The 72,089-nt window shown below is 38.9% G+C and overlaps 1 protein-coding gene across 1 annotated transcript; it reads left to right on the plus strand.

Annotated features, from left to right (window-relative positions):
• Positions 1-36,933: 36,933 nt before the first annotated feature.
• LOC306886949 (vascular endothelial growth factor A-A) lies at positions 36,934-50,689 on the plus strand. Its single transcript, XM_079444344.1, has 6 exons — positions 36,934-37,592; positions 39,357-39,399; positions 41,385-41,581; positions 41,879-41,955; positions 42,430-42,462; positions 49,333-50,689. Exons 1-6 carry the CDS (start codon positions 37,527-37,529, stop codon positions 49,349-49,351), a joined length of 435 nt encoding a protein of 144 aa, XP_079300470.1. The 5' UTR covers positions 36,934-37,526; the 3' UTR covers positions 49,352-50,689.
• Positions 50,690-72,089: the final 21,400 nt, after the last annotated feature.

The following is a 72,089-nucleotide window of genomic DNA, read 5'->3' on the forward strand; positions in this document are numbered from 1 at the left end:
TATCTGATCAAATCACAGAGACTGAACAACAACACCCAGGCTCTGTTTTAATCATTCTCAGGGACATTAATAAAGCAAATCTCTCCCGTGAACTACCAAAATACAGTTCACAGAGACCAGAGACAGTAATATATTGGATCACTGTTACACCACAATAAAGAATGCAGCTTTGGGGCTCTCTGATCGCTGCCTGGTTAATCTTATACCAACCTACAAGCAAAAGCTTAAATCGGCTAAACCTGGAGTAAAGACTGTAAAGAGATGGACCAATGAGACAGAGTGGGTTTTACAAGCCTGTCTCGACCTTACTGATTGGAGTGTTTTTGAGGCTGTTGCCACCGATCTGGACGAGCTCACAGAGACTGTAACATCGTATATCAGTTTCTGTGAGGATATGTGCATTCCTACCAGGACTCATTTAACCTACAACAACAACAAACCGTGGTTCACTGCAAAACTCAGACAGCTCTGTCAGGCCAAAGAAGATGCCTACAGGAAGAGGGACAAAGTCTTGTATAAACAGGCCAAATACACACAGGAAAAGGAGATCAGAGTGGCAAAGAGGAATTATTCTGAAAAACTAAGGATTCAGTTCACTTCCAGCGACTCAGCATCAGTGTGGAAAGGTCTGAACGAGATCACCAACTACAAGACACCATCCCCCAGCCTGTGGAGAATCAACAACTGGCAGACGATCTGAATGAGTTCTACTGCAGGTTTGAAAAAAACACCCCACAACCGCCCTGAACACATCTCCACACAGCCATTAACACCTCCAGCAACCCCCCTCCCCCCACACCTGCAATTCAGATCAGCAAAGACAATGTGCTCCAGGTCTTCCAGAAGCAGAAGAGGAAGAAAGCACCAGGCCCAGATGGTGTCACACCAGCCTGTCTGAAATCCTGTGCTGACCAGTTGGCCCCCATCTTCACACAGATCTTCAACAGATCATTGGAGATTTGTGAATTCCCTTCATGCTTCAAAAGCTCCACCATCATCCCCATCCCAAAGAATTCAAAATTATTGGACTAAATGACTACAGACCTGTGGTTCTAACGTCTGTGGTCATGAAGTCATTTTAAAAACTGGTGCTGGCCCACCTGAAGGACATTACTGGACCCCTTGCAGTTTGCTTACCGAGCAAACAGGTCTGTGGACGATGCAGTCAACATGGGACTGCATTATGTTCTGCAACATCTAGACAGACTAGAATTCTCGTCCAGCACCCGTACTATCAGCACTGGAGCTCCTCAGGGCTGTGTTCTCTCCCCACTGCTCTTCTCCCTCTACGCCGATGACTGCACATCTAAAGACCCCTCTGTAGAGCTCCTAAAGTTTGCAGATGACACCACACTGTTCGGCCTCATTCAGGACAGTGACGAGTCTGCTTACAGACAGGAGGTTAAGGAGGTGTCTGTCTGGTGCAGTCTTAACAACCTGGAGCTGAACATGCTCAAAATAGTGGAGATGATCGTGGACTTCAGGGGAACCCCCCCCCCCCCCCCGGCACTCCCCTCACTCACCATCATGAACAGCACTGTGGAGAGCTCCAGTGGAGTCATTTAGATTCCTGGGTATCACCATCTCCCAGGACCTGAAGTGGGACATTCACATAGACTCCATTGTGAAAAAGGCCCAGCAGAGGTTGTACTTCCTTCGCCAGCTGAGGAAGTTCAACCTGCCACAGGAGCTGCTGGAACAGTTCTACTCCACCATCATTGAATCCGTCCTCTGCACTTCAATAACTGTCTGGTTCAGCTCAGCTACCAAATCTGACCTCAGAAGACTACAGAGGGTATTCCGGACTACTGAGCGAATCATTGGTACAACCCTCCCCACTCTCCAAGAACTGTACTCATCCAGAGTGAGCAAAAGGGCTGCCAAAATCACTCTGGACCCCTCACATCCAGCACACTCTCTCTTTGAACTGCTTCCGTCTGGTTGACGCTACAGAGCTCTGAGCACCAGAACGGCCAGGCACAGGAACAGTTTCTTCCCTCAGGCAATCCATCTCATGAACACTTGACAACAATTGTGGAACACACAACACTATTATACACTTATACACTTATTTATCTAATACACACTTAGTTTACATTTTGAATTTGCACATAATATACATACAAAACTGTATATTGTATTACACCTGTACATACAACTGTCAATTTGTATATTGTTATTTCCTATTTACTTTTTCTATTTTTATTATTTTATTATCTGTGTTTTTTGTTCTGTCATTGTCATCCTGTTGCACTGCGGAAGCTTCTCTCATGAAAACAAATTCCTTGTATGTGTAAACATACCTGGCAATAAAGCTCATTCTGATTCTGATTCTGAAATGGGTCAAAACGTGCTCCTGCAGTTATGATAAATTTAAACTAATGATGCATTGTTTTTAACAGAAATGAAGTGTCCCAAAACATCTTCAGGTTTCACTTAAGAATATAACTACATTATTTCTGTAATAAGTCCTCTTTTTTAAAGTATATTGAAGTGTACTTTATTTTCACAGCATTAATTTTATTAATGTGTAAGAAAAAGAATAAGAGAAAACAGTGCAAAAAAGAAAGGATGGGCTTCAGCTTCGATTTCCCACAGCGATTTTGCGGACAGGAAGTGAGAAAGGAGCTTTGGGATTTGAAACATTCCCCTGTGTCGGTGCAGGATCACTCCGCTGCCTGGGCGCCGCTCTAATACCAGATGCTGCTGCAATGTTTCCATCACTGGCTGAAGGCCCACTTTCGGGGGGGACCCGGCTTGGCAGGCGGACAGCAGGGAAAGTGTGTATTCCTTCAGCCCTGACTCACCATATCTCAGACGCAGCTCATACGTCACACACACTAATCAGGAACTGCTGTGCAATTATGCAATATGTAAAAAACGTGTGTGTGTGTGCGTCTGTGTGAGGCAGCACATATGGGGAGGGGTGTGTTTAGGTACCATTATCGCTCAGGGTGGATGCAGTGCAGATGCAGTGAGTTTTATCAGATCCAGGTGACCCAATAAGTGAGAAGTAAGTTTTTCACTATACAACACCAGAGTAAATCTTTGTATTGACAACACTGTTTGCTCAGTTTAAAGAAGGAAAGGGAAGCTACAGTGGTTTTATAATGTAGGTGGGTTGCAGAGTTCATTGGAATACAATCATAAACACCTAAACCACAAAAGACTGCAATTTAAAGAAATAACATTTGCATACGGTGCAAACCTCAAACCAGGAAGTGGCTTGTCTCACTTAAAATTTGAACTGCATAATGTACATCATAAATGGCAAAAGCCAGGTTCTCTTTTTCACACTACAAAATGTTTTGGAAAAACAACAACAAAACAATAAACAAAAACAAATGAAGAAGCAATTCAGTGGTTGAGAATCATAATAATGATGATGATTACAATTATTACTTATGTAATAATTAATTGTTATATTAAATATTCTTAAATATTAAAAATCACCATAATAATAATAATAATAATAATGTCAAAAACTCCTAATCATAATGATAATGATAATAATAATAATGTTCTTGTCAGGGAAAACAATGCAAGTAACTAAAGTTGAGAAGCTGAGTTCTTGTACAGTGTGAGATATAACTTAGTTCTTTTTCATTGACTTGAATTTTGAATTGAGAGGTTCAGAGGTTCTAAGTATTTTAAGTGTGGAATGGAAAAATATTTCTGTAGAGTGCAACAGTATGCAACAACTTTTTCAGTGGCTAGAGATTTTAAAAAGTTTGTTAAAACGTTATAAGCCACAACAATCAATCACAACATTACAAATGTTTGATTTTAAGCCAAAAATGCATTTGAAAATCAAAAAGACAAAATGCCAGCCTCTGTACTTAACGGCTTTAACAGTAACTACAATCTCATGAAGTATTGCAGATAACAGTTAAACATTATCAATTGCTTGATCTTGATATAAAGATGTTCATAATATACTGTATTTAGAAACAATAAATATTTTTATATGCACATTTTGCAATAAAAATTAAATGTAAGCAGTCTGAGAGCTTAGAGAAATGGACTCTTTGTTATTCTCTGTGCTCCATGGATGGAACAGAAGAATTCTTTTAGTGTGATTTGTTTCAATTCTCTGATTGGTGGAGATTTTATGGGTATTATGGGTAATGTAGTTTTATCTAGTAATTCTGCTGTTAAACAAAATTAGCCTGTTTAAAACAACAAAAAACATTATGCGACTGATGTCTTCAACAAAACAAAAACAACTGATGAACAACCTCATACCTCACAATAGGTGTGTCTTCAGATGTTTATACGTTATCATTCAAAATCAGTTCCTCCATGGAGAAAATGGGAGTTTTACTTCTGAAACCTGACTGTTGCACACTATTGCTAGTAAAACTCTGTTTTGAGCATCACATCCTAGTGTTTCCAGCAACATGCAATGTTAAACGTTTAGCATATTACAGTCAAAATACAGTTGCAATATGATTTTGTTGGCCAAATTGTGCCGCCCCACATATTGTTCAACTGCAGAGATGCAGAAATGTGCTTGGTGACACTGATTTGACTGATCCATCCAATAATTTAATAAAACATGATCCCAGTGACAATCCCAGAGGTGCCGTGTGTAAAGATGACAAACTCAACATCCAGACCCACCCAGATCCTCACGGGCCAACATACCTCAGTCAAACCAAACTACAGCTATTTCACTTACTCATTATATGTCTACTGGCATCACTGTATCATGCCGTAATTTGTATCAATATCTAATTTATTGTACTTTTTCTAGTTGCCAGGGGATAAATTCAGTGGAAAAGCTTTGTATACAGAGTGATTGTTAGTGCATGCTGACACTGGATTTCAGTGAATCACTTAAATGAGCTACATTTGGTCTAGTAATCTGAACTTGTGTTTAAAGTAGCTTCACTCACTCAACCAATATTTATGTTTTGCACAAAAGTAAAAATATAGTCAAAATCAAAGCTTTATTATAATGTGTACAGTGTACCAAAATATTCTGGCTTGAATGAACATTTGTAGAGATGTTCAAGATGTTTTATGTTAACCAAGACTGCATTTATTTGATAAAAATAACAGCAATATTGTAAAATATTACTGCAGTTTAAAATAGTTGTTTTATATTGTAAAATATAATTGATTGCTGTGATCAAAGCTGCATTTTCAGCATCATTACTCCTTTAAAAATCATTCTAATATGCTGATTTGCTGCTCAAGAAACATTTCAGTTTGTTATCAATGTTGAGACGTTCTGCTGATTTTTTGATGAAAGTAAAAGAAAAAAATAACTATCTGAACTAAATATCTTTATTGTAACATTTTAGTAATTGCTGATTAAAAGCTACATTTTCCTTGTTTAAAACAACCATCACCAGTAGCCATATGAGCAGTGAATGCTCTGCACAAAAGATTTGCTCTTATGGCTTCTTTCTTCAGTGGAACACAAACAGAGTAACTGAAGAATGTTGTTGTTCTCTTTTCCACAAATGAAAGCTGACAGAGACCAGAGACTGTTTGTTGTAGTATTTTGTTTTGGACAGTAGAATAGTTTTAAAAAATGGTCAATTGTTTCATTAAATGTGTCTTAAACAGTCAAGACAAACTCGTTATTAAGAAGGAAAGAAGGAATTTCTGTATATTTCTTACCCTCAGAAACAAAATATATTCTCAAGACAGAACTCAAGCAGACAGCTGTTTAACGTAAACTTTCTAAATCCTGTCAATCCTGACTTTATTATTTGTTAAACGTGCATTCTTTAGCACAGCTCTCTTCTTTGCAGGGAAATGCCAGTGCGGCTGCCCTCATTGTTCATGAATGGACAGTTATGCTGGTTTTGAGGTAGACCAGGCCTTGTCCACACACACACAGCATGTTCTGGTCCTGTTAGCTCAGCTGAGCTGAAACACTGAACACATGTTATGATTAAGATTGTTAGTTTGTCTGAGGGTGATTGATACGGCCGGGATGGCCCACCCCAAACATGGCTGGGATTAGCCTCAGAAACAAGCCAAGTCACACAGAACCGTATTATCGGACACACATGTACAGACATGGCAGAGGGCAGCAGACGGTTTTCTCTGACATTAACCACATCCTCCTCACACTAAATACATGCACTTACATGCAGGAGCAGGTTCTGATAAAAGCCTGGCCAGTATGGCGGTTGAAATGTGTGCTTGCATAAGATTTTGCTGTATCGTTTACATGTGAGAGCAACAAAGAAATTCGCAGTAAACTGAAAATATCGAGTGGGACGTGTCCCAAATAAACCAACATGAGGAAGATGCTACAGGGAAGTAAAGAGAAGTTTAGTTGTTTGTTGTTGTCGAGAAGTGTCACAACATGACACATTAATACAGAAAACAACTGATGTGTGGTTACAGCTGTGGCTCATCACGTTTTAAGCTTGAAGCGTTTCATAATGTGAAGCATTTTATTTGTATTCATGCCAAATTTGTTGATTGGTCATTCATAAAAGTTCCATTAACACATAATTTAGATGAAGCACCATTCAAAGTATTCAAAGTATTTACTGATATATTCAAAAATAGGCATTAATCACATGAATTGTTACATTTCTACACTATCATTCAAGCTATTTGTGGGCTGATTTTAATTTTATTTAGCGAGTATTCAGTAAACTGATCAAAAGTGACAGGAAATATATTTTATGTTACAAAAGATTTCTATTTCTCTGTCACTGTCAACTTTCATTTGTATGGCAAAAATAACAAAAACATATTTTAGCTTCTGTTTTTGAGTTCCACTGAAGAAAGAAAACCACATTAGAACAAATCTTTTAAAATTCTAAGCACATCAGTCACAGCATATATGGCTGCTGGTGATAAATAGTTTAATCAGCAATTACCAATTAAATTGAAAATGCATCAAAATTTCACAAAAATATTAAAAAGCACACCTTTTTTTTTTTTTCTTGAGCAGCAAATCAGCATATTAGAATGATTTCTGATGGATCATGTGACACTGAAGACTGGAGTAATGATGCTGAAAATTCAGCTTTGATCACAGAAATAAATTATATTCACATAGAATTTTAAATTGTAATAATATTTCATAATATTACTGTTTTTACAGGTTTTTTTTTTTTTGATCTACTAAATGCAGCCTTTGTGAGCAGAAGATACTTTTCTTCAGAACATTAAAAAAAACTCTAAACTTGAACAGTAGTAATCTTGTGGAATTTTGCTTTTGGAGTCAATGAAACTTGTTTTAAGGATGTTTTGCTATTTTTTTTACCTTAATCAAGAAATATTATTTTGTTGTCTAAAACGTCCTAGCTGTGAAATAAAGATTTACCCCAACCAGATTTTTTTTTTTTTTTTTTTCACCATGACCTTAGCATTTACTGCTTATGTTTCAAAAGATCTGTTGAACTCTGAGAGGATTTAATGTTTTTTTCCTCAGCATGGACTCCAATAACAAACTAGCTCTTTTTTCCTTCATTTCCGACATGGAGGATATCTCTATAGGGCATTCTCATAACTTCCCGGCATATTTTCCATAATCCCCTTACCCCTGTCTGTGGTCAGAGGGGAGGATATAGGTTGTCGTATAATTAGCTGTAGCAGGCATGACCTCTACTGACCCCTGCCCTGTTGACCCTGTCAGTGGCGGGTGGCCCGGTGTGGTCTGCTGAAAACACACACACACACACACACACACACACACACAGGTCTGGTTTTTTGACTGCCCCCGAAAACCCACCGAGCTGCTAATCACAACCTCAAGAGCACTCCCTCATCTTTACAAAGCCTCACATTCTCTATTTACTTTCTTTCACACCTCATAGATGTCTTAAGTCTTCATGTGCTCCCCTCTTAGTCTTCATGCATTCACAGAATGCATGAAGCACAAAGGCCCACATTAAATTGATTTACCTCATTAGACAGCATAAATTCAGCCTCACGGTCCATTTCTTACAATTGACCAAAACATCACAAATACTGCATCATAAACTTTCTGCTGGCAGCACATCAGCTGCCGAAAACTGCCATAAATGAGATTGCAGAAAGCTGAACTAACAGTGATCAATACTGGCTATTTTCTAGGTGTCATTGTGCCTAGTGTAGTGTTAGTTCCTAATTTTTATTTTTTTGAATGCATAAAATATGCGTTTAATAACTTCAAACCATTGCTTGAGTCCATAATAACGCTATCCTCCAGTGAAAATTTCGGCTGGTCTGAATCAGGAGACTATCTGCACAGATCAAGCACCGTTTACAAGCCAAAACAGCTCTAAACAAATATGTGGGTGGATTTTGATGAGAGGCTTTTTCACTGGAGGAAACATTATTTGGGATTATTATGGATTACTTATATTTTAGCAACAGTTTATCTCTTTGTTGCTTCTCAAGATGTTAACTGATGGAATGGAGTGGTGTGGATTACTTGTGGATTATAAAAACACATACAAAACTTGTCCGAAAAGAGATGCTGTCCAGGGATTTAGAAGACGAGGTTCTTGTATAGCCAATTATAATCACTCATTGTAAGTTAATGACTTTCCAGAGGCTTCAGGGTGAACTTCACTGACATCACTCTAAACACAGACTCCCACTTCCTTTAATAAGCCCTGAGATGAGCACTGATAGCTTCTCAAAACTCAGTCTGGCAAGATCAGCAGGTCTAAACAACATTTAATCAAAACGGAATTAACTTTTGCGAAATAGAGCAATATAAAGACAGAAAAATGTCACTCTAATGGTCATGTTTTTAATTGCTGTCATGGTTGACTCCAGCAGGGACAATAATTCAGTTTTTAAAACTATTTAAATTTGAGAATATTGTATTCAAAATTTGTGACAGCCAACCAGCACAACAGAAACAATAAACAATATTACAAAGTCCCATCTCTACCCTACTTACAGTATATATAAGCACATATATGTAATGCGGAAGATGCTGTAACTAGTCACTTTAAAAGAAAAGTAATCAGTTTTTATTAAAATAGTCAATTTTAAACACCATTGTGTTCTCTCATGAACTGCATGTTAATACAATTAGAAAGATGTTTAAAGTAATTTTAATTGGATTTAAGCACGTCATATCACCGTCATGCCTGTCATGGTTTGGTTTGTTTAGTTTCCCTTTTGCCCTTATTTGGTTTTTCCTGTTCTAGTTTCCTGTCATTAGTTAATCTTCGTTCATCCAACAGAAAGAGTATAACAATTTTGTGAGCGAAGAAAGTATTTCTCAACGATTTTCTGTGTTACAAGACAGCAGAGATATGAGGGCAACAACCCCAAAATAGCTTTATAAATAAGTACCAGTGCATTTTTCTTCTAATAAACAAAGAAGACCAACCTACTCTGTTATACAATATACAGTGATGAGTTGAAGGTTTACAGTCCGATACAAATCTTAAAGCACCATGATAAACGGCGTCTAAAGAGGAAAGAAGACATGATGGAGCGAACTGATACACTACATCATAATCAAGCACGGGTAAAAAAAGTAGTAGTAACCAATTTCTTTCGTACATTAAATGAAAAACAAAACTTGTTCCTAAAATAAAACCCAAGCTTAATTTAAAAAAAAAAATTCAGTTGAGTAATGTGAGAGCTAAAAGATAATACATCATCCACAATAATGCCAAGTCCTCGTTGTGCGCATTTCTCTACAACCATAGCTCATAACAATGCCATGTTTAATTTTTGGTAGGAGTCAAAACTTTCATCTTTTACATTTACAATCTTGAAAATATCTTTTCATCCTGATGTTTTTGTTTTCCCCCCAAAGGCTACCAACATATTAATCATTTAGAAATGGATTATGAGTCACTTGAAGCAGCTTCATGTTTGAGGTCTGACTGTGTAATTTGTCTCTGAACAATACTTGAATAACTCTGCAAGTATCGCAAACCACAGACCCTGCTTTACTCATAAATTAAACACTGCCATTCTACAAACCCATGTTAAATTTCAGAGGAAAACTAGTGAAAATGCTGACTCTTTTCTGGGTTTTAGAACTACAAACTGAACAGCTTTTTAACAAGACCTGTTGCCACACAACAACAGTAGAAATGTTAAAAGTTAGCACGGACAAATATCAAACCATTGTTTTGGCACAAAAATTGACATTTTATAAAATGACCATTGAATGATTTAAAAAAAAAAACATTTTAAGTTTATTTATACTTCAATGGCTAATTTAAACCAGTTTTAACTAGAATTTTGGGTCACATTTTATTTTATGGTCCAATTCTCACCATTAACAAACCATTAACTATGACTTTTGCCTCAAACTCCTAATTTGCTGCTTATTAATAGTAAGGTAGTTGATAAGTTTAGTCATTGGGTAGGACTGGGGGTGTAGACTATTGTCATGCAGAATAAGGCATTTATATGTACCCTGGAGCACACAAGCAGTCCTAAGTAGCACAGGTATATTTGTAGCAATAGCCAACAATACATTGTATGGGTCAAAATTATACATTTTTCTTTTATGCCAAAAATCATTAGGATGTTAAGTAAAGATCATGTTCCCTGAAGGTATTTTGTAAATTTCCTATCATAAATATATCAAAATGTAATTTTCTCGGCCAAATGTGGTCATATCCAAACAAACCATACACACAAAAAAGCTTATTTATTCAGCTTTCAGGTGATATATAAATCTCATGACTGGTTTTGTGGTCCAGGGTCACATATGTATACTTTAATAAACAGCCAATATGTTAAAAGCAACTAGTTAATAGTGAGAATTTGTCCCTATACTAAAGTGTTACCGAATTCTGAAACCAAACTCTGTGATGCAGTCACACTCGTCTCGCACTTCACCATGTGACAACTAGCCCCAGTTTTCCAGTTAACGGGACAAATCTGTCATGAAGACACTGTGAGCTGTAAAATAACGGGGTTTAGCCTGTAGTAAAACACCAATTTGCAGGGAAAAGGACGTTTATAGGACAGCAGCTCCCAAGAGTGGCATCAGTCTTCTGTGTCTGTATCTTTACAGGGCTAGAGAGATTCATTCAGCCCAGCTCAAATGACACCCTCACACATTACTCTTAAACCACACTCCACCACGTGTTTGTGTGGAGGAGCTGGGGTAATATATGCCATCTTTTCCATAAGTTTTCCAGAGAAGTCATAGAGGTTTGGAAAGGCATGTGCTGACTAAATGATGACAGAATTTTCCTTTAAATTTTTTTTTTTAAGTGGCACTATTTCCCCAGTGACACATCTTAAGCTATTTGACAGAGTCTGTCAGATTAATCACTTGAGTCGTATTGATTCACGTTTATTCATTGACCAGTTGCAAAATCTCAGAAATTACCCAGATGCTGACAAACGCAAAGTCATGCTTTCCCCTATGAAGCCTCAGTACTTTCTCTCTCTTAATTCACTTTCGTTGTGAACACAGATGGTGACTTCATGCCTGTTTTACAAGATTTATGGTCAAACAGCAACTAAGACTCTCTCCTCTGCTTATTTTTTTGTCCTGAGTGCAGGCCACCAACAAAGCAGCGACACGCCATAAACTTAAGCGTTTTTCAATTCAAGACAAATGAGCGTAATTCACATATTGTCTCTTGGCATACATGACTTCTTCCCAATGTCAGATCAAATAAGCATATGCTTGGAAAACTGATGCCCATTACGCACCACAGAACTTCCATCCCATTAATCACCCCTAAGATGCGTCTCAAGTGTCTCTCTTAATAAAAAATCAATTAAATGTCTTACAATAATAAGTAACACCTATTCTCAGCAGATTTGGGTGTTTTGAAATAGTAGTGAGTGTGCGGGCCATGGACCATGATGCATATACTGTGTGATACTCTTGATTCGGTTTTCACCTCAGATGTGGAATAAGCCGGTCCTTAGGTGAACGGATAGGAGTCTGTCTTACGGTAAAACAGCAGGATGACCGATTGACTTAAATGAGCTATAAAGTACTGGAAAGTATTGCTTTTGGAGGGCAACGAGAATCTTTCTGATTTGTTATAGTTGGACCCTTTTTTTTTTTTTTAGAGTAATACTGTATATAGTACAGAGAAAGAACGTAAAAGAAACTTTAACACAAAGTACATCAAATACATTATATTGTAATGAGAATAAACATGGTTTGCATTGATCAAAATTTATTCGGAGTGTCTATTTACACTAAGTGCAAATTGCCAGTCTTGTTGGCAAAGGCTATTTACACTAACATGTGATTGGGTTAGTCAGCACTAAAAGAAAAAGACGCTAATATAGTATCGGTTTCAGTGGTGTAGATGGTAAGGCGCATACTTTTTGATGCGATCGACCAGAGTTCGAGCACACCTTTTTGACAAACTTTTTTTTCTCCCTTTTCAAATCTCATATCGCATCAGAAAGGAATTTATTTACAATAAAAATTAAGGAAATAATCAAAAAGTTGAAAATAAAAGTTTCGGGTAGGTGTAGGGAGGGCTTTATTGTCCCAATAAGGTGGCATCCATTTAATAATTTGAATTAAAACTATAATTTACACTCAATACATTATTATTGCATACTGTTTTATAATGTACTACAATACTGAGGTGCAGATAATTGCCAGTATTTGTAATACTTAATATAAATAGCAGAAAATACTACTATTTTCACTTGGTGTAAATAGTATCTATCGCTAAAACAATATGCTATTTGCACTTAGTGTAAATAGCTGCTGCCAGAACTTTTTCAACTTTTTGGTTATTTCTTTAATTTTTATTAAAAAATAAATGCCTTTACGATGTGATATCAGATTTGAAAAGGGAGAAAACAAGTTCGGCAAAAGGCGGGTTCGAACCCTAGTCGATCGCGTCAAAAATACAACAGTACGCGCTTTACCATCTGTACCACTGAAACAGTTGGTTTATAGCAGCTTTTTATAATCTTGACAATCGCAATCACACGTTGGTGGGCGGAATTATTGTAAATAGCCTCTGCCAAAAGGTGGGCTATTTGCACTAAGTATAAATAGACACTCCATTTACATTATCAAAGAACATTATCATTGACTTAGCCAGAATTAAAGCACTCTCAAAAACTCCCATTAATCACTGAAGTTGCTTACATTGTGAAATTAATATCTTGCTTACATCGTACGCACTTCTGCACTTTGTTGTTTCTGAGAGAAATCGGCAGAGAGCAGAATTCATTCAGGGAGTGCGCACTGAACAGAACAGCTGTTTCAGTGATAACTCATCTGGACGCCTCTTATTGGCCATTGCACTCATAAACTCAACAGAATCATGTGTGATTAGTTATAATGCGCAGTGCTGTAGAAAAACACTGACTCCATGCCAGCCAGCGAAGTGGAGCGAACATAGATTTTAATTTAGCAGCTGACAATGTGCCGCACTGAATGATCTAATCACACCAGTGTGATTGTTTATTAAATATAAAAAATATTCGGCTATTTCTTTTTTTGTCTTTTGGAAGCTGCATTCAAAATCCACTTGCCTCAAAAATCTGAGGGGCCCAGTTGAAATCGCGTTCTGGGAATAGTGGTCCACTCTGGTCCAGTGCCCGCCCCTCTTCCGCCCCTCTGGTCCAGTGCCCTAGGCACGTGTGTTAATCCGTCCCTGTGTCATATATGTTAATAATTATTGCATATGCAGTTCATGGTAATAATATTTCTTCCATTTTTGATTACTTTATACATAATTATGTTATTATGCTGAGTCACCGCTTGATGTCTAATCCTGAAGCAACAGTGCTATTCTATATGATATTTAATTAGCATGTGTGCTGGTTTTACCAATAAAGTAATACTGTATGCACTGTAAGAAAAAAAAAAAAAAGATTAGAAAAGGTAAAGAAATGGAAATAGAACTGATATTTTTCTGCCAGGACATCATGTGTTAAGTGAACAGACATTTCCTTTAACCTTAGTACACAATGCAATGCGTAACACAGGGAAAATCTGTGAAAATCAATACGGAAATTCCTTCATATTACTCACTCTCAGTACATTGGCCTATTTTTACTGACTTTTCTTAGAGTGTGTGCTTACATGTAGTGGACTAAAAATAAGTCTGGCAGAAGTGAGTGAATGAGTGCAGGAGTGTTGAAATGAACTGGAACATTTGCACAGCCATGCTGCATGTCAGGAACACATGTAATTCACAACCATGTACATCCTGCCACAAACACGCACACATCTCTTCATCACAACTCTTCAACTAGATCCTGCAGTTTACTAGAAAGTGCTGTGGAAGGAGAACTTGAGAGCTGTGGTTAGTTATACTAAAAGATCACATATTCAGTCATTTGTTATTATATCCCAGTATATAAGAGCAATTATTTGGTACTTTTAGATGGCCACCGATGGAAAAAGATGCATCTGGCTACACAATTGTTAAGCTACAGCATCATGCAAAGTAGTCAAATCTTCATACTTTGGCTTCAGCTATGAAGAACTATGTTTCTGCAGTAATCCTGAGTGACAGATCATTTTTGTGTATTTATACCTGTTTAGTTTGCGAGTCTGTCTGTGTATCCCAGAATATGGGTGTTGCTGGAGCATATGCCGACTGTGATGAATGGTGTTTACGTGTTGGCTACATCTCCATCCACAGATAAATCCACAATCAATTGGAGTCGCTGAGTTGCTTCACCAGACCCTTAAACATCACTCCGGGCCCCCGTGGTGGTCTGGGAGGATTCAGACCCAGCGGAGGTCAGCGGGCAGGGGGAGGGGAGCCGCTGATCCAGAGGGGCTCAGGGTGGGCCCAGATAATGTGAACCTCCTAATTACTTCAAGAGAAGCACTATTCTGTGGGGACTGCTTACACAACAGAAGGGAGAGTACGACACGGAGCAGCTCTTATGTAAGAGACGCCTTTCCAAAGTAAACATGTTTTTCTGCGCTGACATTTTGACACTCGTGGCTTTTATCTGACTTTTATCAGCTGATTTGCTTTTTCGCACCACAAACAGCTGCTCTGATATGCTGAGAGCAGCTATGGTGAAGAGTTTTATTGCTGCTGAGTACTATGACGGTACACAAATAGGGCCCTTTTCACTCGCGTCCCGTTGGCACTGCTGTCCGACAACAGGCTGCAAATTTATATGAAACATTCAAAGCTCTGATGGATTGGTTTAGACAAATCAGGGAAGTGGTTGTGTTTATCCACTTACACTTTCCAATTCAGGCTCATTGGGTAAATGTGCCTCTAACTACATTTTTACAAAACTTTAAAAACATACCTACACAATCAATTTAGTGCAGATTCCAGCTGAAATAAACATCAGTGACATTAAAAAACAACACTAGGCATGTTTACTTGCACTAATTTGCATCAAACACCCAATCTGATTTCAGATTCTGAAAGTTCTGTTTATATGAAACTTACCTAAACTTGACCGTCAGATTCACACACACACACAATTTATACATGTAATAACTTCAGCAAATGCAAAGTGTCTAGTTATTGCATTCAGAACCAGAGAAAGCCACTGTGATAATGTCACCAGATCTGCCTTGAGTAATAATTGTTGTTATTCTTTTTGCCTTGATAACAAAGTATGCTGATATAGGAAAATGTCAGTAAAGCATGATTTGAAAACTTTTTTTTTTTTTTTTTTTTTATGTTGTTTTTTTATGTAACTTACCCACTTTCAGCTGATGATAAAAAATAATGCACGAAGCTAGAATAAAACATTTTTGTTTTTTTATTTTGTTTAAACAAAGAGGTTTTGATATACAGAGCAACTTTTTGAGCAATTTTGCCGGGCAGCTTTTTTATGCAACATTGCTTGGGCATTTTTCCATTTAGAATGGGTAAGAAATTTCTATCTGGATATTTAAGATCGGTCGTGGGCCCTGTGTCTCACCTGGCTGCCCGTTGACGGCAACATTTCCCAAAGTTGCCCTGCACCATTGCTCAAAAAGTTGCCAAGTGTATCATCAGTCTTAGGGTTTGGTAATATTTCAGTTCCAAAATTCCACAATTGGTGCAAAAACCAATATTATGTAATGTTGCCAGACTCTGCAGAGAAAAATGAACTAAATTTGAATTGAAAATTGAAGTTAAACTCACTGGACGTTTAGCTTTAAGAGTGCCATGAAACATGCAAGACACAACATAGTAGCATTTTGCAAAAATGTCCCCATAGGCCCGTTTAATTCCATTAGGCTGGATGGATATTTTCACATTTGTGACCCTGTATCTTAAGTGTCAATTTTTTCTAAATTGAAATTTATACACCATCTGAAAGCTGAATAAATAAGCTTTCCATTGATGTATGGTTTGTTAGGGTCACATTTTTAGAAGAAAGGTGCAAGCTGTTTGCCTGTGCTAACTTTTATGCAGTTTTTAGGTGATTCTAAGTGTTTTGCTACACATTGCTATTGCACAGTTGCTAGGGGGTTCTAATATGTTGCTAGGGTGTTTTCCCTGCATTTTAACACTTTGTTATGCAGTTGGTACTGTAGGATGGTCTTGGTCTCACCACAAAAAAATCTCAAGTCTGAAGGTACTAAGATGCTCTTCTCAACAAACCCCATGTCTGTAGCACAAACAATGTGGGATTAGTTAGTGCCTAAGTTCAATACTTAAGGTTAGGGTTTTGTTCAAATATCTAACCCTAAGTATGGACAAAGGTAATGGTGTTGCTTGCCTTAGTTAACACCGTTAATGAGCAAAGGATACGCTGACCTTTGGAATCTTGACCACACACAGTCACACAAATGGTTGTGTGTTTGCCAACTAAGACTGCTAGAAACCCAATTACTGGTGAAAGCAAGGTGAGAACTGATCAATAACTCTGGACAAAGCACACTGAGAACGGCACCACAACACACACTCTTTGCTTGTATTTGCTATCAGTAGGGGGTTATTAATATTGTTCATTTCTATGAGATTCCTTTTGAAGCAGATAATAATTTTTAGCAGATGTCTTAAAATACAACCAAAAAAGTTGTTTTTGAAGCTTAAATTGTTATATAACATAGTGTAATTTTAAGCATCAGTTCCTGCCGCAGTAACATGATTGATGGAGGCCCCAGATTATCTAGGATTTGCTTCCATGTGCTTGAGTGAGTCTGTGTCAGCAGCATTGTTTACCAAACCACCATTTACAGACAATTCCTCACTTCAGAGGCATGCTTCAGAGATAATTGTGGTTCTTTAAAGGCCACATCGAGTGCATTAGAATCAAATCCTACAGTGAATCCCAAGAGGGCTTGTGAAGGAGCTCTGCTGTGTCTTCAAGATCTTTAACGCTCAGTCAACCAACAAACCTCTACAGACAGACTGAAAAAAATCAGCCTTTTATGTTTGCAGAGAAGAAAATAACATCATATGGGTGTTTATTTTTTCACATTCATTTTTGGGTGAAGTATTCCTTTCAGAGGAAAGATTATGAATAGTTATACATAATACATCTGAAATGACATGTCCTTCCTTTTCAAAAATGACATGAGACTATCATGCATGTGAATAACCATACTCATTTATTAATAATATTATAATTGTTGTTATTACTTACATCATTTCTTAATTTCACAAGGCTGTTTATTAGACAAACACTCCTGGGAAAGTAAGTATAAAACAAACAAAAGGCAGCTACGTCTGGGAAGTTTACTTAACATTTGTATTTTTCTTGTAAAGCGATACAAAGAGCATGCTGGGTATGTTTCAGTGTCTTATGACCCATTTATTTGTGTTCTGTTGACTGTTGTGTGAAAATAGCAAAGAATGATCTCAATCCCAAAGCATTATGTTTTTTTTTATGAATAGCAGAGATCAGATACTAGTGAAAAGGCATCATGGGCTGTTCCAAAACATAGACGACATAGTTATGGCGCCTTTTAAGATACCTAATTTTGGCCAGATTGTAAGGTAGCATCGCATGCATCCTTTGTTTAAAAGACAAGCTCTCTGGAAATGAAAGAAATGTTTACTATAATTGAGTACCTACAGTATACGTATTGGTAAAAATTACTATTTTACTCAATATCTACAGTTTTACACCCTGATATTGGCATCTGCATTGGCCATCCAAAAAATCTATATCAGTCGACTGTTAATTTAGAGATTGTTTCTCAGTAAGGATAGGAACAATTTAAAAATTTAAAAAATAAAATAAGTAAATAATAATAAAATAGCTTTATTCACTGACATTTGCAAGGTTCGGGATTATATGTTTAATACACATTCAATGACAATTATTTAAATGCTACTTTTCTGTATGATGAGCAATTTAACTATTCAAAAGACTGTTAAATAATTGACAGAACAGAGCTTGAACATTTTCCATTATCAAACATTCTTAACTCAATAGTTTCCATGGCATAAAACACAGTAGAGAGGAAGGCAGTTCACTGGGTTTGGTAAAGAGCCAGACTTGATTATTTCCCTTTATCAAATGTTCATAATTCAAATTTCCATTTAAAACTCTACATCCAAATTCAGAATGTTGTGATGTTGCTGTAATTGCACTATTCCACATTCACTGTCATGGTCTGGTGCATGCTAAACACTCGCATGTCAGAAGGCCAGATCTCTCACTCAAGTCACTCAGGAAGGAAGGGAGGAACAGAGAGAGGGAATAAATGAGACTGATTGTAGCCAAATACTTCATACAAATCATGTAAATGATTGTGTTTACAGGATGGATGCATGAACATGAGATATGTTACATGTTCTCTGTGTGTGCTTTGCCCCGTTTGCCTTAGTTGTCTCCATAATTACCCTCATTGTTTCCCTTGGCTACTCATTGACCACACCTCTGCCTTGTTTCCTGCCATAGTTACTCTTTGGTCCTTTTATTCTTCCTTGTGTATATAACTTTAGTGTCTCACTTATTACTTTTCAGTTGGTGCATGTAATGGTGCTGTTCTGCTCGTTTTTGTTCCTTGTTCCTCATGTTCTTCATTGTTTGTTCCTTTAGTCTTCCTATTAAAAACCCTGCATATAGATCCACACCTCAACCAACTTCCTCCTGCGTTACATGCTTGATGTTAAAAAGAGATGATACCGTAACATTTAAGTGAGACAACTGTTACTGGGTGTGGTGCAGATCAAAAATGATACTGAGTAGTAGTATTTCTATTTCAAGTCTTTACTGATCGCGTAAAAAAAAAAAAAAATGTTTACAAAAACGAGAAAATATGAAATACAACACAACAACAAAAGAAACAGGAGTGTCAACACGATGGGGTGGTGATGGCGCAGTGGATAAGACACATGCCTTTGGTGTGAGAGACCCGGGTTCGAATCCACTGTGAGACACCAATGTGTCCCTGAGCAAGACACTTAACCCCTAGTTGCTCCAGAGGCGTGCGACCTCTGACATATATAGCAATTGTAAGTCGCTTTGGATAAAAGCGTCAGCTAAATGAATAAATGTAAAACAAAATTAAAGAAATAAACAAGACAAAACAATCCTTCTATTAACTGCTAAACTAACTAACAGAAATAAATATGGAAATAAAACCGAAATCTTCAGCGTATACGACGCCCAAACTAAACTCCTATAATCTACAAAAATACAAGGGTGGCGTAACACTCTCAAATCTAATCTAACAAAGTACAAACTAACCTGATCAGAAAACAAAACAAATAATATAACAACGATTGACTAAGCAATCGAATCATCACAAAGATGATTAACTAATTTGTATTTGATTAACTAACTCGATGCACCAAAATGCATTCTTAACTTTGAACTTGACATAGTAAGACTGAAACTCTAACACGGACATCAGCGTTATCTTCTACGAAGAATTTCAGGAACCATAGGAAAAATGGTTGATGTGTTTTATGAACGTTATGATGACGATTTATTGATGTGTTTATTGGTGGATGTTACGTTCCACGTGTGTTTTGTGTATAATATTTATTTTTCTCGCTCTCCCTTCTTTTCGTGTTAAGCCGGGCACACACTGTGCGATTTTTAATAGTCTTTTGCGATTGCTGCTTGTCACACTGTACGAACATGATCCCCATGTCAGACTGTAGGATCTCAGTTGTCTTAATGTCAGACTGTACGACAGTCAAGACGCGATAAAAACGTACTTACTTTTTTTTTTTCTTTTCAAAAACGGACGTACTCAAGAAGACTTGTCCGGAGTTTTACGTCATCAATACGTGACCCGCGTTCTCTCGCTATAATGGTAGCTAGCAAACAACAGCAACGTGTAGCGTTAGTTTTATTAATTACATGCCTTGATGTTAAAAAAAAAAAAAACGAAAAAGACGACGTGTGTGGAGCAAGTCATGGCTGGGCAAAAGAGGACTTTATGGACTTCCAGTTCTACAGAGCGAACTTGAGGTAATTTTGTTATTCGAGTTTAAACATCCTGCCCCTTAATAAATAAACTTTAAGTAAACTTTACTTTGTACATATATTTTTTTTACAAATAATGAATGGTTTGAAGTTGTCGCGCTAATTGCGTCATCAAGTTCAGTGCTCCTATTGGTTCTTGGTTTGACGGTCGTCGTAGGAGATGTCACTGCAGGAAAGTGTCTGAAATATTCTGACACTGCCAGAATTTAATCGGAGGAAAAAATTGATCGCAACGGCCATTAATCGGCTGTCGGTGAACATGTCAAACCAGCGATCTAGACAACCGATTTTAGCCTAGGATTATAGGAATCTTTTAGGATTTTAGGACTTTCAAAATTTGTCTCAGACGAACAAATCGTGGCCAAAATCGCACAGTGTGAGCCGGGCTTTACCTTGTGCTCCGCTTCTAGGTCGGTGTTTATTGGCTGACTCGACTGCCAATCATCATTCTGACGTCATGATGCTCTGCCAATCTGCTGACGTGCCAGCTGTATTTGAGGACTCCAGTTGATTGTGTGCGCCACGCCAGCATACCTTGTGCTCCAACACGGTCAGCAGTTTGCATTCGACTCCAGTTGTACAGGAAACACTGGATTTTCTTGGTATTAAGGTTTAACTGTGTATTTTGACTGTATAATTTACACTGAAAAAATGTAGAAACTTCATTCAGAAATTGCTAGAAAATTTCCCAATTCATTTTCAAAATTAATTACAAAGAAATAGCAAGTAACACATTGAATTAATTGAAATTTTTGAAGAGAGAAAGGCTGAAAGACATATGCCAATAATCTTTGTTTTATTCACAAATTTCACAATTCACATAAAAAACTTTTGTACTATTTTGTAAATATTTTGTGTGCTGTTAGACAAGAAATACTACTCATGTACCTGTTTATGAGAAAGCAAAAGTACATTTTAAATGAGTCTCTGTGGAAGCATGAGCACAAAAACGCAAATAATCATAAATAAAACATCGATTAGACACCAAAAGTGAATACTTTGCTCTTCTTTTTGTTGCATTTGGTTAAAAAAGCTTCCACTCTTTGAATATAAGTGGAAAAGACAGAATAAAACACGCCTGTTGAGCACATCACTGTATTCCTACCAAAATCAGTTTAGCGCTTGTCATGTCCTAATAATTCTCAGCTTTCCATTACAAGCTTCCCAGAAAGCCTTGAAGGCAGCAAAATGTCCTTTTAAGGCAAGTCACACACCCGTTCAGCTATTTTCTATGTAGGCAATAGGTCTACAAGCTACAGTCTATGTGAATTGCTCCAATTTCATATTTCAAATTTTTAAATTTTTAATATGTCAAATGGTTCTGCTAAACTCAGAAATGAACAAACAAACTGGATTTTTTAGACTGGCCCAGCAAATAAAAATACAGCAATGTTTCAAAATGACAATCGACTTTTTTTTTTACTGAAAAAATGTTGCTATAGCCACCATATTGAGCATTATGATCATTCATTCATCTTTGAGCGATGAATCTGTACCACATACCACATCTCTGTGGTAGTTCTTCCATCACACAGCCTGATGTCGTCTGTGGAATTTACACTGTTGCATTGCTTTACAGAAATCTTTTTTCCAAGAAAATGGTGCAAGCACACACACGTACACATCAAACTAATACGTCAGGTTTGACATCTAAGATATTATGGGAAAAGCCTAAACGAGGAAATGGATATGCAGAAGTGGTTATGTATGACTGCGATTATTTTTAAAACATGATGTTTCATGCTTACAGTGAAGGAAGAAGGAATATGCTTACCATAGAAATGTAGGAGAATAACCCCCCCCCCCCCCCCCCCCCCCCCACCTTAGTCAACATTTGAAGTGGATCAAAACCTTTCATCAAAGTTGTCCTAAAACCTAAAACCAGAATGTGTTCTTGTCTTAGGACACCTTTGATGGACTCTTTTGATCCAATTCAAATGTTGACTACTATATAAGATTATTGTCATACCCATGGATGTTTTGTTGTGTTTTCATTCCCCATCTGCTCTGTGCTACTTTTCCCTCATGTTTGATTGTGTCATTATGGTCAGGTGTGTCTAATTATTATCCTCATTTACGTTCCCCATATTAGTTGCATTCAGTTCAGTGGTTCTTCGTCCGGTCTCGTCGATGTATATATGTGTTTATGGTCTTCCTGTTGTGAATTACTCTTATGTGGATTATTGAAGACTGTTGATTGTTATTCTTCTTCTTCGTGTGTTCCCTCCTGCACCACACAGTGACAATTATATATAAGATTATTTTTATCAATATTTTCCTCAATACTTTCCTCACACTATATTCGCTTAGTTTAATCATTATAAAGCAGTGGTCTCAAACTCAGTTCCTGGAGGGCCACAGCTCTGCACAGTTTTGCTCCAACCCTAATGAAACACACCCAGCTAATCAAGGTCTTCAGGATTACTAGAAATTTCCAAGCAGGTGTGAGTTGGACCTGGTTGGAGCTAAACTATGCAGAGCTGCAGCCCTCCAGGAATTGAGTTTGAGACCACTGCTATATAGTGTGGCACATTCGTAACAAGTTGGAGCTCAGAAGGAGAATGAACTCACTTGCTCGACTTTACAGAAATTGATTTATTCAGTCTGGCTCTCTCTACAGCTGTCTGACTACATTATATGCAAAAAGGCACAGAGGGCGCCTTTCAAAGAGTAGTGTAAGATATGCCATGATTTAGTTCAGTAGTCCTCTACACTAAAAATGTGAAATGACTATGTCATTTATTATAATGGTTGTATATACAGTATATATATATACAGATTTACACCTGTTTTGTTCAGTTTGTCTAAATCTAACACTCCTCATCTGAGATAAAAAGTTGCAGTTAATGTTTTTTTTTTTTTTTTTGGTGGCAGAAATGGGCTTTCATACAGAATACATGTTGGCTACTTTTTTAACAACACAATATGATGCATACTTTAAAAAGACATCAGAAAATATTATGATCATTTGAAGTTTTGAAGTCTTTTTTGTAAATAATAAGTAAACTAAATTAAACTGACTAACAAAATGTTTTTAGTTTTATCTTAAGGGAAAATTCTACTTGAGCTTGATTGAGTGACTGAAGGTCTATTAACCTGAAATTTGGAATGTGTCCTTTTCTTTTACCTTGAGTCCATTTGAAAGGATGAGAGTGGCAGGACGGTGGTGACAGGCAGAGGAGAAATGGAATGAGAGAGGTCAGGGGTGGAGCAATGAACCATATCAACGTGTGTTAAATAATCGGGAACCTGCTCTTTCTCTTGCTGTTTGTTTGTTGATGCTATCATGGCTTGTCTGTGGAGAAGATTAATATGTGTAAGACTGCAAGACGGAATGGCTGGAATTTCTATCATACATGCATTCATTATTTTGAGGAGAATCCTTGAACATCATTGTGTAGTTTGCAAAAAGACTATGTTCACAATGGAGAACTAGCATGCTCCTTGCTGCATAATACATGCAGTAGTATATATCAGAATCAGACTCGGGCTCATAATTTCATCTAAAGTTATTTTAGACATTTAGAAGTTTAAATTTAGGTATGCTATTCAGAATCTTGGAAACAATATAATTTTTTGGTGCCACATTTTGTATAAACTTGACAAAAATAGCCCAAACAAAAATGTCAGGAAAGAGAACGTCTAGTTACGTATGTAACCCTCGTTCCGTGAAGGAGGGAACGGAGACGTCATGTCGGATGACCGGCGAAATTGGGATCTTGCCAGAGAGACCAATCCACTTCGAGTGTAACTAAACGAGCCAATGGACACTGGCATGCGATCATTGCATCTAGCTGCCGCTGATCACAGCGTGAGCATAAGAGGCAGCAGGTGCACCGCATTAATTCAAAATTGGGATCCCTACCAAAGCGCCACAGAAGCTGCTCCTTCCAGTGCCCTGTATAGGCCTCCTGATCCTTTCTATAAGGCAGACGATAGGACCGGGCTCTACACAGAGAAGGTCAACTACTGTTGTTCCTTGAGCAACCCACCAGTAGGACTTGGATAACACTGGGAAGCGTGCCCTTCCGCTTGAAAGAGGCACACTGCGGAGTCACCGCCTCCCAGAGGGGGGTTAAGTGACATTTAGACATGTGAAGTAACCCCGTAGGGCCCTATAGCACATGGAAGTCTCTGAGATGGCTTAGGCTGCATCATCAGAGATGGCAGAACGTGGTCTGCCAGGGGAAACATGGCTCTAATAAGCATACCGTGGGACACACATATGGGATCCTGACAGGGTCTCTCATATGGGCACTAGCCTCACACCAGATTTCAATAATTCATTGGCTGAAAGGCCTGGCGCCGGACGCTCCGCCACGTCCGGATGCCGGAGTGCTGGAGGACTCGACAGGGTTTGCCTGGTTAAGGAACTCTCTGGAGAATTAGGCGTAAGGACGCCGCAAGCCGACTCTGAGCCGGGCCTCTCAGTGCCACTACCCGTTTGAGGTGAGAACACAGGAGGAAACCGGTTCGACACGTAGGCTATAAAACCTAGCGAACGTGTTGGGAGTTGCCCAACCCGCAGCTCTACAGATGTCTGCTAGCGAGGCACTACGAGCCAGCGCCCAGGACACCCCTAGTGGAGTGAGCACGCAACCTGAGTGGGCAGTGCACACCTTGTGCTTCATAGGCCAAGGTGACGGCATCCACTATCCAGTAGGCCATCCTCTGCTTGGAGACAGCCTTCCCCTTCTGCTGTCCTCCGTAACAGACAAAGAGCTTCAGGACCACAGATCAGCTCTGAGTTCTATCCACGTACTGTCGCAGTGCGCGTACAGGACAGAGAAAAGCTAGGGCTTGGTCTGCCTCCTCCAGGGGCAGCGCTTGCAACCTGGTCCCTAAATGGAGTGGTAGGAACCTTAGGCACATAGCCGGGCCGGGGCCTCAGTGTTGCACTGGATTCAGCCGGCCCAAACTCAAGGCACGATTCGTCGACCGAAAATGCCTGCAGGTCCCCCACCCTCTTGATCGAGGCCAATGCAGTCAGGAGTAGGGTTTTCATAGAGAGAAACTTCAACTCGACTGACTTCCGGAAAGAATGGCACCGGAGGGGGGCGCTGAGAACCAGCACGACCCCCACCGAGAAACCACTCGTCCAACCTACCACACCGCTACCACACCCGAAGGGGGCAACGCAGCCGAGTCGTCATCCCCGGAGAGAGTGCTCACCCTCCGATGCAGCGATCTACATCTGGTCGTCAGAGGGGGCACCGAAGGAAACGCCTGGTGCACCCCATCCAGCAGAGGGCCCAGCACGCTCCTTCGGCAGCTCCACCGGCTGCGGAGTGCTTGAGGGGTGAGGAGCTCCACTTGGGGATGCCCTCACTGTGATCCTCAAATCACCTCTGACTCCACTCGACGCAGCATCACCCCGAGTGCCAGGACGAACGCTGGATCGCGGCAGAGGCAGAGGGATTCCGCCATGTTTGACATAACGGAGTCTATTACGCAACTCCGAGATGGTCATGTCCCCACAAGAAGAACATGAACCATCCACGAAAGCTTCCTCAGCGTGCTGAATGCCCAGACACGTGAGGCAGCAATCGTGACCGTCCTGAGGCGCCAGGAAACGACCACACCCAGAAACGCACGGGTGATAAGACATCTTTAAAAAGATGCGATCACCAGTGTTACTCTTTCAGAGAAATTGCTCTTTCAGAGAAATGCTCTTTCAGTGCTGAAGCACACAGGGGAGCTGGCCACTGCACAATCTTAGTGTGGCTGTCAGCCGGAAGACGATCTTTTTCTCCCGTCCAACGTGACAACCGCTGCTGCGCCATAATGCCCGCATTCGCTCGCAGAAACACTCTCTGGAAGGGGGGAGAGCAGTAGCTTCACCACTACCGCTCGCTCGGCTCCGATGCGAAAGGATGAATTAATGCGGTGCACCTGCTGCCTCTTATGCTCACGCTGTGATCAGCGGCAGCTGGATGCAATGATCGCATGCCAATGTCCATTGGCTCGTTTAGTTACACTAGAAGTGGATTGGTCTCTCTGGCGAGATCCCAATTTCGTCGCTCATCCGACGTGACTCGGAGTGACCGACTGAAAGGGAACTGCTGTTGATATCATCATTTGGAGTTTATTTATCCCTCTGAACAAGGAAGGTCTAGTCAAGTCTATATTTTTTTTTCAAAAGGGAATCAATGCTGAATTCATTAGCAGACTCTGCTCAACAATCTCTGATTGTTTTTCCTGCTAGTTTAATAGATGAAGACCCGCTTTGAAGAAAGTATAATCTGTGGACAAGTGAACAGAGTCAGATGGAGTAGTAAAGCACTCTCTTATCTCTCTTTATTTTCCTATATTCCTTAAATCCTGTCCTAACATTCCCCTTCCTGCTGTTCAGTTAAATGCAAGCTGACAAGTCATCTGCTAACATCACTCAAAAACTGCAAAGACTCTTCTTTATTCAAGAAAATCTCAGTTTATCCTCCTCAAAGAACACTGACAATCCAGGTGACAAGTGACTAGCATTCTTGTTGGCATAATCTGCTTTAAACGGATGGGACAATGCTACATTTCATGGCTTTGTTGTCCCACCTGTGTTTTCCTAAAGGATGTCACATGCTAAGCTAAACTTATCATGCTAAGTGTGGCGTGCAAACATTAACCTTTCAAGTCAATGCTCTTCTGGGTCAGGGAGGAAGGAATGTTTAGAGTCTGTCAGCAGGTTTTTTCGTTTGCGGCATTATGATTTTCTGTTTTGATTGCGTGACCAGCTCTGCTGATTCTTGTGGGATAAGCGGATGGATTGTCATCATTAGACCAGGTTAATCAGGATCAAGGGTGAAGGACAAGTTGAGAAAATCAGATCTTGGGCTGAAAGATATAATGAGTGTGCTATCCTCAAGGCTAGTGACGAGAGACACAATGTAACTGAGATAAAGCGATTTCTCAGCGGGTTGAGGATGTAGTGCTGAATCCAACTTGGAGAAGAACCGTGTGGTCTGGAAGATGGACCACCCAAACATATTTTCAGCTCAATAAGTGGTTGAGATATTCCTGAAGAACAGGCAGGGATGTGCACAAACAAGAAAAAAGTACAAGTTTGATAAAAAAGGGAGAATTAAAATAGAGTAAAATACACTCTCAGAAAAAAAGGTAAAAAAGCTGTCATTGGGGTAGTAGCTTTTTAAAACGTACACCTTTGTACCATTAAGGTATTAATATGTACACTTTATGTTGTAATATGTACCTTTAAGGTACCGGTATACTGTAGACCCTTTAGGTACAAATGTGTACCTTGTGAAAAGGTACCACACCAGTGACAGCTTTTGTACTTTTTTTTCTTTTCTGAGAGCGTATTGAATACATTTGCATCAATACTTTTTCATAATTTTCATTTTACAGACCATTAAGAACACTTACAAAACTTACAAAATGGAAACCGTGAAAGAGAACACAATAAGTGATTCCAGTGATGAGTGAAATTCCTCTTCCTGTCATTTCAATTCAAATTTCAATTCAGCTTCCTGTGGGGTGTGGCTAATTGAATTTATCACAAATGTACATAGGACTGAGAGGGAATAAATAAAGAAAATTAATAGTAAAATAATTATAATTTATTGTAAAGTAATACATTTAAACTATTTTCAAATAATATTGTATTTTTAAAATATACACACATTCAGTCTAAATTGTTTGACTAATATGACGGACCTTTGTTGTATTGTTTGTCTTTTATTAGTTGTCAAATATAGCTACTTCTTTCCTCATACGCTTTCATCATTGAAACAGAAGCCCTCACAGTGTAAAAATTTATTATTTCAAATTGTTACCATATTTCAATGTTTTGGGGTTGATTCAGCGATATTAAATAAAAGTTTTGACTTGAATTATACCAGTTAATTAGGTTACCATTTTTTTGGTAGCACTTCAATTCAGGTTCTTAACTAGTTGCTTATTATCATGCATATAGCATATTTGTTGTCATTACTACTTATAAAGCACACATTAATGCCTTATTCTGCATGACCATAATTTAGATCCCCTAATCCTTAAACCCCATACCTAAACCTAACAACTACCTTACGAACTATATATAAGCAGCAAATTCTGAGTTTATTGAAGCAACATCGTTAATAGTGAGAACTGGCCCCCAAACTAAAGTGTGACCCATTTTTTTAAGTGAAGTTTCTGTAAACAGTAAAGTCCACCTTCTTTTAGTTGATTGGCCATCTCAATCATTTTGGCATTGACAAGTGCTAATAGACTGTTGAGGCAAACTGACCTAAAAATGTACATTTGGGCCGAATCTGATTATTGTCCCCCTCACCGTCTAGGTGGTTACTTGCCGAATACTTGCCCTTGCTTTCATGGAGCTGTTCATCAGATGTAGAGAAGTACTTGACTTGACCACAGTTTGATACTATTGTGTCACATTAAATTATGCAGGGAAAGGCTATGAGTTTGACTCAGCAGAGATCGGAGTGTGTTTGTCCTTTTTCTTCAGTTTTCAGGTTTGTAAAGTGCACACGTCTTTAAAGGGATAGTCAACCCCAAAAATGTAAAGTCTATAATCATTTACTCATCCTGTCATTCCAAATCTGTAAGACTTTTATTCATCTTTGAAACGCAAATGAAGATTTATAATCCATTTATAATCCATCCCACCAAAATATGACACTTTAAAGTTTAAACACTTTGTAAAAAATCATATACCATCGAATATGGTAAACAGAAGCTCAACCACATTTGTGTGACACATAAACAAACCTCTCTGGGTTTCACATGAGCTGCTGTTTACCATATTTGATGAGCTCTATGTATTTGCCTCAGTTTAGGCTTTTATTTATACATATACATTGACTAAGTCTCTGTTCATAATATAAAACGACTGTGTCTCTTCTGAAGACTTGGAATAAACAGCTCGATGTCTTTTTACGATGTCTTTTTGTGTTCTTTTTGTAAAAACCAAAGTGAAGGCTTTGGTTGCATTGACTTTCAATGGATGGATGTACAGTAAATGATGAGAAAGTAATGAAAACCAATATTTGTGGTTCCAACATGGGTTTGGAATAACATAAGGATTAGAAAATCAGTTTTGGGAGAACTATCCCTTTAAAGCTCCCGAGACTGGCATCCTGGGATCTGCCACGCTATAATTTATGTAGCACTAGAGACAGTAAATTACTGATTGTATTTCTGTACCATTTATTTACAGTAGTGGTTCTCACTGGTAAGTTGCAACCCAAAATTGGACTGCAGGTCTGTTCTGACAACAGGGAAAATGATTTAATGGTAAATGCAAATAGGCTAATAAAACAAAACTAACCATAATCATGATTCATGCATATGATAAGAAAATAAATAATGCAAATAAACGTTTAAAAAAAGGAGAGGAAAACATTCAGTCTCTACATTTTCCTTGATTGCATTTTGGTGCATTTATAGAAGCTACCAAAATGAGACATCATAATATACAACCCAGACTACATTAAATAAATGAATACTTACAGAATTTGAAGGAATTTTTGTTTTATTTATTTATTTTAGTTAGTGTAATTTTCACCACTTCAATATAATCACAAGCTCTATTGTACAGTAAGGAAATGCGTTCTGATTTTGTTATCCAGTTGTGTCTGTGCTGCTCTATCGGATGTGCTGATGTTTAGTCTTCTTTTACTGTATTGTGGTTAAATAAATCATATTTTGAGATAGTATCCATGGTTCGAATTGACTGGTGAATTGTGATTGGTACACTATGTGCTATGTGTTCCTCAACTGTGGTCTATTCTTATCAGGTAGTTCTGTGACGGTACAGTATATCATCAGGACCTTGCTAAACCTGCGCTAATGAGAATTTCTACTTATGTGTTTAACTTAAATTTCAAATGCTACAAGTCACTTTTGATGTGTGTTGCATTCTATAAGACATTTGAAACAACTAGAGAATTAAGGAGACACTCAAATTCAGCCTAGATGAACCTAGAACACAGTAAAATGAAAGATTAGCACTTGATATGAAGCTGCCAGGTCAGATTTTCTTCATTCACAAGAATGCACTGACTTCTAGACATGGTTTTTAGGCATGTCTGGGTGCCGCTGTGCACTTGGTATACTGTGACACCATCTGTGGTCTTGGCTCAGAGTGCTGGGAACTGGCTTACAATATTAAATTTATGATGGCTAGACCTTATAAGGGGGTCAACAAGACTTTTTGGTTTTATGAAACAAATTCCTGTGGATTCCATGCCATATGTTTGAGATGAACCTATAGTAAGTCACTACATCAGCATGTAACCTCTTTCCTAGCTTATATCCCATCTTTTATTTTCATAATTCTATTAAAGCTGCAGTCACTGTTAAACGTCTCAGGCCAAAAGACGAGTGAGCATTTGCTCTCAATTATTTTGTGCTGTTTCATGTGGCCATTAAGAAAACTTATTGCAGAACTGTATACCAGGGAACATGTGAGATATGAATGTACCACTAATAAGTAACACACATAAGTAATGGTGCAGCTGTTAGGTGTCTTCATTACATTTGGAGTGTTTGGATCTCCACTTTATAGTATATACAGACGCAGTGTTTGGATACATACAACTCGGTGTTAGTTTAAAATCTTCGAGGGCATGTGGTAAACTCAGTGATGTTAAATTCAACATTTTAAATGCAGTCCAAAACTACAGTTTGGGAGGTGCACGATTATAATTCCCCAAATTACAATGGAAAGATAAATGACCTCACTCTTAAAAAAAAAGAAAAAATAGACTGGCCCTGCCCGAATACTGATCTTCTGAAAACAGCCAAATGGTACTTCTCCCTATTACTCCAAAAATAAAAGATGCCATTTTTGCTTTTAAAGTCTGCTAAATTGGAACAACTAATTTTGTACTTAATGCACTTTAATTGTGTGGAAGTGGTGCTGAAGTCCAACTAAAGAAACACTGAAGCATATCTGATTGTGCTAAAGTGGAACTATTGCAAGTATGCTTCAGGTACACTTTAAATATATTGCATTTAAAGACAGATATCATTCAAAGATCATACAATCCTCATCAATATTGGCATTAAAACACATTTGAAGCTTAACGTTAAGAAATGTGCTCAAGTAGTACTCCAAATAAAGTTTAATTATTATCATTTTTATATCAGAAGGCCTAAGTCTCAAGTGATATGTCAGTAAATATGTTAATAGATCTTTAACTATACTTAGCATGAAATAAATGTATTTGAAATATATTACTTTTTTACTAGGGTGTGCCAAATAAGTAAAATAAACCCAAAGTGATGACCAACATAAAACAAAATAATAACAGATAATTTCAATAAACTGATAGATTGCCTAATGTAAGGTTGTTGTTTTTTTTCATTTGACTGTTATTTTGGACTCCATTGACTTTCATTGTGTGGTCAATTTTTTTTACTTTTAATAATATCTTCTTTTGTGTTTCAAAATCTCTCAATTTTCATTTTTGGTTGAACTGTCGCCTTAAACAGAGTGTCTATTTAAACTAAATGTGCAAATAGTATTTTTTGTTGGCAAAGGCTATTTACGCTAACTCCACTCATTAACATGTGATTGGGTTAGTCAACACTAAGAAAAGATACTAATTCAGCATTGCTTTCAGTGGCCTAGATGGTAAGTTACATGCTTTTTGATGCGATCGACCCGAGTTCGAATCCGCCTTTTGCTGAACGTTTTTCTCCCTTTTCAAATCTCATATCGCATCAGAAAGGCATTTATTTTCAATAAAAATTAAGGAAAAATCTAAAAGTTGAAAATAAAGTATCGGGTAGGGTTAGGGTAGGTGTAGGGAGGGCTTTATTGTCCCAATAAGGTGGCATCCATTTAATAATTTGAATTAAAACTATAATTTACACTCAATACGTTATTATTGCGTACTGTTTTATAATGTACTACAATACTGAGGTGCAGATAATTGACACTATTTGCAATAAGTAGAATAAATAGCAGAAAATCCTGCTATTTTAACATAGTGTAAATAGAATCTATAGCTATTTGCACTTAGTGTAAATAGTATCTATCACTAAAAAATATGCTATTTACGCTTCGTGCAAATAGCTGCTGCTCTCTATAAATTAGTTAGCAGCGTCGCTACTTTTAGCTAGTTGGTCCTAGCACAACTATAATCTCTACTGAATATTACGTTCTCAATAGCTTGAATTGAGTATCTTTCTGAAGACCTCCAAGCAAGCCAGCTGAGCACTCAGACTACTACAAACATGTGAATTGACTACTCGTTTTTTTGGAATCATTTGAACCATGATCAGCCCTGAGTCAGTTATAGGGCAGAGAAAGAGCTCAAGACTCTGTGGGACACGCTGACTGCCAGTTTGTATTTAAAAAGCAGCTGTGATTCAACATAATGTCCCAGCAGGCATTTGTGTGTTTAGTGTTGGTGTTGGATGCTGACATGGCTCATTAAGTTTCTCTGCCCTTACGTTAACATGCTCCTGACATCAGCAAAAGCTAGGGAGGCAGATGAACCTGCATGTTGTTCTTCAATTAAATCCCGTAAGGAACGCCACACCAGGACTCCCTGCTCATGTCATTTCAGCGCTGAAGGAACTTCCCCAATCCAGCATCTCTTTCTTTCACACTCTTCGGGCTCCTCGCTGACCCTGTCTTCCTCGCTGTAACTCTCTCCATTATTATGCAATGCGTTTGCAAGCTCTGTCTTGATCTGCAGCAGCTCATGTTATCGTTTTGACTCCCTTGGACATGAGCCCCAGACTAAATATTTTCACAGAAAGCATGTGAGATGTCTTAAAGAACTCCGACCGGCCTATAGGATTAAGGAGCGACGCTTGTGGGTACGGTCAGTCCAGCAGAGTAGGTGCGTCCAGTCCCGAGAGAGCGGGTTCGGATATCTGCCTTAATTTCACATATCAATCTTTTGCGGCTTCCCATTTTATTTGGAGTGCAGCTGTGAGCAGTACGCTTGCAGATACTCGTGATGTGAATTATCAGAGTGTGTCCTCCGCTCTGTGTCAGAAACTATCAGGCCATTTACGGAGACATAATATGCTCAGACTTAGACTGTTGGACAAGGTGACAGATAAACCTGGCAGACAGACCTTGGCTGGAGTGAGGTTTTCGATGCAAAAATCACTTATTAAAACATAGAGCAGGAGACTGAAGTGTGAGCTCATGGACAGTGTGTCCATCAAACGGATAGTATAAAAGAAAAGTCTAAGAAAAATATTTAATTTAAATCAAAATATACATTGTAAAATTTACAAGAAAACACAATTTCAGCCTATTTCAATGTTTCTCGCTGCAATTATTATTATTATTTTTTTGTGTGTGTGTGTGTGTGTGTAGAAATTCAATCTAATCAGAGTTTGGATCCTAATATGAGACTATTAAAATCAGAATTAATTTCTTGCTCATTTTTTCATTCTGTCTGATTCAGTAACAGTAACAATTTTGTGTAAATATGCCTTGGTTATGGTCAGTTCAGTTCAGTGATTCATAGTTAACTGTGAATATATAACTGAGACCAGCTGTGATTATTAGAACAAGAAATGTTCTGAATACAGTTATTCAGAATTTCAGAGTATGCCTTCATTTGGCAGTAGAAATGCATTTGGCGGAAACATGCTTTAAAAACAACTTGTGGAAAGGCACAAATCAGGAACATGGGTATAAAATGTCCCAATAGCATAATATGAGATGGAATACAGTCAAGGTTAAAGAGTGTATGGATTCATCTTTCCCCCAAAAAGACACTCCTAGAAACTTTCAATAATCCACAGGACCTTTAGAGCAAAGACTGATCATTGTCTGTGTGACAATATCAATATCAAAAGTGTTCCAAAGATCCAGACTGTTTTACATTTTGTCAGTAAAAAATAAAGAATAATTAAAACAACTCAAAGAGGCCTTCAGAAGGTTTTTCAAAATGTCAAAATTTTGGTTTCAAGATGGCAAGGTTCAAAATCACACCACCAAAGTAAGCTGAGGTTTAAGCACAGGAAGATTCATGTCCTTGAATGACCCTGTTAAAGACGCAACCTTAATCCAAATTTATCTGGAGTGACTTTAAAGGGATTCTGCACACTTTGATTAAGTTCAAATAATTGTGAAAAAATGTCCAGCCCTGATGGTGCAAAATTGGTAAAGATGCAACCACATGTTTAATTCAAGCAAAATATGTTACCATTTATGGGTTACTTTTTGTGTAGTGGTTTATTCAGCTGAATACATACTGATGTGGTGTCAAATAAAATGACACTGTTACTCTTGTACATAAGAGTATTTGTGTATAGATTATATTGGGTTACATGCACTGTAAAAATAGGTAACCTGCAATTGTTAACTTTGAAAGCTATTTCTACCTGATTTAACCTATAAAACTTAGATTTGTTGGAATAAATTAATGTATTTCGGTTGATTCAGTGATATTAAATCAGATTTTTTACTTAAATAAAACCAATTAATTTAGATGTTGCCATTTTATGTAACCTTTTTTTCAGTGTGGTTTGCTGAATTGTATGGTAATGGATTCTATTGATGTGACTGTGAGGGCTTTACAGAACTATTAAACTCAAAATATATAGTTTGAAGAGTAGTAGCTGCTTTTAATATGCAAACACTTGCAAAGTTTATTTCTTTAGATTATCAGCATGCAGTGTCTACACAGTGCCCTCTATGGGTAAAACTGAATAAATGGCCTATGTGAGGAGAAACAGAACTTGTTCTGCTCAAACAAATGAATTCCTTTACATGAACACAAGCTCTTTCTCCTCTCTACTAGCATAAGATCATTCATTCTCACTTAAGTCCAGAAAGCTATTGAAACTTTTTGCCTTCTTCTTTAAATGCAGTGGCTGCTATTGTCTGTTGGGTCGCTCTTTAAATCTTCAGTCGATGCCCCCAAACATGCTTATTAAAGTTTTACTAAGAGCTAATTCATTATATGAAATCTGTTTTTCTCCAGGATGACATTTAATCAATGAATACCTAGTACTGTTATTGTGCCAAAGCATGAGTGCATGGTTTACTAGTTTAACAGGCTAAAAAGTTCCATAGTGAGAAACAGCAGCGGTGCACCCGTCCTATTACACTTATCACTCGAGGATCAAGTTAGCGAGGTTAAGGACAGAGCATAAAGAGAAGGAGACTTTAAGTGGCTAGCAACCATAGTAACAGAGTAAAGTGTCTGACTCTGAGCGCTGTGGGAGAGAAGACCATGACCCATCTGTGTCAGGGAACATGGGGAATGAGTTTTGTGTGTGTGTGTGTGTGTGTGTGTGTGAGAGAGAAAGAGGTCATGGTGATTTCGAAGGGAAATGAAGCTACGTCTAAATCTCCCATTTTTCAACTGGGGTGCCATCCTTGAGTCATCACGTACCAGCTGACTGTATTAGATTTTCTCAGCAGTTGTACTCATGGGAACTTGGAAGCCCCAGTATTACCCCCTGCCACTTCCTACGGCCCGCAGGGGAGTAAACATCAGCTCAAATTTTCATTCATCCACATAGGTTTTTTTTTTCTTTCTGCAGGTTTCAAAATATGACCGGACTGCCAAACACAGGTATCTGTGACCAGTGAGCACATGAGTGACAGGCACATTTGTGAAAATGAAAAACATTTTCATGTTTACACAACACCTACCGTATTTATAAGATCAAATATAAATTAGGCATATTTCATAATGCATGTGAAGCTGTAATATTAGAAGTCTGTAAATATTATTGTGGTGGTTTAAATGTTTATCACAGGTAAAACCTTTGTGTGACATACTTCAACCTTATATGAAGTTATATTGTTACCTTTAAAACTCAATCAGTATTTGAGAATCAGGTTTGATTTTTGAAACTAATGTTCCTTTTATGTTTTTTAAAGCCAACTTTGACATGATTTTATACCTATTCTGTTATATCAATGAGTAGCAGATTTTTTTTTCTTTTGTGAAACAAATATAAATATTCTTTATACATTCTCTTTCAATAGACAAACATGTTGTCAACTTATTTGAACACTTGAAAAGCACCAAAGAAGTTTGTTTTAGCATAATTCAATGCAATTAACCTTTACAGGACTCCCTCACCCAAGACTCTCAGACAATCTAGGGGTCCTCAATATACTGTAAAATGCTAGATTTTCTCAATAACAGAAACATAAGGAATATATATATATATATATATATATATATATATATATATATATATATATATAATTATTATTTTCAAACCTTGCAGCACTTCCATGGGTGCCTGGTTGAACCTGATCTCACTATAAGAGTTATAACTATATACCACGGATTATTAAATACTGTACTAGCTTAAATGTATTGTGCATTGTTAATAATTGTAAACAAATGAGACCTTATTGTAAAGTAATTACAAATGAATTCCCATATGAAGTTGCTAAACAAAGAACGACTAATGGTTAATTAGCATGAATCAACAATCATTAAGAGTCATATCCTTAATTTACAAACTGGTCAAACCTGTACAAAACGAATTGGAAGATGTATGAGAAAATGTCCTTCTGGATTTAACACACTTAAAATGCTTTCGTAAACATATACGTATTTTTGTACTATCTATGAAGCTGAATAACCCACACGCAATAGGAATAACGCACAATTTCCCACCTTCTGAAGTCCTGCTGAACTGAGCCAAGCCTTTCGCATTGGAGCATCATCATTACGTAGACTCCTGTTGACCAATCAGCGCTCTCGCCGCCTGTGTGCCGATACTCTCAAGATCTGCAGTGATGAGCACTAGAAGCGCAAAGTGACCAGAGCTCTCCATACCGCCAGATAACATCCACAACGGGCAGAAACCAAAGCAATAACGGAAATAAGACGAGGAAAGAAGGAAACGTCTGCTACAGCTGAACCAGGGATTGCCATCGGATCACTTTATACCGGCACATGTAGCGTCTTGCTCTTGATGATAAGCATAAGCGCAGAAGCCGTGCTCTGGCCCCTATAGAGCCTGCGCTTGGAAGTGTACGAAACTTTTTTCTGTTTTGTTTTGGAATTAGATTTATTAAACGTCGGCTTTCCGTTATACTGTGGATTTTAGGAGGACCAATATAGTGTGGATTTTCTCCGGTTTCTTTTCTTTGCTATTCGTTTATTTCACTATTGCTATTATTTATATTACGTTATATTTTCTGGAGGAGCGCTAACGTTGAAGAAGTTGATTTTAGTGGATTCGACGCAGGTGCTCCGGTCCTGAAGGGCAGAATGGAATTGTTACTTTGACCCACGTTATCATATTCAGCAGCTGCGCTTTTAATTGTTCTGAGAGACTCGCCTCGACACACCACTGGAATTACAACCATGAACTTTGTTGTTTATTCGATACAGTTATTTTTTGCGGCTCTCCTTCATCTGTCTGCTGTAAAGGTAAGGGGCTGTGCTGTGCTGGCTTTGAAATTGTGGAAGAATAAAGCCATTCATTTTTTATTAATGTGTAAACGGAGGTCAGATTACACTGATGAGGACATAATGCACTTGTCCAGTGCCATTACAGCATTTATACACCTGGTTACCTGAAGTTTCACCTGGAATTTCCTGCTTAAAATAATACTCAGGAATATTTATCTATCGATACTGCGTAACCCGACCAGTTCCTATTCTGAGAAGTAGCCTACAGAGATTGAACATAAATTAGGCAATGGGTTTGGTTAATACATGCAAATGACTATAAAACAGACTACGTGCTGTAACGGGAGTATACGTGTATATGGGAGGCTAAACGCGTTCTGGAACAAATACAGACACAACATTGACTTTCTGCATTTTATTAGTGCTCGCGATACCTTAAGACTTACAATACTGCAACCAGCTGCTCTCTCGGCGAGAATAATGACAAGATATTACCTGAACACCTTCGTTTCTTTATCTCCCGCCTAATTAATTCATTTAGGCTACTTGAATCGTGATATGGCAACACACGTATGTTTGATGTCGTGAAACACATTTGTATGAGTTAAACTGCCGTCGTTTGTTTGTTTGTCGTAATTGTCCTAATGTTGGGTGCAGAATATGAAAAATGTCTGCTTGGATATGAAGCAGATGGCCTGTGATGCAAACCGGCGAGATTCTCACGCAACACCGAGAGCTGTTGCACCAGTCCACGCCACCTGCAGTAGCGCCCGATCACGCTCTCTCTCCCCAGCGAGACTAATCTGTAGGCGGGGGAACAATAGTCTGAGTTGTAGCAGCAGAACCATTGGCTCTCCGCAGCCGCCTTGAATGACAAATGAACTCCCTTACTAAGAATTTAGAAGATGAAATTACATTTTTTTTTTAAAGATTCTAAAAGATTATATACCCTAAAAAAATCGAAAACTGCTTTCTGAAAGCATTCGAACTCGATTTTGAAAGCCTCTCTGATTTTTATGGGTCCGGGGCCCACTTGAGGGCCTCAGCAAACTTCCAAGGGGACCATAGTGTGACTTAAAATTATTTAAAATAAGTGTAACTTAATTGAACTTATTTAAAATTCGAAAAGGGTACAGTTTGGGTAGATTTGCGATTACAGGGCTTCTTTACACACACTATAGATCATAGTTAAGGTACAGATACCGATAACCATATTAAAGGGTACAGCGGGTGTGAGGTGACAAGCCCTAAAAGCTTAAAATTTTATATTTTCTCTGACAATGCCAATAAATTGACTTTATTTATTTGTGCAATCAACAGCTGTCGATTTTACTGAAGGACATATGGTTCTCGAAACTAATGGAATCATGAAATCAACTGATGTTTATTATCTATTGAGACTGCAAGTTTATGTTAATTAGAAGCTTAGAAAACAAGCAACCTTTTCATCATTACAGCAGTACCAGAGGAAATCTTTTAGCCTAAATATTGGCAGCTCTAAATATTTTCTTGGCCAATGGGAGTCAAAAAGGTTGAGAACGACTACTTTAAACTCCTAAGAGTCTAAAATCCTTACTTATATACTAAACATCTAATTCTAGATTCTGGCCATGTATAGAGTAAATAAAGTGCTTTTGGTTGTGTAAAACTTAATGAAATGTTCCCTTTCGAGAGTTTCCCAAGCATTACTATTGGTTTCTTTCAGTGGTGTATAACATAGGTCAGATTGAACTTGTTTTAGCTGTTCTGTGACTTACAATTGTCACTTTTCTGCCCTGACAGGCTGCTCACATACCCAAAGAAGGGATGAAGAGCAAAAATGAGGGTAAGTCTCTTTATATGTGCGGTGTTCGTAAATGTTGCAGTGTGTATGATATGAAAAATGTTTTGGAAATGAGGCTAAGAGTCCAGCACCACCTGGAGGAGGTATATGTAATGACATTCTCAAGGCAAAGATTAAACTACGAATGGTTTTATTCCAGTTCTGAGACAGGTAACAGGCCTACAGTACATAGCCCATCCAGTACTGTATGTTTGCTGTTCTCTTTTGTTACGCAACACTCTCTCCTTACTCAGTTTAATATCACTTACATAAATATTTGCTTGGACACTCAAGATTAGGAGTCAGGGTATATTTCCCACCCTCATTAGGATCGTCAAAGTGAATAATATATTCTACCCGCAAGCAACCTTGTGTGGAGTCATTGACCATGGCTGTGTTTGTTTATTAACAAAGATTGCGTGATTTATTCCTGATTTGTCCTCAAGGTCACAATTATTTGTTAGCAGTGGACCTGGTTGTTTGTATAGAGTCCCTGTTACGTTTCTGGGGGAACGTGTATTGTTATTTTTACGTCATTCCCAATCTGCTTCCATTCATAAACACTTTCCCACAATGTAGAGCTCCTATGGTGGACGGTTTTGCTTTGCATTAAATGAACCTATTGAATCCTGGTTAGTAGTAGTCAGTCCATTTATATTTGACTTTGTACTTTGCTAAATAAAGATATGAGATAAAAACATCATGGCCACAAACAAAGAAGTGCCGTGATAGGGCACTGAGTGAAATGTGGCTGGTACCACCAACTAATTACTAGCAGATACTGACTTTATCATGATCAGCATCATGAATACAGTTGTGTTTGGTTTTCTTGCATGGCTCTGGGGCACTGACAGATTCATGGGTGGCAGGGAGTGTCACGCAGGGTGGGCTTCTCATGGAGGTCAGGTGTCTGCAGTGAAGCCTGGCGCCACACTGCCTGAGGTCACGCTTTTCCCTGGCAGTCTGTGGGTCATGAGGCACTGGGGTCAGAATGAATAATGGGAAGCCAGTTAAACGAGGTGTACAGATTAGGGTGGACGTGCAAGTGGGGCACATGTGCTGGTGTGTGTGCCTCAACATGTGTGACATGCCTTTTTTTGCCCACTTGGGAAAGTCAAGGCCCCAGTCAGCAGAACAGGCCTGTGTGAGGTGTTATGCCATGGATGTGACTTTAATGGTGGGCCTTGCTCAGGAAATATTAGTTTTTGTAAAGAATGGAAAAGATTTACTGACTGTAATTTTATTCCAAACCCGTATGCTGTTATTGTGACCAAGTAACGCAAAAGGAGAAGAATCTTCTCGCTGCTCTTTTCACAGTTACCATGACTGCTGGCTATAAAAAGTAAAAAAAAAAAAAAAATAGTGAAATAAAAATATAGCAACTTTAAATGTAATCTTGAATAACATATTAAGATTAAAAGCACTTTACATGTGGTTTAGTATGTTAGTTAACACATCAACACATCAAATAAGTGTAAAGCACAACAAAAGATGAATAAATATACTTCAAATTTAAACTTTTAATGTGACACTATTACATGTGCACTTTTTAAAAGTGTACTTAAGAATGTTAAGGAACAGTCATGAAATTCGCCTTTAATTGCATTTAATATTATATTATGTCTAAATGTACATTTAAAAAATACTTTTAAGATTTGCACACTACAAGTGCACATTCAATACAATTAAGTGCACTTATTTTTCACAAGGCTCATGACTTCTGAAATAGCTTTTATGAGAGACAGACTCAGTCATGGTCATTATGAGCTGTCATTACATGGAAAAGAGCTGCATGAAGATACTTCAAAAATTCTCTTTTTGTGTTTCACAGAAACAAATAACAGCATACAGGTTTGGAATGGCATGACGGTAAGTAAATAATGAGATAACTTCATGTAAACTGTACCTTTCATTTGACAAAAAAAGAAAAGAAAAGAAGACATCAGTAGCATGATAGTGACTGAACTTTCACTTTGCTTCCTCTTTAGTGATTCCCTTCATGGATGTGTACAAAAAGAGTGCGTGTAAGACGCGAGAGATGCTGGTAGACATCATTCAGGAGTATCCTGACGAGATCGAGCACACCTACATCCCGTCCTGTGTGGTTCTCATGCGCTGCGCAGGCTGCTGCAACGACGAGGCGCTCGAGTGTGTCCCTACAGAGACCCGCAACGTCACCATGGAGGTGAGACTGGTTCAATCCAGCGTGTGCAGTCCTTCACCCTGCTTCCTATGACTTCATGCTTGCCCAACATGGGGATAGTGAGGTGGTGTTAACTGGCATGTCAGCTATGTTGTTTACCGCTGCACACTGTGTTTACACCCCGTTTATATGGCTGAAGTTGCGCTTGGCCACAGTTGAGGCCTGGTCTTGTCATTTTTTCAACAGTGTGTAAAATAAAATACAAAGTACAGTCATATAGTGCATGAGTGTATGCTTACATACTAAATGTGATTTTGTTTTTGTTGTATATTCCTGTAGGTACTGCGAGTCAAACATCGTGTATCGCAGCATAATTTTCAACTGAGCTTCACAGAACACACCAAGTGTGAATGCAGGTACGTCTCTAAAAACATCTTCAAGAAATAGTTCATTCCAAGATGTAAACTGTCCATTATTCTCAAAGTTGACTCACTTATTGTTCACTATTTGTTCTGTTAGAGCACAACATCTTCAATAATTCAATACACATTAAGATATTTATTGGCATCTATGGTTACATGAAGAGCCTTTAACATCCATGAAAACTTTTGATTGGACAAAAGCTTCTTTATAGTGTAAAAAGTTTCTTTAGATTATTAAATTGTTCTTTAGACTTAGAAAAAAAAAAGGTTCTTTTAAAAATTGTTCACTGAAAGGTTCTTTGAATGAAGCAAAAAATGGTTCTTCTATGGCATCACTGTGAAAATCCCCTTTTGGAACCGTTATTTTTAAGAATGTAGGGAATAGTGACAGAATATTTATTTTGAGCGAACTGTTCCCTTTACATCATGAAAATTGAATTAAACATCTGTTGCATCTCTCTTTTTTAGGCAAAAGGTAGAAGTCAAATCAAAGAAAGAAAAGTAAGTTGAGTTTTATTTTTATATTATTTATATTATGTCAAGCGTTTGGGTGATTTTAAGATAACAGATCTTTCTGAAATGGTCAATTCTTCCATTTTTCAACTTGGACAATGTGGCATTTGGTTAAGATTCATTTGTTGACAGTGTGGACGGTTCTAGATGGTGCAGGGCGTTTCTAAACACACGGCTAAAAATTGCAATGACTGAACGGCGATGAGAAGCAGCCAGCTGGACACTTTGTTAGCAGTTAGCACAGTTAGCACTTAGCAGTGAGACTATTAGCAGTAAAGCTCAAGTGATGTAGTATATCTCTAGCTGCACGCCTGGACTGACCAATCAAATTGAGAGCATAACATACATCTAGGACTGCGTTCCAGTTGGAGCTAGTTGTTCAGACTTGATTAGTCAGTGGGTCAGTGTTTATATTATGCACATGACTCACAGTAAGTGCAGCTTCAGCAGTCTTTACTGTCTGTATGTGAGTGGAGCGAATGACAGCTGAGATGATGTGGGTGAGAAATGAAAGTGTGTATATCTTCATCATTGCCAGATTCACGCTGCTTGCTTTGTCATGACTTCTGCATCCTATTTGCTTATTGTTTAACACTAATGTTAGGGTGTTTCACAAGAATTGTGCCATGTGTGAGAGCACTCTAAATGAACTCAGATGTCCGCAGCGCCAGTACAGTTCACTTTGTAAACACAGAGTACTGTGAGTTTACTTTATTTTCACTTTGTAATTGTAAGTCCAAGTATAAAGTTCCAGGAAATACAGCTCACAGCGTCTCAAAGTCATATGGACACTATATATATTTGTCAATCCTTCAGCACTCCCTCTACTGGATCAGTATCGCCACTGAGTACTAAAAGTTCACAAGCATTGTCCTTGCATTATAAAGAAGTAAATGAGTACATATTAAATATAACAAAACCATGGTATTATTCATTATGATGCTCAGTTGTTTGCTAATTTTGTCGCAAATATATTGTGAGAATTCATTATATCGCCCGGTTTACTACTGCAACCGTCATGAGTCCCGCAGCACGCCTCGACACACCCTCAACCCCGTTTACCCACAACAAAGCTAATAAAGTGAAACGCTCGACTGTTCTCACACCCATACGGTCAAATCAGCTTCGACTAAATGATACAACAGCCGAATCCCTCCTAATCCTCAGGCACAAACTCAAGACTCACTGCTTTCAACAGTACTTAATTATGACACAACACCCAAAACAAAACCTGCTTTTCCTTTTATTTGTGTTGGACGTCTTTTTATAGCTAGTGCATCTCTATTTCTGGCAGATAACCATTCATAATTCCCATCTGCGGAGCATGGCAGTATCATAAAGAAATAGTAATTACGCAAGTCATTTTGGATAAAAGCATGTGCTAAATTCTGATTATGTGCTCTCAGAAAAATTTCTAACGTTTGCATGTTTGTTTCTGAAACAAACACATTTTACATATTCAGATATTTAAAAAAAAGGTTTGAACAGCAATGTGATTTTTTTTTTTCAAATAATACACCTTCAAATGTGGTAAATCTAATTTTAGATCAACAAGTCGAGTGCTGTGCTGGTTACGCGTCCGCCAGGCCTCTCTGAGGTTTTACAGCCCATGGTGCTTGTGTTAAAGCCTGGATTGCTCCGTATATATCTCTTAAGAACTCTGACCTGCCGATAACAGAGTCTTTTATAGGATTGTTTCAGTTTTTCTTTTGGGGTGAGGCTCTGGTGCTTTATGGCTGCTGTAAGATGGAGTCTGTGAAGACCACCCGCCGCTTTCCTCACACCGCAGTTGCTCAAGTCTGACCCTTGCCTGCTTCCCCACACTAATCATAGTAACAAGAAGTGTCTGTCATTAACCCACTTTTATTTTTAGCCTTTTAAATAGTAGGTGATCCTGAGATCATTGTTGGTCATTGTTGGTTACCTTGAGCAGTTTCACAAACCTCACTTATTTGTGTCTTAAAGGGATAGTTCGTCTAAAATGAGGCTCAAACTCAACCTGTATGAATTTCTTTCTTCTGATGAACACAAAAGAAGATATTTTGCTACCAAATAGTTTCTGGTCCCCATTGACTTCCATGGTCAAAGTCAAAGGGGACCAGCAACTGTTTGGTTAACTTGTTTTATTCAAGTCAAAATATGATTTAATATTGATGAATCAACCCAAATAGATTAATGTATACCAAGAAATCCTCATTTTATGCGTAAATACCTCTTGACGGTAACAATTCCAGTGTATATAACAGAAATATCAAATCAAATATATAACACAAAAAGGCTTTTTTTCAAACATGTTTCGTGCATCCACTAAAAACTGCCTTGACACCAGTTGGTCAAATGTCATTTCAAAAATGTCTCTGAAAAGTGAAGTTAGTGCTGAAAAAAGCTCTTGCAGCATCTTTTTGCTCTGATATTTTATCGAATGGAAGGACAGTAGGTTCAGGTGAGGGAATGTTCCCGGTTTAATTGGATGAGTGGCGGCCGTGTGCGTTTCTGCACCTATAGGTTAATGCGAGCGTACAGAGATGGATGGGGTTAGCTGAGAGGGCTAAATGAAATCCGTTGGTCATGGGGCTAAGCGCCGGCTCTCTGCGTGTCGTCTCTGTCAGCACGTAGGCAGGCGCTCACTCTGGGGGCGGGGAGCCCAGCGACTCTCGCTTCTGATTCACAAGCTCAAGTTCAGCTCCTTGTACTTCGATCCTTACCTCTAAGCTCCTCAAACACACACACACATGCTACGGCTCAGTTCCTTCAGCTGCTTATTTGGACTGTAAAGTCTGCCGTTCATTCGTCACGAGGACTGTCTGGGATGCGCTGCTCCTTGCTGTAATTGCTGGAGAGTAGGGTTGTCACAATATAATAATTTTAGTTCTCTGTACTAATACCAGTGGAATTTCACAATTCTCAGTACAAATTTTAATATAACAGCAAAAATGAATAATGCATATGATTTTTACTTATTTAAAATACTAAAAATTAAAGAAATAAATGAAAAAATAGGTTCAAAACTTTGTTTTCTAAATATTGTTAAGATTGATTAATTCTTTTTAATGTTTATACTCAATAAGGCTGCATTTATTTGATCAAAAATACAGTAATATTGTGAAATCTTATTACAATTTAAAATAACTGTTTTCTATTGTAATATATTTTCAAATGTAATTTATTTCTGTGATGAAAGCTGTATTTTCAGCATCATTTCTCCAGTCTTCAGTGTCACATGATCCTTCAGAAATCATTCTAATATACTGATTTACTGCTCAACAAACATTCATTATTATCAATGTTGAAAGCAGTTGTGCTGATTCATATTTTTGTGGAAACTGTGATAGAAAGTTCAAAAGAATTTATTTGAAATAGAAAAGTTTTGTAACATTATAAATGTATTAAAAAAATTGAATGGTAGTGTACTTAAATATCAAAGTAGAATTTTTAAAAATAAAATAAATAAATTAAATTAAATAAATATATATATATAAGACTTCTAAAAAGTATTGTTTACTAAAAAGTTTTTTTTTTGTATCAAATTGGTATTTTTGACATCCCTAGTGCTGATTGATCTTTCTCAGCATGACTGTCCGCAGCTTCATTTAGATGTCCTTTTCTTGCGTTATTTTCCTGTTTTGCAGAAAACCCAGAGTGGGGAGGGTTAAAAGCCGAAAGAGAGCGAGAGAGGGAGATTCGGGCGATCTCAGCGCCTCGGCTCACCTGTGCTCAAGCAGTATTTTGCTCTCAGTCATTGGCCTTATTTCAGGGCAGCTTGTTTGCTCTTTGTAATCTCACTTGTTCTGTCGGCTTAAAACCCCAGTCTGCATTTATTTGTACTCTAATTCACACTGTTGGCCCACGGCCCGCAAAGAGGAAAGCAACCAAAGGTAAATAAACAGAGGTTGCATGGCTGTCTCTGTCATTATCGTACTAATGTGCTGCTACAGCTGGGATGACGCCATGCTCATGTGATCCCTCACCTGTATTTCGGCCTCTTTGATGTTTCTGAGAACAGCGGTTGAATTTCTCTCCTGTAGATGGGCTTGTCTTTACTGCACTGAAAACAGTCATTTATTTAAAGTGCATTTTTATTATTGGTCTAATTGAAAATCCAGTTTAATCCTCCTTTGTTCAGTTCAAGGCAAATAACACTCCTCATAGAAAAATAAAATAAATAAAAGAAACAAAAAAAAATAGTATTTTGTGTGTGGATGTGCAGAACACATACTATTTAAATTTTTTAATTTATTTTATTATTTTTTGTGCATAAAAGAATATGATGCATATTTTAAAACAACATCACTATAAAAATTAAGGTCTTTCAAAGTTGCCTTTATATTAACTAAACTAAATGAAACATTGACTAAAAAAATGTTTTAAGTTTTACTGCAAGTGAAAGTTTTACTTTCATATTGCAGCTGGTTTTGATTTTGTTTATGTTTTTATTATATTGACCCACATTAAATCACATTTTGGCTTATGTCTAAAGAAAATATATTGATTAAGTATTGTATGGTCATTATAATAAATCAACTTTTTACTTTGTGTGAAGGTTTTTGTCTTTGGGAAAATATTCATATTAAATCAAAATGTAAGGTTTGAACCAAACCAAAAACAAATACATTTTACATTTGATGTTTTTTTCGGTGTAGGTGCAATTATACAAAAAAAAAAGTCAAATTTCAGAACAGATAACGTGTCTATGAAACTGTTTTAGTTCAAAACTGTTCAAAATTTGTGCTTCTGTGTCAAGTTTCTGTATTGAACAATACACTTTAGCAGACATTGCTTTTGCTTCAAACTGCTTTCATTCGTGTATGTGAATGTGTGTATGTGAATGCACTTGTCTGTCAGTCCAATAACTGTTCCTGTCTGATTTCAATGTTGCAGCTATTCACTGTGTCTCATGTGTGCTCACTGATGGATGAATGAATGAAGTCATTATTCGCTTTCATCACACACAATCTGCCACTACTGCTACCCATCTTCAAAACAAAGCAAAAAATGACCCAAATTTGTGCAATGAATGGAGGTGGTGTATGATGGCGAGGTGCATGAGTGTGTGTGTGTCTTCAGCTCTCTTCCCAAATCACTAGTGCTTAGATGTCTCTCTGTCTCTCCCTTCTGCTTCCCTTGCAGCCACTGTGAGCCTTGCTCAGAGAGAAGAAAGCGCTTGTATGTGCAGGACCCCCTCACCTGTAAATGCTCCTGCAAATACACACAATTGCAATGCAAGTCCAGACAACTTGAGTTAAACAAAAGAACTTGCAGGTTTGTTTATGAACTGTCACCACGTGCAACATGCATCTTCTCATCCAGTCCCATATGAAGATCTGAAATGTGCATGCATATAGCGCTTGTTGCATTTTCGCTTCTATACTGTATATGCATGGTGATGACGTAGTGTGTGTGTGTGCGTGGGTGTGGATGTGGTGTATTGCAGCGAGAGACATTTGATGTCAGAATCTGGTGCATTACTGCTGCGCACTAATATTGACATCATGTTTTGGTGTTGAGCATAGAAATTATTAATAGTGTACATAAACTGAATTTGCTGGTATTCTCTCAGCAAGCATCATGATTTTGTGTTTTTGAGGAAACAGACAGAGATTCTGCATATGTGTGTGTGTTTGTGAAGTGCAACTCACACATCCTGCTCTCAGTAATTCCTTTTTTATCTTGTCATTTTATGTTCATAATAGGTCAGAATTTAATTTGGGTATTATTGATTTTGCCATTACGTGCAAAATCATACCATTATCTGTTCATGTTTCAGATAGCTAATGTGAATATGTGTCCATGCTGTTTGCTTCTCATCAACTGTCCCACTAATTTAAACTGTGTGACCGTATGTTAGCATTCTGTATATGTTGTCCAAATGTTATTGTTATGTTTTATGGTCATCACAGAATACTTTGACCCTGTGGTCGTTCCACCCAAACCAAAGTTTTTACCCCATCCAAAATTCCAACAACTGAACATTTTTACATAACCACTATACAGATAAACAATGTTTTTGATTAGACTACCAGAAATACAATATTATTTAGTTTGCGCTTAAGTATTAAGTGCTCTTAATTGTACTGAATATTCACTTGTAGTGTACTTAAAATCTTAAAAGTATATACAAACCTGTTTATGTACAGTATATAATACAATATTAATGAAATAAAAGGCCACTTAAGTGAATTAAAGAGAAGTACTTTCGTGACTGTTTCATAACATACTTAAGTATACTTTTAAAAAGTAATGACAATTATTATATATTATGTTTTACTTTTTAAAATAAGTACAATTGTTTTTATGTGTTGATTAACACACTAAAGCACTGAAAAGTAGTTCATTATAATTTTAACTACAGTGTCTTTTTCAGTAGCTATTACTTAGTTAATATATTTTAAATGTGTAATTAGAGATTCAACATAAATGACATTAAAGTATATTTTAGTTTACCATAGATGCTTGTTCACTTTAATTATAAAACTACATATAAAGATCTACTTAAGTCCTACTTAAGTGGATAAAAAAAAAATCCCTGTAATGTTCAGCTAACTGCAATTTAAACTTAACATGAAATTAAATGTCAGAAAACATTCAATTTCACAGTTATAGTATATATTCTTTGAAAAAAAAAAAAAGAGATATAATTTTTTTTTTTTTTTCAAAAGAATACTATAAGTGTGAAATGTAATGTTTTCTGTTTTCAATGCAAGCACTACTTTACTGTAAACACGGTAGTGTGGGAAAAGAGGCTTAACTCTGATTGGTTGGGTGGCTAAAAACACAGATCAATAATCGCATAGGCTTTTCCTGACATATACTGAAACAAATTTCAAGCAGATCTCTAACCAGTCCATTGTTCTCTTTCAGATGTGAAAAGCCAAGATGATGAGCGGCGGCGCGGTGGGCAGAACAATGAATGAAGGAAATTTTTTTATGGCACAGCACTTTTTAAACCTGAGGATGCATTCCCTGGACGAACTGCAAACACTAGCCTGAACGAAAGACAGAGAATGAAACGAGGGCAGAATATACCATCCCGATGTAAATTTTTAAGATATTAATATATAGAATATATATTATATATATTAAATGACAATGTGTGTCGCTGCTATCACCTACAAGTAAACGAAGACGCTGCTTGGCGTGTGAATGGGATATATTTCTGTGTCACTGCACCTGGGCCTGTGATTGGACAGAACTCAGTGAGGTAAAGCTTCACTGGATCGGCCCGCTGTGGATACATATTTAAAGACTCGGATCGAATGTCCAAGACTTCACTGAAAGGTGCAAACAACAGCCTTCAACCCTTTATGGGAACAGTTACAGACTGTCAATCAAAGGAGAGGAAGTGACATAATAACGATTCTTTCCGGAATGTTCGGAACAGTGGGTCCAGGCACGGGATACGAATGCGGAACTATCTCTTGCTGTGATGTCCCTCTCACTAGGGTGAAGTCTTAGTCACCCTGTACTGACTAACTTCCAATAGGACTTGGTGTGATAATACTAAAGGGATATTACATCTATGTACATATGGAGATAAACAAAAAAAACATAAATGTGACAAAATGCAAATCGATTCTGACTTTTGCTGAGGAACAGACTTGTTCCATTCATCGCAGTAGTAAATGATAACTCAAATATTTACGTTTGTAACATTTTCCAAAGAGAATATTGCACACGACTTTAGGAACTGTTCATTACCACACAATATCTGTGTATACATGTCTAATATCCCTTTGTGTAGTTCACTACATCTAATTTATAATGTTAGAATATGTTCAGTATTCTGTGTATTTAATTTGATCTATTTATATGCAGTGTTATTGTTGATATTGTTTTGATTTGTTTCCTATCGACATTGTCACCAATCTGAAAAACTGTGGGCGGCTTTATAGAACGAAAGACAAAAGATAAACAAACACTTCAACATTCCTGAAAGCGCCTTTTTTTAGTATATTGTAACGATTTTGTATGAGTGATCAGTTTGGTGGACATACGAGGCCTGCGGACGAAGTTTTATGAAAAACAAACATTCTCTTTGTGTGAAAGTGCCAGAAATTAGTTTTTGTTTGTTTGCCATGTACAGCCACATTTTCAGTAGATTTTCACAGTAATATATTTATTGGTGCTGTTAAATATTAACATCCTTTTGTGTTTTTAGTATAACTATTAAACATATTTATTTTCAAATGATATTGTTTTTTATTAAAGCAAAAATGGATTTCTGTTTGGCGAGTGTGCTGTTTTTGTCAGTCAAACAATTTACAGTTTACACGCACTGACTTTATTTCCAAAATGTTGGTACATTTATAAAGGAAATAATAAATTATACACGTGCACTCACTGTAGGACAAAGCAACTGCAAATGACACAAGTCAAGATGCTGTAAAATAATAAAGATGATGCATATTATCACATATTCCATAAAAATATTTTATGAAACAACTCATTTGTTTAAAAGAAAAAGAAGGAAACACTAGGGTAAAATTTCACTTTCACTTCAGACATTCAGATGAAAAATACATGGAAACTGCATAAAAATAATCATTGTGTGAGCTCACATCATAATTTTTTTTTTCTCAAAGATCTGTGAAATATTACCATCACACATGTCATTCTGACCTTGTGCTGTTTTCTTTATTCTATGAAAACTAGCTTCTCTTTTCCATATAACAATAGTGGATGGTTATTTATGCTTCCAAGCTCCAAAAAGGACAAAAAACACCAAAAAGTCATACTGTCTCATACTCTGTATATTTTAGTGCTTCTGAAGGCTTTTGATACGTTTGTGTGAGGGGGGGAAATTCTGATGCAATTTCTTTTTTTTAAATAAATGAATGATGTAGAATGTGTTGTAGAACAAAACATGAAAATTCACTGAGCTTGTGTTAACCATAGGCCATATTTCAAACATTTAACAAAAAAAAAAGCCTGTTAAATATGCTATACAATATGTCAATATGTAGACATAAAACAGGACCATGATTTGTCAGCATTTTCTGCACTTAATACCAAACTACTGATCCAGATAATTTGTTTTAAAACAGCACAAAAATGAAACTGAGAGTAAACTGAATCCCAAGGTTAATTACACAAGCTTGTTAGATAATAAGACTTTAAAGAACGATTTACTTATGAAACATCCTTATGAAGGTTAATGATATAAATTACAGCACTTTTTACACTCGCCACGTGACTGATACCAATTCCTGATTAGGATTATAAGCACTGCTTTATTTCCTTGACCTCTGGTTGTCTCTAATGAATGTGAGGAGATTCAAACCAATGTTCACCAACAGAAAGCTCTGAGAAGCTGTGTTGTTTGGCTTTTAAATCAATAGTTTACCCAAAAACAGGTTTCTTTGTATTCATTTTTCCAACCCTAAAAATTTCGGGGAACTAAATGTTTTATTTATTTGGAATAAAATGTTTTTCCAGAATGTCAACGCTCCTTTTCACCACACAAGAAAAGGGTGTATATTGATTTATAGTGCCAAAAGAGCAACAAAATACCACTAAAGTACAATATAAGTGGTCCATACAACTCGTGTCCCACAATCTGAGCCCTCTGAAATCATATTTAAAAGTAAAAACAATAACTGTTGTTTTTTTTATTTTTAATTTTAATTTTAATTTTCTCTTGCAATTGCAGTTCTCTTGCAATTACTTTTTTCATTATTGTCTACATCTGCTCCGGCCGTGAAACAATGGTGGACTGATGACAGCTCACTTAGGGCGGGTCTAAGGTAAAAACCAAGTGTCAATCAACTTTTATGGGAGGGGCTTGGGTCTGTGTGACCTAACACAGCCAAGAATCTGAGAACGCCTTGATTTGAGAAAGGGGTTATTATTTTTGGGGATTTAAAAAACAACACTATGTGAATTTTTATATCATTATAGGATGGATGTGTACACACACTGCCAAAACTGCGTTAAAACTGTGAACTCAATGCGATCCAACAAGCATATTCCATGACAAAGATGGTATCAGTCCCTCAGTATGTACATTTAATAATGTTAAAACGGTTTAATATTTAAACTTATCCATTTTGTTGCGAGTGCAGTGCGCTTCCAGCGAGAGCCCGCCCACACACGCTTCTGATTGGCTGAGATATTTGATTCTGTCACGTCGCGTTGTTGTGTCGCGTCTTTATCTGCTTGTCTATCATCACCGTAGTTTCAAGACAACGGTGAGACTGCTTCGACCTGCAAGGAAGTTGAATTACCATCATTGGTCACGTTAAGCTTCCCTTCACCTCAGAGCTCAGCCAGTCCTCCAGCCCTGCCTCAGCTGAATGCCTGCAGCCCTTTGTCTTCCCCTGTGATGCCTTTTAGCGATGTAAATCGAGAGGATCCCTTTGCTCCACCTTGGCTCCTCCCACCCTTGGTTCCACTAGAGACACTCGGGCTTATGGCTTTACTGGGTTCCCTCGTCCCACCAGCTTCACTATGGTCAGTCATCACTCTACTTACGCCACAGACTTACAAGCCTTCCGCTGTGCTCAGTCCTTCCACCCCTACAGCTTCAGCAGGTTACTCCGCCTCAGTCACACCGGCTTCGCCTTAAGGCTGGAATACACTACACGACTTTTAAAATCTGAACAGATTTTTAAAACACTAGGTATCATACACTTACCGACTTTGTAAATAGAGACAAAGGAAAACTGGGCATCATACACTATGCGATTTTACTACCAGATTTTAAAGTTGTTCCGATAACAACGAACTCACGCAGAAACATGTGCCCTGTTGCTAGGAGATGCATGACAAATGAAAACATATGCGTTCTGAAATCGGCTGACAATATCAAACATGTCTGATATCCTCCGATTGGATAGAATCAAAGTCTGAAGCTAAAAAATCGGAGTCTGTGACCATCATACACTACACGATTTTCTGTGGAAACAAGCGTCAACTTGTTCAGACTGTAAAATTGGGGCAAAAATCACGTAGTGTATTCCAGGCTTTAGTCCTCGGGCACTCTGGCTCCACCTTAGACACTCGTCGCTGTGGCTTTGCCTAGGTCTCCTGTGCCAGAGGTGTCGCTCAAGTCCATTGGCTCTCCATCTGCGCCCTGGGATCCATCGGCTCCTTCTCAGTCGGTTGTCCACCGGATGTCATCGGCCACATCTACACCTTGGTTCCTTCCTCCATTGACTTTGCTGTGTACTATTGTCATGGCTAAGCTCTGACCACCTGACCATTCCTCCTACCTGCTTCACCCATTGGCTCCTCCCTGGTCTCCTCGTTTTCACCATCCCTTGTCCAGCCCTCCGTAATCTTGGCTTCACAGGGTAGGGGGTATAGTGTCGCAGACTTTCAATTATTTTGTCTTATTTTCTGTTTTCATTTACTTTGTTGAGTTTGTTTTATTAGTTCCTGTTGTCCTTTGTTCAAGTTTCCCACCACTATATTAGTTGTCATGGCTACTCATTTGATTGTCACAGGTGTTTGTCATTAGTTCCCTCATTTGCCCTGTATTTGAGTTGTTGGTTGTTGTACATGTTTAAGTACACACTGTTGCACCTTTCATCTTCTCCATCTTCAGACCTTCCTTGACAGTGGCAGTTGATGTATGGCATCCATACATTTTAGCTTAAGAGAAAGGCAATGAAAAATGTGTACATGCTGTTGTATGGACTTTTTATGTTCGTTTTGTAGTTTGGCATTTTAAATCATCTGCTTTAATGATAATATGGGGTTATAATGTTATTTGGTGATTGAATTTTCATTTTTCTCCCTGTGGTTTTGTGATGCAACATAATCTTTTCTTTGCCAGCGAACCTGAGATCCAGAGGCATCTCTGCTATTGTTGTCTCTTTATTTAAGTGTCTATGGCCAGGTTACACAAAACGCTGCACCTAGTGTGGCCACTGACTCAGCAAATAACACACTTAAACCCAGAGGAATCGCACTGTACTTTGTACAGACAGACAAAGGTTTGCTCTTCAGTAAGCAATGCATAGTTGTGGTGTTCAGTTGTAACAGCCGTGCCTCTGGAGGCAGCGAATGCCTGATGGGTGAGAGATTAAATGCTCCCTAAACGGCCCTTGTGTAAACCTGTCTGTGGTAACCATGAACCTTACACCCCATGCAATGTCTAAGAAAGAATGCCAGCAATATTAAATCCTGAAAATGGCTTCAGTCTTGTAACTGATTATTTTTCAACTAGATGTTGAATGTGTACCGAGTGAATTAAAAGTGTCACTTTAAGAGTCCATCTAAGATTTCCCAGTTCACACGTTGTCACCAGAGCAACGTGCCTGCGATCAGGTATTCTGCTGTGGAAACTGCCCTCACAAGGATCCAGCATACGTCATCCAGTCACCTGCTCTGCAAGTGTAGCTCAGCAGTCCTCTAGAGTCACTGTGAGTGTATGTGTGTGTGTGTGTGTGTGTGTGTGTGTGTGTGTGTGTGAGAGAAACTGTTCTCTAATGCTGCTAGAAAGGACTGACCTATATTTAGCTACCTAGGAAATATACCAAGTCATCTGTCATCTGATCTTAAGCAGAGCACAGACAAAGATAGAGGTGTATCTTTTTCTTTATATCACTCTTCTTCACACTGTTTTTCTACCTTAGAGAGGTAATATACTTCAGGATAATTCATCCAGGCCCAGATCCATGCCACTTCTGTCACCATTACCCTGTAACCCTTTTATTTTTATAGTAAAATGAACAATTACATGAATGATGCATAATGGCCTCACCATTATAGTTCTAAAAATTATTAGTTTTTTAAAATGTTTTATGTTTGTCAGTATTGGGATGATTTTAAAAGATCAACTCTGTTACCATAATTTTGTGTACAGTAGTTCTACTACTGTAAAGCTGCTTCTTAGAAAGAACATTTTTCATGGCAGAACTTGTCAAATTAAAAAATAATGAATAAATGGTCAACCCTGTTACATTTATGAAAGCAAAGCTGAATTTTCAGCATCATTACTTGGTCTTCAGTCACATTTATTTTTTCATAAAATGTTGTAATAAAATGTGAGTCACTGGCTGACTCACTAAATTAATAGCTAGCTCTAAGTGGTGGAATAATAATACAGTAAATTTTTCCCTTTTAACTTTTATCAGACTTTGGAGTGGATTGAGTAACTGTTGCTCGTGATACTGTACATGCTTGAGTAATTATTGGAGAGTAAAGTCAGTGCTTAAGCAAACAATGTTGCTGCCACATTTTCCTGTCTGGAGGGCAGTTCAGACCAGCGCTGACTGGAGATGAATCCAGATCATACAGCAATATCAGCCGCTGACAGTAGACACTGAAGGTTAAGAGTGACGTCATTCTTCCCTATGCATGTCTGGCAAGTCTTATGAAATTCTGTTATCTCCAGATCTTTATCAGACTTCTGTGTAGGGAAGGGAAAAAAACTGTAAATGAAAGTTATATGGTATAAGTTTATAGAATTAATTCTGTTAAATTAAATTGGTATAAATTATGAATTTAAAGACAACAAATATTTGCAGCCAGACAGTTTGTTTAATATTAATTGGCTTTATTATTATTATTATTAGTAATAATAATAGTAGTAGTAGTAGTAATAGTAGTAGTAGTAGTATATAATAAAATAAATAAATTCATGGCATTTTAAAATGCAGTTTAGTATAAAACACAATTAAGAATTTTTGACAACATGGTTGTAATAAACACCTCATATAGCACTAAAGTTAACTTCCCTAGGATAAACATAAATTACCCTTTAATTGACCCTAAAAAAACAACAAAAAAAAACAAAAAAAAAACAATGGTATTGTCATGGTAGCATCCAAAAACAATGTCATGTACACAAAAGGCTGGTTTCTATGCATGCTGTCTATACATGCTTTTCTTTATTTTGACTGGTTAAGTAGCACGTGAGAGGAATCAAACTGATTGATCTTCCGGGTGGCACACACACACACAGACACACACACACACACACACACACATGTTGGTTTTTGTGGTTTATGGGGACTCTCCATAGGCGTAATGGTTTTTATACTGAACAAACTGTGTGTGCTATTGCCCAACACCAACCCTACACCTAAACTTAGCCCTCACAGGAGACTTTTTTCATTTTTATCATTCATTTTTTCACTTTTTTTTGCATTTTTAGATTTTCAAAAAAACAACATTAAATATGTTTTTTAAGCCTTTTGAATTACGGGGACATAGGCAGTGTCCTCATAAACCACCTTCATATTGTAATACCTCTGTCATACCCATGTCATTATACAAAAGTGTCCTCATAAACCACATAAACATGCACACACACACAGGCAGACAGACAGTGTGTTTTGTGAATAAGGGAATCAACATGAATGAACTAATGTGGGGGTTGAGCAGTGCATTTAATAGGATCCTGTTGTAAACCTGCCTGTTTCTCTGCCGATAAGACCCATGTATGGAACACTTTTAAAGACATCTCGCCCCTTTTTCAACCTGTCAATGACTCTGTGCAGGACTGGGCAAAACGTTTGTCCAACTCATTGCATTTTTTTGATAAAAATAGACTAAATTTCACTCTACTGATTAACTAATGAGTACTAATAAAAATCAGAATATTCCATAATCCATCGATAATTTCATAAATTAATTAATAAAATAGTTAATTCAAATAGGCTATGCATTTGCAACAGCATTCAAAAGTTTTTTTTTTTTTTTTTTGTTTGTTTAATATTTTTTTGAAAGATGTATCATATGCCCAAGGCTGCATTTACTTAATCAAAAAGAGAGTAGAGGCTTGGATTAATTTGCAGCAGTAGTGTTTTATTTACAAAACAAACTAACAATAAATAAATAAACAAATCTGGAGCATGGAATACGGATAACGCAAAAAAAAAAGAAAAAAAAGTGACAATAACCAACTAACTCAAGATACAAACACAGGGCAATATGTACATGCAAACCAACTACAGAACAATACACAGGTCGAAGAACATAATCAGTGACCATGACAAATAAATAGGATATAATTAAAAACCAAGGCAATATCAACAGCTCTGAAAACAGAAACAAAATGTGAAGGGAGATGATGATGGACCTCAGGGGGCGGGAAGGAGGGCTAGTGGTGACTGAGGACTGGGGAGAGCAAGCTGAACAGGAGGACAATAGCCGCTTCTCCACTGTCAGACCAATGCATGCCAGCGCTTTCAACGGGCTGGGCAGGGCTAATAGCTAATAGGGACTAATTTTGGGCTCGGACCTGTAGCACCGAGCCCAAAATAATGCTGCTTTTCCACTGTTGGGCCAGAAGCTCCATGGCGCTTCACCAAAACCTGCCCTTTACATGCCTCTCTGGAACAACGTCACAAAACCCCATTATTTCACCAACAAAGACAAGTTATCAGAAAACTAATTAGAAATAAATCACTGGAGCTAGTGCAATCAGAAAACGAACATTATAAAATCAGCCATTTGTTTGCATTTTTTGTTGTTTACTTAATGATTTAAATCCAAAATCATTGATGTTTTACCAGTTTTACAATAATAAGTGAGTATATCACAGTATACATCACAGTTAGAAAGAATGATAATTTCTATAATTTTCTATAATAATCAAAATATGACCTGAGTAGCAGAGGGAGCTTCCGAACAAAATCTATGATTATGATATATTTTATGACATAGACCTATGTAGAGCTAAATCTGAACATCAGACAGTCAGGTATAAAGAGATGAGAATTAATGACAGATAAAATATATTACTAAATAAATACACAGTTGTTAGCCTATAGGATTTGTCTGATTTCTTCAAGCAGTCGTATTTACCATGTTTACTATGGTAATGGCTAGCGTTAGCGTGGCCTTTTCATTACTTTTAAATATTTCTGCCTTGTATGGTGATCATAAATATCGGAAAGTTTGGAGCTAAGATTATTTTAATGCAGTCTTTAATGCTGGTGTTACAACTGTTAACTATATTAAATAATCGGCGGCACTGATGTTCTCCAGATGCGGAGAAACTCCGCCTTTGTTCATAGCCACTCCTCAAGCCCGAGCTGGCCCGATTTGGTCCAAGGTTTTCGGCAGGCCAAATATCCTTGGCTTTTGGCCCCGCGGGAAGCCCTGACAAGGCACAATCAAGCCCCAGAAGTGACAGTGGAAACGCGACTGGCACGCACTAGCACGCCTGCTTTTGTCCCGACAGTGGAAATGCAGCTATTGAGGATCTAATGGGCTCCATAGAAACAGATGAAGCAGGAAGGAGTTGAGGGTGGGCACAAGTGTGGGGACTGGTTCTGTGGAAACAGGTGAATCAGTAAATGGTAGTTCTGAGGCAAACACGGCAGCAAGCTCTGGCTCCAGGATGGACATGGCGGCAAGCTCTAGTCTAGCAAGCTCCAAAATTCAGTGGACTCTGGCTCCAGGATTGACAATCCACAGAGATTTGGCTTTGACTTGTAATCTGTAGCAGGATCTGGGTCTGTGGTTGCTGTGGTGACCTCCCCCGTGCCAGCAAGACCATGTTTTCTCAAATTTCCACAACTCCCCTGACTACCACCGAGTCAGAATAACATTTTTGGTGTTCCTCTTCAACCCGGAAAAGCTCAATCACAACTCCAATGCCACTGAACTGTTGAACCATCAAGACTTTCATCCTAGACTGCATCCGGACGCTCGTTCAACGGCCAAGGCAATACACGTATCGTACATTTACATAAACTAAACAGCAGTTTAGTAGTAAACTGTGCATCCCTATTCCATGACTCCTTTTCCATAGCTTAATTCCCTAATTTCTATAATGGTTTCATTCATTCACTTTTACTTTCCTTTCTACCCATGTAAATATGTGTGATGTGTGTATATGTTTGTTTAGACTAGTTATTTATTAGTGTTTTACTTAATAAAGCTTTTGTACACAATTTCACGAGTCTCTGTGGTGCTGTAAGAAAGTTATTTCTGTGGGCATGAAAATACCATTTCACAGTTGATATAAAATTACACTGAATGGTCACTGGACAAACAGGTGTCACGGGACGTGGTTATAGAAATAGGCGCACGACGAAGGAGCTGATTAAAGGAGTCTTTAATAGACATTAATACAGGAAAAAGAATAGAAAGAAACTGAAAGCTTATAACGACAGGGAAACAAAGGAGCAATCGAGATGATTAATACAAAACAGGTGATCTAAATGAGCAATGATTAACAAAACGAAAACAGGAAATAAGGAAATTAAGGCCAGACAGGAACTAAACAGAAACCTACACGTAACAGATATCACCCCCCTTCCCGGAAGGTGCGTGCCGCACCGTAACAGTACCATCGGGGAGGGGGGGCGGGCACCCTGGAGGCTGGTGCAGGAACAAGGCGGAGACAAGGAGAGCCTCCAGCGTGGATCAGGGAGTTCGGGGAACCATGACGGATCAGTAAGTTCGGGGAGCCATGGCGGAGCTGGCAGCTCAGGAGGCCATGGCAGATCCTCCGTGGTCTTAGCTGGCTCGGCCACCACGGCCATAGGCATATGGCCTGCCCCAAAATTGTCTTGGGGAGAATAAGTAATTCTGGAGGGCGCTCTGGAGGAGTGGGCTCTTGATAGTGCTCTGGAGGAGCGGGCACTGGAGGGTGTTCTGGATAGCGGGCTCTGGAGGGTGCTTGCCAGGAGTGGAGCTGACCACCACAGGAGACTCAGGGGACGAGGGAGGATCAGGAGACGATGGGGAGCTGGATGGGACCAGCGGAAGCGAAGGAGACTCAGGAGACGATGGAGGGCTGGACAGGACCAGCGGAGGCTTAGGGGGGTGAGGATTCGCACAGAGAACTCTGGGGGTACCGCCATATCCATGACCTCGGCGGGCTTGACAGCGGAGAGGCCGGGCAGGCTTGAGTGAGCCGTGGATGTCGGCCTTGATTTCCCCACGAACGCCGGCGGCATTGGCTTCCCCATGGACAGTGGGCGGGCTGGTTCTGGATCGGGGCTGGACACTCTTCACTCTTCGCCGCCCTGGCCCGAAACGATCTCCCACTGGAGGACTTCGCAGGGGAGTTTAGCGGGCTCGCCGTGTGGACGGGGCTCGACGATGCTATACTCAACTCTTTGTTCTGCATCGGGGCCAACTACCATCGTGGACCTCCCAGACACCACCGGACTCAGCTGGAATGGAAGGGATCCTCCGGTGGTGTCTGGGAGGTCCACGATGGTAGTTGGCTCCCGTGCGAAGTCCTCCAGTGGGAGATCCTTTCCGGCCAGGGCGGCGAAGAGTTCAGCGAACTCCATACTTTGTATAGGTCCTGGACTCTGTCACGGGGGGACGTGGTTATAGAAATAGGCGCAAGATGAAGGAGCTGATGAAAGGAGTCTTTAATAAACATTAACACACGTATATCCATTAAGCAACATCAATCCATGACAAAGAATAGAAAAAACTGAAAGCTTATAAAGACTGGGAAACAAAGGGGCAAACGAGATGATTAATACAAAACAGGTGATCTAAATAAGCGATGATTAACAAAACGAGAACAGGAAATACCAAATAAGGCCAGACAGGAACTAAACAGAAACCAACACATAACAACAGGTTAGTTGACTGTAATATTAATGATGCTACAATTACTTCTAGCAGCTGATATATGGTAAATAATTGTAATCAGTTGTAATTATTAATATGCATATCCATTTTGGGCTAATTAGTTACAACTATGTAGAGTGTGTGTTGGTCAACTGCATAGGGATGAAACGATATCAAAATCTCACGATACGATAATATCACGATATGAAATCCACGATACAATATTTATTGTGATATTTAAAAAAAAAAAGACAAATGAAGAATAGGAAAAAATTTAAATTTTGTACATTGCCATGAAAAGGTTTTTGCCCTTTCTTGTTTTTTATTTGCATATTTGTCAAACTTAAAGGATTCAGGTCATCAAACAAATTTTAACATTACACAAAGATAATGCAAGTAAATACAAAATGCAGTTTTAAATGATGATTTCATTTATTAAAGGAAAAAAGCTGTCCAAACCTGCCTGACCTTTAATTTAAAATTAATTGCCCCCTCCAGTTAAATCATGAAAGAACTGCGATTAACCACATTAATGTCCACATGAGTCTCCACTTCAGGCGTACAGTCTCCTCGTAGAGGGAGCTCTGGATTGGAGAATGGTCTCAACAACCTCGGTTGAGGGGCCGGAAGCTATGAGCCGTGCCCCCTCAGGGGCCACACCCACAGCTTCCAAAACTCCGGGCGGGGATGCACAAGGTGCCTCCTGCCTGTGAGAGGAGATCCCTCCTGACTGGAATCTCCCATGGAGAGCCGTCGAGGAGGGAAATCAGGTCCGAGAACCATACTTGGCCCGGCCAGAAGGAGGCTACTAATAGCAGCCGGAGTCCGTCCCGGCGCACTCTCTCCAGAACTCCAGGGAGCAGAGCGATCGGGGGAAAGGCGTACAGACGAAGCCTTGGCCACATCTGTACCATGGCATCCAGCCCCTCGGAGCTGGATGACGTAGAGAGTACCAGAGGGGACATTGCGCTGTCTGAATAGCGAAGAGTTCCACCTGAGCCTGGCCAAACACTCTCCAGATCTGCTTCACCACCTCGGTGTGAAGCATCCATTCCCTGGATAACAGCCCCTGCCTCGACAGGGTGTCTGCTCCCACATTGAGATGCTAACTCAGACGCTCAGAAGGGAGCGGCATGCTCAAGGTGACCCTCTAAGTTGAGGGGAACAATGCCAGCTCAACCAACAGGAGAGCCGGGAGGGAGCAGCATGCTCATAGGTGACCCTCTATAGTGAGGGGAGCAATGCTAGCTCTACCAAGGCAGAGCTCTGGAGAGCGGAGCACTTAACTCTCAGCATGAGAGGGAACTCAGACGCAAAAATAAAGCATTATTCCCAAACACGCGCTAAAGTCTCAGCACGTGCAATAAACGAGTTCACTGCATTCATTCACTGTGAACAGAGCCCTACTGAGGCGCGGAAAACACCAGATCACGAGCTTATCGCCTGAACGAAGTAAGCGCTTCGCTTTGACTTGAAGAAGGAATTGAGCCGTATTGTTCTCTTGGTTTATTTCGTTTGACAAATACTGCCAAAGCATAATGTCCTAAAACACATCTTTAAAGAACTTTTATGTTAGAGTAAGTTTAAATATATTTTAAAAACTACACTTTTTGCCCAGAAAACCTATCATTTTATATCGCCATGTGACCACGATAATATTGAGACAGTTTTGCTATCGCGATATGATGATATTGATAATATCGTTACATCCCTACAACTGCAGTTTCTCTATAGTCCCACTCACACCCGCAATGGAACTGGAAACTGTACCAACATCCATGTGCATCTCAGAGCCTGAGGCAGTAGCCCAGTGCTGACCCTAATAGATCGGAGCTCCCTAGCCCTTCCTCCTTTTCTGGTCCTGTTTTTTTTTTTAAAGGATTTTGGTTAAATCCCTTAAATATGGTCCGTGGTTCACACAGGCTCAAGTGAAACTTTAATGATGCACAGTGCTTAAAGCGACGCTAAAATGAAATGTTTACGGCCACATGAAGCTATTCGAAAGCATATAGATTGAGGATTTCCTAGATGCAAGGATAAAATAACATTTTGTGTACCCACCCTAACAAAATGAGAGCTGAAATGTGGTACTTTGTTCACTAAAATAAGTTTAATCTTACATATCCAAAAACTCGCTCACTCTGCTGTTATTTAATAGATTAAATGCACTAGAATTTTATTGAATAGTACATGGGGATATGTTTTTAACTAAAATATTCATATTAATCAAGGATTTATTGACTTTTAATGCACCTTATTTCGAAATGTACAGAAATACGTGCTTTCAAATGTCCTTTAGTTAAGATTATTTCATTTATTCACTATACTATTTATTACTAATGTCACATTTCAGTTTTAGTTTGGCTCTATTTTTGTATTTATTCCAGTTTATATGAAACGGTTCATGTAGCGTGGATTAAAATTCATATAGGCTACAGAGTAAATACCTTTTACTGAACGTTAAAAATAAGTTTGAAACAGTAGTCGGAGGTATGGTGGTGGTGACGTTGAAGGCGAGCAACCATGGTGCTGTAGTTCGTTTACAGTCTAAGTTTAGCTTTTTAGTTCTGGCGCTTTTATTTAGGCTTCAAAATTTGCCAAAGTTATATTATTTTGTGAAGACTATCTCGATGGACATAACGTGTAAGTTTCATGAACTATGATTGAACACAGATCTTATTTTTTTGTGATAATCCAAAAGCCTATGGAAAAATCCTATTGGCTTTTTGTTGAGGGAACCAGTTTCATGCTAACAGGTGATCCACGTACAAAGTGACGTCATAGTTCCTCCTCTCTATCTCCGGCTCCCCCTCAAGCCTCTGAGCCCATGACTAGACACCTTGGTCTATCAACCCATCTGCTCGACCTTGGCTTTTTGTTCCCTGGGCTCCACCATGGGTCCTCATCTCTCAGGCTCTGTCATCTCCCTCAGTCCTCTAACCCTCTGGCTCTGCCAGGTTCCTCCTTAGCTTCGGTTCTACCTTTGTCCTAGCTCCCACTGACTCCTCCTCTGTGAGTTAATCTATGGTCTTGGCGAGGCTGTAGCCACACCTTTCTTGCTTTGCCTTGGTTTGTTCTTGTTTCCTTTTTCCCTGTTGATATGATGTTGTAGTTACCCATTTCCCCACCTGTTCCTTGTTTGTTTCCCCTTGTCCTTTCTCTTAAAAATTTTCCTTAGTGTATTCGTAGCCCTTGCTTTAAGATGTTCTTTGTCTGTTCTCGTCTGTATTATGTAGGGTTGCTCTATCTCCTGAGTTCTTTTTGTTTTCAGCATGTTTCTTTTTGGGATTATTATTTTAAATAAAGTTACTACTACAAATGTGTCCTGCCTCTATTCTCGCTTCTTGCAACCAGTGTGACAAGTTGTGCTGCTTAAAATATTTGTGAAAACTATGATATATTTTCTTGAGTACTACATAGAGAGAAAGTTAATAGAAAGAACGTCATATCAGAAAGACATACTTTTCACGAGTTTCTCCCCAGAATCATGTCCACTGCATCACTGTCTTTCACTCTGTGAAGTTGAAAGGGGTTTCCATGCTGAGTTGGAGACCTGAGGGGTACAAACTTCCCAGCTACTTCATCTCTTACCCAGCATGCCCCTGAGACTCTTAGAAAAATATCTAGTAGCGCAAGCAATAAAGTGTTGTGCCACAGTGAAGTGACTTAATCTCACAGTAAAGCTCTCAGTGATATATGACACAGAGGGCAAAAAGGGGATCCCAGCATGAGTGCTGGGGCACCATAGACCTTATTGCCCCCATGTGCCCCTTTGTAATTTAACGCAGAACATTGGAGAACAGCTGTTACTCTCTACATAATCTCTATGTAAACTTTTGCAGTGTTCAGCTTCATAAATTTGCTAATATCCATTGGGATCTTGATTTTACTATAGGAAGGTATGTTTTAGTGCTCTTCACAAAAACTCCACACTTATTCAGAGAGCTCTCAACGTGATCCCTTACTACAGATTAGGAGCACATTCCCATGCCCAGAAGTCAATGTTCTGAATACTTAATTATTGGGTTACATGTCATCTTTTCTAAAATCTTTGTAAAAATTATTTTATTGTTATTTATTTATCTATTAATATTAATTGATTTATTTTTATTATTATTATTTATTTATTTTATTTATTTATTTTTTTCTACCAGGGGGTGGTTTCTAAATTTGTGCAGCTGTTTTTTGTTTTGTATTTGTTTTGTCCAGGTACAAATACCTTATGAGTTTTTTGTCTTTGCATGTTGTAGTTGCCTTTGGCTTGCTAACTGGGGGTTTACACACAAATATATTAAGGCATACTTTTTTTTAAATGAATCTTTTAATGGAGCTGTTCAATTAGCGGCTTATCGATAACGTGAAGCACTATATAAATTAGATTAATTTGACTTGACCAGCGCACTTCCTTGTGAAAAAGTAGTAGACTTTGGCCTACTTTTAAAAAGACTTATAACAGTGTAAAGTTTGTTTTGGGTTCTGTTTCGTGTTCATGTTTTCATGTCTTTTATTTTGAAGTTTAGTCATGGTTTCTGTTTGTTTCATGCTTCCCTTGCCCTCATGTCTTTTTGCTATCGGTTCCCTTGTTCTTTGTGTCATGTTCTCATTGGTTGATTCTTGTCATATTTCCAGTCTTGTTTAATAGTAATAAAAAAGGAAAAAAAAAAAGAAAAAAATGCTTTGTATTTAGTATGTATACTGAAGTATTCTGATTGCCAGACATGAAGTGATATTGGCAGACATGGTCATACAGTCAGTAATCACACGCTGATGTGCGTCCATGCAGATGATAATCAAAGAGATGGGACATATTATCAATAATAGCTGATCAATGAATCACAATGATAGCCGTCATAGAGTCGGTAATAAACACGCTGATGTGTGTCCATACAGATGATAATCATGCAGATACGGCCACATTCCCCACACAATACACACACACACACACATATAAAAAATGTTGAAGAAAAAAAAAAAAAAAGTTTTTTTATGGGAAAAGCAGATCGCTAAGTTACGCCCCACTCAGATGACAGCTGCGTCACATCGTGCGTCACGCTTTCAGGAGAGAGCGCCAAATTCAAATAATCTATATTCCGCTTTTCTGAGACTTTTTTTTCCATGGACGGTCTCATTCTGTTTGTAAAACTGTATGCTACAACACTGTGTTGTTTTTTTACCACCAAGACGCTGTTTTTGAGCGTAATTTATTCCATAACGGACACGAACAATAACTCTCCCGAAGAAATGAAATGTAAACAAAGGAATAGTCATCCTTATTACAACGTTATTGTTTCGCTGGACTAAAAGTGCTCGCTGGGATGTTGTTCTGTGGTCCCTTACCTCTCTAACTAAACTGGGATTTCAGCAGTGGACGCGTTTGTGACTCGTTATTACAGTGATAAAGGTATGTACTGCTTTTTTATTCTGCATGTTTTGATGTGTACTGCTTACACAAATGTAGCAAATACATTCCTTATAAGCTTTCCATCGAAAAACAGCGATCTGTCGTCAATGCTTGAGGCTTAGACCTTCAGAATGATATATAGTTTGTCAAGATTAACTTTGTCCCGTTTCATTTATTCTATTAGAAAACAATGACACATGCAAACAAAGAGTGTTCAGTGCGCCGTCGCTCTGGCAAAGAACTAGAAGAAGAAGAAGAAGATGAATAGTAGTAGTGCTAATTGTGTAATGAAGTGTCCAGTTCTTTGATTGAGCACTACTTTGTGTTACTGTTCATCAAAACTTTGACTGAAGTGCAACATCCACCAGGGACCAAACAGCATTGATCCTTGGATGAAGATCCGAAGCGAGCTTACCTTCATCCGGGTCACGGCACCACTGTAACCGGTCTTGACCGTCACTGTTACGAACTGCGTTGTGTACAATGATGAGACAGACCACTGGAACTGTTGCTGATGGAGAGTTTATTGGCATGGAAATGCCGATACTGGATGGAGCAGAGAGAGATTGAACAACAATGAGATTCTGAGAAACTTTCGGTGATTTTTCCACCTGGACAAATTAAACACCAGTTAATTGATTAGCTAAAATCACCATGTTCTGCTGACGCACATACATATATTCAAACCGCTGTACTCGGTAAAAACACTATTAATCTCACCCATCCACACATAAAATGCTTCTTAGTACATTTGTAACACACTTAACAACAGTATATTTGCATATCAAGTACTTAATAAAACTTCTGATAACTTTTATAACTCCTTCTTCTTCTTCTGGTATTAATGGCGGTTGGCAGACCAACTAAAATGGTGCATTCCCGCCACCTACTGGATAGGAGTGTGGAGCGCATAATGTTTAGGAAGAAAAATAAATAAATAAATAAAACTACAATCTCTTAAATTCTATTTATTAATCTTGTTTCTTTTAAGAAAATAATTAATTAATTTAATATTCTTGATTGCTTTGGGCCATTTCCTAACATAACCTGAGGTGACAAATTATTTATTCCCAAGGATTTTAACACTTGAATTAGTATAAATCTTTCTCTTTCATATGCATCACACACTATAAGAACGTGTTCTATTGATTCAGCCTGACCACATTTATCACACTTTCCATTTTCATGTTTCCCCATTCTATGTACGCAGTGATTTAACAAACAATGTCCAATACGCATCCTTGCCATTAAAACGTCATCTTTTCTTTTGCCATACTTTCTTCTTTCTAGACCTACTTATTCTTGAATGTGATATAAGTGTCTACCTTTTGTTCCACTATCCGACTCCTTCTGCCATTTCTTTCTTATTTAATTTTCGATTAACCCTTTTACTTCTGTTTTACTCATTGACACTTTAATGTCAATTTGTGCATGTTTCAAAGCCTGTTTGGCCAGTACCTCCTCATTTCCTTCCACACCCATGTGTGATGGTACCCACATGAAGTTTACTGTTAGTCCGGATTTACTTATTCTAAATAAACTCTGCATCACTTCAAATATCATATCTTGTCTTGCTGTTGCATTTCCACTTAACAAGCTATTTAAAACTGAAAGGGAGTCTGTGCAAATTACACTTTTATAACTTATTTTGAAGGAGCACCGCTAAGTGCTTACCTCTCCTCAGCGCGCTCAATGTGGAGTTAGGACGCAGCGCGGGCTAACTGGAAATGACAACACGACGTCAAATGAATATAAAACTCTTTTCCCAAATAATACAAATAAAGGTACAAAACTAAATTATAACATTTTTGTAAACAAATTAACACAAAATAAATGCATGAAAATCAAAAGGAGGGATCATTAGCGAAATACATTCATTCAGATTATGAATACACACTCTTATTAATACCCGTCACATTTTGTATGTTCAGATATACATATAACAAAATATATACAAATTAATACCTAAATAGGGATATAGTAGTATACTTAAAGTATGATGTAAAGTTCACTTAAAGAAAACTTACGAGTATATTTGCAGTATAAAACTACTAAACTAGTAGTTTACTGAGACTATACTTCAAAGTGTACTAAAAAAGCTGCAAGTATTTCATTAGTAAACTATCAGTATACCTATAAGTTCACTTTTAGCATAGTTGCAGTCCAAGCTAAAAACATTTATGTAAACTAGTTGTGTACTCAAAGTTTACTACTGTTATACTTAAGGTATACTTAAAAGTATACTTTTATATCCTAGCTAGTGGGCCAATTTAGTCCCAAGGAGTATTGAAATAGTACACTTACAAGTATACTACCAGTACACTGATATTTGTATACTTACTACATAAAGTATACTTAATAATACACTTGAACTTTACTTAAGTATACTTAATAAAATAAACTTAAAGTATACTACTTTTTAGTAAGGGTAGCGATGTAAAATGGATGTCTTTTTAGTCAACAGAGTGCAGCCATCACATAAGCGTAAAGGGACCTGTATCTGTTGTGATGGACCAAAGACGATATGTAGGGATTGATAGAAAGCTGCATTGTTCCTAGTGTCAACATAAAACTGGATTTTCCCAGCCTTGCTGGTCTGATTGTCAGGTCATGCAAGAAGTCTTGTGGGACAGGAGCATTTTGACTCATGGAGTGCCTGGATTTCATCATTACTTTCATCACTCCAGTCTCTGTTCTTCCTGGATGACAAGGCGTCTAGAGGTTATGCATGTAACCATGGTTCCCCGAAGGCAACCAAACACTGTGTCAAACGCTTTGGCAACACCCCCGGTGAGACCACATTCTGAAGCATGTGTGAACTCAGAAATCAGTCCAATGGAGAAGCAAGACGTCACGAGTGGGGTGACGTGAGCAACCAGGAAGCATTAAGGCGCATCCGGCAAGCGTACATGTTAGCTTCTGCGGAAGCAAGCCCCTGCAGGGAAGAAGGGAGTATGGCAGGGAAACACAGTGTCTCGTTCCCTTCAGGGAACCATGGTTACATACATAACCTCGAGATGTTCCCCTTCAGGAACTCAAGCAGCGTCGAAAGCTTTGGGAACGAGAATACCCACTGTACCATAGGAGCAAGTCCCTGTCTGGTGTGTATCTGGTGAGCACATCAAGACGAGAGAACCGGTTGTGGTTAACTGAGGTTATTTATTTATTTTTAGTTTATTTATTATTTATTATTATAATTTTTGTGGGGTTGTTGAGGTTGTAAATTGTATTATTGGGGTTGTCTTATTGTATTGTTTTTGTGCTTTTTATGTTTTGTTGCTGCAAAACGTCTTAAGTTACTTATGTAACCCCAGTTCCTCGAGGGAACGAGACGCTGCATCGACGACGCTTTGGGGAACGCCTACAGCGTAACCGGCTCTGGATACCAATCAAATCTGTCCAGAAAATGGGAGGGACGTCACGGGCGAGGTGACGTACTGACCAGCTGGTATAAAAGCACGTACCGTGAAACCGGCATCAGCTTCTAGAATGAAGCAAGCGCTGGCAGGGATGCCGGAAGTGTGGCCCCGTGACGCAGCGTCTCGTTCCTTCGAGGAACTGGGGTTACATAAGTAACCCAAGACGTTCCTCTTCAGGAACTCGAGCTGCGTCGACGACGCTTTGGGGAACGAGATACCAACGGCACCAGACTTCCACACCCCTGCCCTGTGTGTCCAAAAGAGGAGAACAGCTAGGGCAAGAGAACGGAAGAACCTGGAGTGGCTCACATGTCCAAGCCATAAAACCTGACGAAGGTCAGAGGGGTGGACCAACCCGCAGCGTTGCAGATGTCCTGGATAGGGACACCTGCGAGAAAGACCTTGGAGGCCATCACACTCCTAGGGGAATGAGCCCTGACTCCCATCGGTGAGGGGAGGTCAGAAGACTCATAGGCCATGTGAATGGCATCCACAATCCACCGACCGAGGGTGTGCTTGGAAGTAGGCAAACCTCTCTTAGGAGGACCGTAGCACACTAGCAACTGGTCCGTCCTTCTCCACATGGCAGCTCTGTGGACATATGCATCCAGTGCTCTCAAGGTGGGACCCGGGACTGTACCGGAGGCCTTAGCCTCAGTGCACCACGGAGGAAACGTGTAACTAGGGGTTGTGCGCCCACTGTCAATCCACCAAGAGGGGTGTGGTAAGCAGAAATTGCCGCCACATAGACCTTCAAGGTGGAGTGGGCTAACCCTGCGGATAGTCGAGCCTGCAGGAACTCCAGCACTGTACCTACTGGGCAGTTAACTGGGTCGAGCTGGCGATCTCCGCACCATAAATTGAAGAGTCTCCACTTCAGGGCGTACAGTTTCCTCGTAGAGGGAGCTCTCGATTGGAGAATGGTCTCAACAACCTCGGTTGAGAGACCGGAAGCTATCAGCTGTGCCCCCTCAGGGGCCACACCCACAGCTTCCATGGTGTGCAGGCATGAACCAGCCAGACCCGCTGCCGCATACCCCTTGCCCACCAGCGCCAATGATGTACGCAGCGGCTTGGTGGGCAAGGTCAGAGCCTTCAGGGATGACGCCGCGTCAGGAGACAGATAGCTCGCAAGCATCTGCTCCACGCGCGGCATCGCCCCGTAGCCACGCTCCCCCGCCCCCATCACACGGCCGCAATAACCATGTGAGGGGGCGAAGAGGCGGGCCGAGAAGGGTTTTCCCCACGACCTCGACACCTCAGTGCAGGGTAGGCTCCGGTGTGGAGGTGAGGTCTGGAACTGCAGTAAACGCGCATGCAGTTTGCCTCTCCGCAGTTCGACCGACCCGAGTGATCACCTCCACAAGCTCCTTGTACTGGGGTGAAAGAGGGGGTGCGACATGTTCGGCGCTCCCCATGTCAACCTCCTCAGAGGAAGACAAGAGAAGCGCCTCGGCCGCTGCCTGAGGGGAAGAAACCGCCGCGCGTGCTTCCAGACTCGGGGAGCGGTCGCGGGATCCGGCAGGTGAGGATGGAGAAAGAGACTCGCTCATCTCCGATCCCTCTGCCAGATCCCGTTGCGAACCCCACGAACGCCGTCTCCGCTCCACCTCAGCGGAAGCGGGTCCAGAAATAATAATGAATTGGGTAATGAAAAAGCCCTCTCCGGAGAAGAGAGTCTTTCAGGAGCGAAGCACATGCAGAGGAAAACCCTCGCAATGCGGACAGTCAGCCCCCTCAAGGGCTGCCTCCGCATGCCTCGCTCCCAGGCAAAGCACACATAGACTGTGTGTATCCTCCGCACACAAATAACGTTTGCACGGAGGAACGCACAGCCTGTATTGCGCCTCACTCCTTTTCCCACTTCGTTTTGACATGGTACAAAACAGACAGACAATGGTAAATAAGACTCACAAGACATAGAGCGCTTAGCTGAATGACAGAAAGCTGATGTCGGTTTCACCGCACGTGCTTTTATACCAGCTGGTCATTACGTCACCTAGCCCATGACGTCCCTCCCATTTTCTGGACAGATTTGATTGGTATTCAGAGCCGGTTACGCTGTAGGCGTTCCCCAAAGCGTCGTCGACGCAGCTCGAGTTCCTGAAGAGGAACTAATTGCCCCTTGGGGGACATGAATAAAGTTGAATGAATGAAGGAATGAATGAATGAACTTGGAACCCTGGGGTAGATGTCAGGTCCAGGCTGTAGAAACAGATGAATGTGTGCGGAGAGGACCAGCCTGCTGAAAAAACATCTTGAAGGGCCACGCCCACTAGTCGAGAGCTTTCTGACCCCTATAG

This window comes from Barbus barbus (genome assembly GCF_936440315.1).
Source record: "Barbus barbus genome assembly, chromosome: 21".
Classification (NCBI taxonomy): Eukaryota; Metazoa; Chordata; class Actinopteri; order Cypriniformes; family Cyprinidae; genus Barbus; species Barbus barbus.

Bases quoted from the DNA above. Each gene is read 5' to 3' on its own strand.
- LOC306886949 (XM_079444344.1), top strand. From the start codon at position 37,527: ATGAACTTTGTTGTTTATTCGATACAGTTATTTTTTGCGGCTCTCCTT. The intron at 37,593-39,356 runs GTAAGGGGCTGT...CTGCCCTGACAG, and splicing joins TTCATCTGTCTGCTGTAAAG to GCTGCTCACATACCCAAAGA. The intron at 39,400-41,384 runs GTAAGTCTCTTT...CTTCCTCTTTAG, and splicing joins GATGAAGAGCAAAAATGAGG to TGATTCCCTTCATGGATGTG.